We start from the raw sequence: 60948 nt of genomic DNA on the forward strand, positions 1-60948 counted from the left end.
TGATATGTTCACACTCCACCTTACGTATTGGATGGAGCTGTCAGTGCGCCATATATTTGACTTAGTCTGGCGGGTTTTCTGCTGTTTTATTCTTCTTTCCCAAACTACCTGGTTGTGAATCCATAAATGTGATTCATTTGACCACGTGACAGTCAGATAAATTATTCACGAGGATGTAGACCTGCCTGTTACAATGCAGGCACCTGTCAGACGCCAGCGCTGCTTATTCCCCACCTAAGCCAGAAACGATTTGCTGGTTTATCAGTTAAATGCAGCGGATGCTGAGTGGCATCAGCAATGCTCAAATGTTGCCTGCTGTAACAGGATTGTTTGAGCAACAACCCAAAATAAACACAAATTGCATGGTTGTTGTTATCAATCTTTCATACAGACTGTGAATATTTCAACGAGGGGAAAACTTCTTCCGGCACTTTCTTATAATGGCGCGCAATACTGAAATGTTCCATGAAATTAACTATCAAACGAAAGATAAGTCACGTTATGCCAATTCTCCTGCTAGAAAAAAAAAAGTTCAACTCCCTGCCATTACAAAGGGAAGATTTTTAGAATATTTTTTTCGTTCAAGCATTTGCTTATTCCTCTTCTTTCCGTGGAATTCAGTCGTACAAAAAACCCAAGTTGACATTCGGTGTGCTGGATAATCTTTAAAGCAGACGCAGTAGATACCGGCTGAGCTGAGATACAATCTCTTGTTACATTGGTGGGAAAAGGGCATTTCGGGAATATCAAACAGTTGACAAAGTAATCAAATATATAAAAAAAAATTGCGTGTGATGTCATTTATGGTCTCGTAGAAAGGACTTCTGGGATTTAATCGAAACGCAGTTTGTGGAGTGGAGAAGAGGAGCTTGTGCTGTCAGTCACCCAGACCATTATGGGCTGTTTTTGGCTTTGCATACAAAAAAAGTTGAATATTTAAAATGTGACATTAAAGGTATTTGTTGATAAGTAGCAAGGCACTATGTTAATTGACTATTGCCACAGTGGCTTATTCAACAAGCTTAGATAAATGAGGTAAATGTCACAGCATTTAGAGCCTAAGAAAGCTCTCAGTTTGCATTTCTTACACACACAGCACAGTCACGTAAGGTAAATATAAAACCTGCACAAAACTCAAAAGGCAGCAATTGTAAGTTTCACAAACAGAGAATGTCCTTTACAAAATGACCAAAAAAAAGTTACCGGTAAGTACCGGAAGGCAGAATGCCAACGCCGATGTGGTCCCTGCAGTAGTAGGTGTACTCGGGGACGTGACCCCAAAACCGGAAGAGTGGCTCCAGCACATTCCAGGAACAGCATTTATTCGCAGATGACATTTATCTCTACTTATCGATATTATTCTGGGCCTGTGGGACTGTTAGGTTATTTAGATTGTCTTCTAGGGACTGGACAGCAGAAGATGTTTTTTTGACACTGCCATGCTGATGAGAAAAGCTTATCATGAGGCTCCTCCAAACAAAGCCTCTTTCCTCAGCGGCCCCAACCCGTGTGATTTACTGCTGTTATTTGATTGATTATTGTTCACTAGCTGACTTGGAGTTGTTTTTTCCTCTTCAGTTGGCTCTCTCTCTCTTAGGTCTGACCCATGCATCGTCAGAAACAGGTGACTGAGCGACAGCAGATGAAGCATGCAACGCTCTGCTTTTTTTGCTTTTGTTTTTCATTGTGTAGCATTTCAATAGTCTTATCAGATTTCTCTGTCATAAATGCCTCAAAAGCATTTTTTAATCCACATTTCCAATGCACAATACAAATACATTTATTTTACTTACTTGCATGAGATGTCGAGTAAACATTTAGCAGACTAAAAGCATCTGAAGGGGAAACACTGATCACCTAATTACAGATGCATTTCAGAATTGCACAAATCTAGTAATTGCAGCCTCACTTTCAGGACAAAAACAACAAGAATAAATCATGTTCCTCACCTTAGAATAACATTAGACAATTACTGAATTCAGTAAATTAGTATGCAGTGTGCCTGTGTAGGTGCGTTTGTCTGACGATCGCTAACTGCACAAGGCTTGTGAGCAGTGGTGCATTGAGAAATCCCCCCCGCACTCACAGAAAAAGATAAGTCTTATGTAGGTTGCAGAGGAGCATACATTTAGAAAAGGCCATTTTAGACATGACCTCACATTTATTTCAGGCCGAACTGTAATAAATCAAGAGAGAGCTCTTTCAACGGTGGTAAAAAGAAGAAAAGAGTCAACCTGCAGGTTTAAAATTCAAAGTAATAAGAAGACTAACAGGAAAAAGCTTCAGGGCACCAGCAGCTCTGTTGAGAAACTTTGTCATTTCTGGTCCTTGGTCATACTCGTAAAAATTTCAATTTCCTATCTTCCACGAGCGGCACTCCCTGATATAATTTTTCTTTTTTTTTACGTTTTACTTTCCTACATAAAATTAAAATATTGGTCTTATATCCCCCATCTAAAATCGAGCAAAAGTGGAAAATGTTGATGTTGGCTGCAAAAACAAGTTAATGCGCCTCATATTGTGCACTTCATATTCAGCAACTGGACAACGATAGCTGCGTTAAAATTCAACAAAACCAAATATAATTCCACATTAGGCTCTTTAAGTTAGCGACTGTGTAATCATACATCTACGATTTTGAATGGACTACTGATAGAATCTTGCACACCTCTCTTCGAACGTACTAATATTAGGTTTATCTGCAAACACCAACGTGAGCAGGCTCCTCAGGCTCACAGTGGGAAAGTCAGAAGTGTGAATGATTTTAATGCATTAGCAGAGGAAGCCCAGGCCGCTTGGTTTACTTCAGAGCCTGTGGTTCTTCTTTAAAAGAAGAAATCTAAACATCTAAAATCGGATTTAACACTGTTAGTAATTGTCTCAGCGCTGCTCTCTGTGTTATCAATGGTTGTAACAAGTTCTTTACATTCTTTGCTGATAAGATAATGGCCATTAGTGGCAGTATTCATCCTGGGGCTCGCCTGTCCAACCCCTGATCCTCTCAGTCTCCTACTCTGTGCACCCTTTTACGCCCTATCAGTTTACAGGATTTGACTGAGGCAAAACATTTCCATAATCTGTCAGTCATGTGTGACACACGTGTTCCTCTCTGCAGCTGACTGGACAAACTCATCTATGAGGAAGTGTTGAATGTAGTCCCACATTTAAAAGTGTTCTGATGTGCAGCCGAGTATTAAAAAGGTAAACTGTTAATGTCTGAATTAATGTCACAGCCCAACGTGCCTCATTAGCTGTACTCTGAATGACGGTGCGAGAAAATCGTTCCAGATCCAAGAAAATATATTTCTGCTCACTGGTCAATAGCGCCCCAGAACGGATATAATTAACATTTATTTCCACATAAAAAAAATAAGGTCCAAGCAAGGTATGGGTGATCCAATAAATGTGACAGATTAAAATTTCAGCTAGTCAGCTAAAATGTCAGTAAAACAAGAGCCTGATAAATAAAAACACAATAAAAATCTTCAGCCAACCGGCAGGAGTTGGAACATTTTCCGCTGTCACTGACTGAATGGAAAGCAATTTTTTTGAACCACAGTGAGGCTGACAGATGCAGAAACAAACATTTCATTATCATCATTGCAAATAAAATAACTCTCTTACTAAAAAATAATAGATAAAGCTTCTACAAATGCCTGCGGTGATTGAATGAGACCGTTTATAATGCTAGGGACAAGATCTAAACAACCAACCAGCCAATCATGTTACAGACGACTGGTAGGATTTAAAACAAAGAATTACAGATCATTCAATTTGATGAGAAATAAAATGTAACAAAATTATATCGAATGGCATTTTACTACAATCTCTTTTAACTGGGATGAAATAAAAATTGTATTGTATTTTTTATTTATTAGTAACGCTCTCTTTAGCTCTCTTGTGTGTTAATCTTGATGCCCTTTCGTTGGCCCCACTCTGCAGTGTGCTTGGTAGCTCCTGTCTTGAATGGCGCCACATCGACAAAGTTTGTTTTTACTTACTGACTTCCTAATACCTTGTTTGCAGGGTGTGAATGAAGCACCTTACAGGTGTCACCTCGCACTGCTGCTGTAAAGCCAGCCATTGTCTGAGGCAACAATGTGAGTCCAGCCCTGACCTCAACAGTCCAATGCCTAGATCTGATTAAGACTGTTCAAAGACACGCATTTGGGCCGCAGAGGATGGACGACTACCCCCCCCCCCCCGACCCTGGAATGTCGTTGCCCTAAAGGTTTAATACCAGTCTGGGATAGCAGCAGTGGACTGTTTGTTAGTCCAAGCCGAGCTCACATTATCTCTTCAATGGCCTCAGGCTCAGAATGACAAGGCAGATAAGTTTATTGTCACTGGAGGTGACCTATGAGAAAACCGTGCAATTAGCCCCGCCTCCAGTTTCACCACACCTCCAAATAAAGGGACGTTACCATAACAGTCAGCAATGTTGCTGAGCTTTCCCCCGAGCCTCATGCATATGGAGAGAAATGTGGTCCTTTTTAAGCAATCAAACAAAAAAAATATTTGCAACCAAAAATAATGATGTTGATAGATAATAATGGTCTTGCTTGCAAATATTTTCAAAAATTGTTTGCAAATATTTTTTGTGGATGCAAATCCATTTTTTGTTTTTATTGCATAAAAAGAAAACAAATTTCTCCCCATACATGCCGTGTCCATGACAATGCACCTGGAGCTGTAAAGCGAGACAGCTGGGTGGTGCAGAGCTGTCGGCTGTTGTATCTCACAGTAGAGGAGGGCACGGTGCTTGGTAGTATTTCATTCTAGGCCTGGTTGAAAGAATGCAAAGTACACTGAAACCTGCCCGAGGCCATATTAAGGCTTAACAAATGTGTCAAAAATCTGGCCCGGCCTCGTTGCATGTTTTTCCGCTGTTGTTCTATTTTACATTTAAATAGCCGTGACATGTCCCGGAGATTCATTTGACGGTCTTTATACTCTGTTATTGTTTTGTCTTAAGGTGGCCTCTGTGAATCATTTTGGAATGAAATAACTGTTTACCACATTGAATATGTAAGGCTTTGATAGATATTTAAAGGTTATTTTGATGAAAACGCACCAGGTTTGATTGAAGTCCACATGGAAATAATCCTGCTCTACACTGAATGCAGATTTTTGCATGAATTTGGGGATACAGACTTTATAGTATGTGTGAACCTGTGGGACCTTTACAGGGTGGTTCATTAATTAAATAAAGCTACTGTTTCTCAGACTCATTCTAAACAACTACTCACTGCAGCTAATTTTCCCTTTTGTCGTATGCATTTCATGTAGAGATTAGCTTGCTGTGCAAATCAACTCAGACCAGCTCCTGGGAGAGAGAGAGAGCTCTTGATTGTATTAACTTTTATTACTGAGGCTAATTGACTCTCAATAAACTTTTACAAAGTACAGCAGAGAAACCTGATGATTCAAGACACATATTGTTTATTAGAAATACTTTATTCTCCTGGCCCAGCCTCTAGCCCTGCTCCCTGGCGGTTCCATCCTCAGCATCCTTCTACCGATATAGTCCCTGTCTCTCCTCTCTGTCCAAACTATTGAAGTCTTATCTCCAAAACGTCTAACCTTCACTGTCCCTCTTATTGTCTCATTTCTAATCCTATCCAACCTGGTCACTCCCAAGGAGAACCTCAGCATCTTCATCGCCGCCACTTCTACCTCCTCCTCTCGTCTTTTCCTCAGAGCCACTGTCTCTATAGGCCTTACATCATGGCTGGAATAATGGAATCCTTGTGGAGCCATTATGATCTCGTGGTCCTGCCGTCAGGCTGGATCAGGAGTTTCAGCTTTATCTACGGCAGAGAAAGCTTCTGCAGTCCGAGCAAGGTCGTCCATGCATCAGAGTCAACGGCGGCTTAAAAAAGATTCAGCGGTGCTTTTATAAAGGTCTGTGTGAGAAGGAACCGTTTGAAATGTCCATTAAGAGCTTTACCTTCCTTTGTCCTTGCCATGGCAAGTGTTAAATGTAAACCTCCTACATTGTCCTTGACTTACGTCATTGGTATTGCTGCGATAACCACATTTTCAAAATTACATTTATTAGCCTGTAATTTAACCAGAATAACCTTAAGGTTTATGGGAGGTCAACAGCAGCCCAAACAATCACTCAAATTTGTATTATGATCCACTCAGAGACTGTTTGCTACTGCAATTATGTGCAAGCGAATGCATTAGCAAAATGAAACAAGATTAGCTGTCTCTTGCGGGGGTTTTGCTGCTCTCGTGGATAATGGGTTACTCACACCTCCAAGTATGCACACTGGTACATCAAGGCTAATGTAAAAAGTCTCGCCTAAACGTTTTGTATCTTCCATTCTACTATCTAAAAACCATATATTGGTATAATTTCCAGTGTATTTTCCAGAGCGAACGGTCAGTTTGCAGATTGATTTCTTCCAGGCAGCCATATTTCATTCCTTTTTGTGCTTTATTGAGATCAACTAGCAAAGATTTGAAACTTGCTCAAGACAGGCAATCCATCACTGCAAACAACTTGACATCTGGGATTTTGTCAGTGATGCTAAAGTGTATTAAAAAAATAATGGCTTATTCAAGCATATTGCATGCATTCATGATACTGATAAACTAGGATTTAGACAGTTGGATGATTTATTGACTATATCAACATAAAATCAATTTGCCACTATTTATAACTAGAAAAGCACTCTGAGAGCGCAGACCTCCGCCAAGCAGCTCATTCCCCTTGTAATTGGATTTACACCATCCACATGATGATCCGGATCATCATCAAAAGGTTAGAAATTGTTCTTGGTATCTTTGGCAGCATTCTGGACCTGGAGGGTGTCGGATCTGTCGGATCAGGCTGAAGACACAAGGGACATTTATTGGAGACTGGAGAGTCTGGGATATTGTGTATTTTAAAAAGAATTTTGAATCCATAAATGAGGTTTTCAATGTTAAAATTTCATATTTTTTCACATGAGTAATTTAAGTGATATTTCATGCACATATCAAACATGCATTGGTTCCAGAATCTTCTAGTGTTCTTTTAATTTTCTTTTAAAAATCACATAATGGTGATTTCTTTTGGCATAGCGTTCGAACAGAAGCTTTGAGCTTCGGCAGCGCTTCACAGAGCTGTTAGCATGGATGTAAACTAGCATAAACTGTTTATTTGACAGTTTCTACAGCTAGTCTAAGATTAGAAGACATTTATTAAATACATTTATAGTAACAATAACTCAGTAGAAGACCCTGCTAACCATTCAAATAAATAAATCATATAAATAAATCATTGATAACTAATTTGAATCATATTCCTTTCATGTTTCCAGAGTAGGTGGTCTGGACTTGTATTTAAATACTTGTATTTTCTCTTACATGCATGCTTGTCATATAGAAGTGATCTTAACTTTCTGGTTGCGTGGGAAAAGCCGCACATTGTACATCAGGGAGGACGAGGTGAGGGTTAATGCAATTACTCACCAATGTCATCCCCATTTTCAAGTTTGGTGTCTGTACGTGTAGATAATGAGTAAGATCGCCTTTATCTGTCTGCGACGAGACAGCCTCGTTAAATCTTCTTCTTTGCACATTTCATTGATATTCTAGGAGCCTTGGAAATGAGGACCTGAAACCTCTATCTGGACCGATACGTGGGACATCACAATGGCCTGTTCACATCCCTGAAATCGGCAATGCCAGAGGTAATCCTTGGTCTGTTTGACCTTTTACTAATATAATTCAGTGAATATGTGTGAGGTTTGCTCTACGTGTGCAGTTCTGTATGCAGTACCTACTTCGGGTTTTAAGATCTTAACAATTACTTTGTTAATTTGCTTTAAGCTCTTGCTCAGAATCTTGAATGAGAGCCTTTTGAATACATAATTCATCCCAGCCTGAGTCAAAGGTTTGGCCTATAATCATGCTGGTTGTTAGAGTTTACTCGCCTATCGCCAACGTGTCAAACTATGATTGTACGGCTATTAATTGTTTTTTTGATCTTTATGCACCAACCATGAAAAGTAAAAGTGAATCAGAGTTGTTGTGTATTTGTAACTGATTTTTGAATCCGTAATAAATTTTGTTTAATTTATTTTGGTTTTACTTATTACTTTTCAATTAACTTTTTTATTCTATATATGTTATTTTTGTGTCGATACACATATCTGTACGGTGTCCTCGAATGCCGAGAAAGGCGTCTAACCTTCACTGTCCCTCTTATTGTCTCATTTCTAATCCTATCCAACCTGGTCACTCCCACGGAGAACCTCAGCATCTTCATCGCCTCCACCTCTAGCTCCGCCTCCTGCCAATTCCATGTACCACATCTGCATTCAACTATGACATGCTGATGTATTTCAAGAGGTCCTTGTGCCCCAAAACAAAAGGGACATCACCCTCCCTGTGGAAGCAGGCTTGTGAATAAAACTTTATTGCAACCATGAAGGCTTTCTACAAAAATAAGTCTGCAAAGAAACAACAAGTTGTGACCAGTTTTTTTCAAATGTATCATCTCGGGAAAAATATCCTCAGGCGTGTGCTTCTGCTTCCAGGAAGGCGCCCCTCCCTTCCCCATGGCCCTCCGGAACGTTCTCTCTTCAAACAAAGCATCCTTGCCGACGCTGGCCACATTCCTGTTACAAGGTTCAGAGGTCGACTACCCAGCCTCCCCTGGATCCCGACAGCTGGTACCCCCCCACCCCCCCACCCCACCCCACCCCACCCCTCCCATTCAGAGAGGAGACCTTTATTTCCAGAGGCACTAGAGCAACAATGATGTGCTTGTGAACAACTCGATCAAGTTTTCTGCACAATGAATCACCAAATCCCACGTTCACCTCTCTCTCTCTCGCTCACTTGTGACGAGTCGACTATAAACAAGACATCGTGTGGAAATAACACGAACAGCTTGAGCTTAACCCTCAAACCCACAGAAACAAACTGTGTTTATTGCCTTGTTTCTGTGCTCTTACTTTGTCAGGAGGATTTTTTTTTTTTTGGACTTCTATGCTGATCTTTGAAGAAATATTGATGAACAAGGATTGTTAATTTAAAAAAAAAATCATTAAACCCGACGTCGCTTGGGGACATTTTTCATCTATGAAGGGAATGTTTATGATGACCAAGTCATTTTGCACTTATTAATTTACATCTTATGAATTTATAAGTGGAGATTCTTTAAGCTCTTACTCTTGCAAGTCAGTGGAGAATTTAAGGGCTCAGAAGAGGCTTTGCATTTTGATTCTGTGACAGAGACCAATTAAAATCACTGCTGTTGTCAAAGGCTGCAGGGCACAGACAGACCGACACCTGGGCTAGGGAACAGCCCACTCTGGTGGTTAGGAGCAACCTTCAAAGCAGAATCACTTCTGATATATCAGTAGTCTATGATATTCAGTGCTTCGTGGGACACCTTCCCTGCAGCCCTATTACTCACGTGCGCTGCGTTCTCTTCGCCTCCACCTGCTTCTTTCATTGTACCCACAGTTAATGCTTCCCATCTGCATAATTATTTCCAATATTCTCCACAGAGTGCACCCGGACTTGTTGAATGTGAAAACAACAGGGACGTATACAAAGAAATCGATAGCATGAGAACTAGTTTTTCCAGTCCAGCAAAAATGATAGTCAGCCATCCTATTTGAAAACACATCATGGCTTGTGGCTGCTGCGTATCTTGTTTCACTAGATTACAGCCTTCAAATTACAGCGTAATAATTTTTCACATTGGGAACTTTATTCAGAGCAGCTATAAATGTAGAAGGGAAGACAAAGGCTGGTTTAGGAAAAAGGTGGACGGAAACATGACTCATGGGGCTGTAGGGTCATGAGGAGCTTCCATTACAGTGAGCTGCCTTTTGCAACCTGTTTACGCACGTCATTGATGCGACCATGGCAACCGCAGAATCAGTATAAGGGGGAACGAAGCCCCCTAAAAGAGACACTCCTCAGCAGCACTGAGGAGAGCAAATGGATCAATACAGCAAAATGTTCAATTAAACAACCTGGGAGAACAAATTCTAATAATAATGACTCTAATTTGACTAAATTTCTGGATCATAAAATTTGTATTACTCTGTTCAACACACAGGAGATGGGTGAATGAATGAATGAATATTATGACAGGCATAGAGCGGTCCACTGGAGACAAAGGTCTATGGATGGGACGAAGAAGGCTGTGGAATTAGGGTTTCCTTTAGATCAGTGATGAGAGAGAGAGAGAGAGCGAGAGAGAGAGAGAGAGAATTATCTCTGGTGTTTTGTGTTGAACCGCTTCTCCCTCGCACTGCAGCTTTCGATCTGTTAGAGTTCCCTGGAAAAGCCGGCTGAAGACACGAGGGACAGTTCTTGGAGACTGGAGAGTCTGGGACATGAGCTGAAACGCTTATATTTGTGTTTCAGGCATAGAAGTTTCAAATCATGCAGTTTGAAGTCATGTTTATGTCTATTGCAAATGATTTGTGGCTTAATTTAGACTGTAGCCATCGTTCACCTCACCGTGGTCACTGGGAGACCCCCCTAAGAGCGCTACCAGAGTGCCCAAACGATCACAAAGACATTTATTATAATATACATGTATGTATGTGTGTGTGTGTGAACAAAGAAACATTTGAGCAGCAAGTTAAACCAGATTAACAGCAACTAGGATTCATTCTCCATTCATCATGATTATGCGTACCGCTTTACTGCTCCCTTTTTTGGGCTCCACTCCAAACCTGGATGGGTTCTTCCCCACCATATGCCCAGCCCTTCTAGACATTATTTTTTTATTTTACAGATGGTGACCTACCCTTGGTAGAGGTAATGAAATGTGTCATATTTGCGTCGTTCATTTCTAAATCATGTAATATATAAATATGCTGGAGCTAATTACCTGCATTATTGGTGATGTGGATTCTTGAAGCCTCCACTACACATACGATGAGACTTCATCTTGGAGCAGGAGGTCCAGCAGGGAAATGAAAACATTTGCCCTGTCATATTTATTCAGAGATCTTTAATGGAGTAGAAAGAGCAGGTGCCAGAATAAGGAGTAATCTTCCTTTTTCTCCCCTCCCTCCATCTTATTGGAAGCCTTTTTATGTGTATCCTGATTTTAAATGACAGATCTGTGTTTTATAAGGTGATCCGAGAAAGGTGTAATTGTACTGATGATGCAAGGTGCTCTTTAAGGGTCACATTATTTCATGCTTTGTGTTTTGACATCTATTAGATTAGCTTCAGAGTGTTTTTGCAGCTTAATTAAAGGTTTTAACAAAATGAATGCATTTTACAGGGGGAAATCTTTCGTGACTTACAGAGAGTGAAGAACCATCTCCTGCATCTCTAGCAGCCGGACATTTGTTCAGAATAGTGGGTGAATGGAGTTCATCTCCTCCAGTTACTCGTCAACCGGAGATAATACAAACCTGAAAAGCAATAAAAGTTTCAAAATGTGATTTTTTTTCTTCTCGTTTCATTATGAGGAAATGCAAATACTTTAATATTGTCACAATCCATCCTTTGTTCCTGCATAATTTACACCGCTGAACATAACACATTTAGCTCGGCTGAATGCATTTGCTGAACAGTCACACCGCTTTTTCACATTTCATACAATGAAACACAACAGCAACAAAATTCAGACAGGAGACACTCCCTCACCTTAAAAAGCTCTCAGCAAAAAAAAAGGAGATATGGAGGAGATATGGTTTGCAAAAAATGAGAGAAAACATGTCTGAAAGGGTATAAATCTTTAATCAGACGGTGGTAATGTGCCTTGCCGCTAGCACTAACAGTCCCGAGCTAGAGAGCAGATGCTGAGATCTCAGAGCTTGCTTCCCCCCCCCCCCCAAAACAGGATAAATCCCCTTCCCCAGTACAAATGCATCATGGGAGTGGCTCTCCGAGCGCTGAGGCTGCTGTGTTTTGGGTTCTCCCACAGGGACCCTGCTCCACTTCAGCATTTCAAAAAAAGGATAAGGAACAGGAGGCAGTGAAGCACATTCGTAATCATTTTGCCTCTGGTTAAAGATCCAAAATAGGACTCATATAAACATGCAGCAGGGAGATTGTTTATTAAGTTCAGAGCCGACTGAACACGAGCTCAATAATAAAATGACGGCGGAAATTTTATTTAGGATACTGAGTTGAGCTTTGCAAATAGAAATGATGCTTCCACATAGAGGTCCTATTCTGAACAGATACGTACTGTATTATTAAAATGTATTTGAAATACACATTGTTTGTTAATTACTTCCTGCAGTGCACAACACAAGTGTCTCATCTTCAGCAGTTTACAATACAGGCGCCTTGTCGTTATAGATTGTATGATAAGTGCTGCTGGCAAACCATGCAATATAACTGTAGTAAAAAGAGGAAGTGATTATTTATGAATGAATTGGTGTAATGGTTGCAAGAGATGGAAATATGAGGGAGACGACTATGTGGTCTATTAGTCTATAGATGTGGCCCCATATGGCATCAGTGAGGTGAACGGCGCTCACATTATTGCAGTCGTGCAGCGTATTATAGCACACTCAATGGATTCAACGTGAGAATGTATTTAATAGGGAAAAAAACCTCACTTTATAAAGGATTTATGTAGCTATAAAGAACAACATTAATAAAAGTTTAAAAGATAAACATTACCGTTTTCAAAAGTTTTATTTCCAGATATAAAATCTCTGCAAAAGTTCTATCAGGCACATATTTCTGCAAACACAGACTATTTAGATGTGATCATGTCCTCAGTGAGGTGAAGAGTGACTTCAAAGAAACGATGCTCTACCCAGGGGAACAGACGCATGCGTGAGAGAGAGGAGGAGGAAATAATAAATAGACAGCGAAGGCTGTTGGATTTCCATAATTATACAAGCATCCATATGAATGTTTCACAATTGTAATGCAAGCATAGAATCTGGGGAATGGGGGGGGGGGGGGGAGTTATAAGCATGACCCTGTTGTTTTTAAGAGGACAAAAACACAGAGATGCTGCATACACATTATTAAACAGAACTATACAGGGCATTATGACTGAGACTAAAGGAGAAAAAGGCTTATCCCGTGTGCCGGAGCCAATCCTAGCTGGCCATTCTTAACTTAAAGAATGCTGCAGACTTTAACTGAGCGGGAATCTGACCACACTCACATTTAAAGCATCTCGAGTGCAGTTCTGTTTGTCCCTGCTTAACATCCCAGGAGCTCTCTAGCTCACTCATTTAAACCGCTGACCTGCGCTAAGTCCTGCTTCTCATTGAAATGTATGCAAGTGCTTTGAATTGTGTAAATCCGTCCAGCACGGAGATTATTAATATGTGTTACACATCAGAGCAGGCTAATAATAACCCATATTCACAAATGACAAAATAAATAAATAAATCATAGAACAGCCAGCATTTGCTTTCTGAGTCTTGGAGTTAATGCATAATGAAAAGGGCGGGTTCATTTTGGCAACCTCCACTGCCCTCTGTCTGTCTCACTGGCTGTCTGGATCCTCCTATGAATTATGGACCGTGATCCCAACAGGCTCCCCAGTGGCCACAGATGGATTGAAGGAAAAGCTGCTCATCTGAGTAGTGGAGTCAGAGGGCATCTGTATCGGATGAGGGAAGCAGTGGCCTGTGTAAAATGCTCTATGTCCCCTTGCCCTCTGTGCACCGTGTTGGTGTTGGGTTAAAAGAACCGGTACGGGCCAAGGATTCTTACATATGTACAGGTTTGACTTCTTTTCACCTAAATGGCAAGAGAGAAAGAAACTGAGGATTTTTCCTATTAGTTAAAAGAAATGGGGAGACAAGTGATGAAGAATTGCCATGAAAAAAATGTCATTCTGCTTTTGGCCACCAGGATGCCTGTTAAAAGGTTTATGTCAGGTCAATGTGCAAAGCTTCAACCATTGCGAAGCTCTTAATGCAGCCCTCAGGGTGGAGACAGTCAACTTCACTCACGTCCCCTGAAATGATTCGAGCAAATCAGTTGATTGCATTCAGATGAGAATTAATTTTCCACCCCAGAAAATTCAATTGGCAATCTGGTAAATGGCTGTCTTTTAGCAGGCAGTGGAAAGAATACATTGTTCTATTCTCCTTGACAGGCTCACACATTCTCCTGCAATGAAACCTCAGCAGCAAATGAACTTTTATTGTTAACATCAGTGCTGGAAATAGTTTATCCTCTGCAGGCTTCCCCTTAAGTCCATCGTGTTTTTCCTTTAATGCTGTGCCGTATGTTGGCCCTGCCACACGTGATTGAAATATAACCTCTCCTTTGGCTCTTTCACAGATCATGCAGCTGCAGTTTCTGATCCACATAATGGAGGCAAGGTTGAAATGTTTCATCACAGTCTTGAAAGACCTTCAACATTGAATGTCAAATTTCAACACAGACATTTGCTAGCTCTTTAGCGATGGACCTGACCAATGTGGCATAATACTGTCTCCCTTTCTTAATGGGAGAGTTATAGAGGTTTTCAACAACTATTGGATGGTTTGCGCTGAAATTTGTTCTCACATGTTCTTGTGCCACTATGATGTTGAACTTTTCAATCTCTCTCTCTCTCTCTCTCTCTCTCTCTCTCTCTCTTTTCTTCCGACTTGTCCCGTCAGGGGTCGCCACAGCATTTTATTGTGCTTTAGAATAAAATATCTCAACAAGTTTGGATGGGTTCAAATCCAAACCATGTTGGTTTGTTGGTTTGTATTTCTGTTAGCAACGTAACTCACAATGTTACAGATGGATCTTGATGACCACGAATGTTACCAGGAACAGATGATGAAATTTTGGTGATGATCCAGAAGAGATCCTTACATCCTGAGATTCTGTAAACAATTCAAACACATACATATATGTATATATAGGGGCCCCCGTAACATGCGCAGAAATGGCATAAGGTGAGGGTGCTGCCATAGTCAATGTGCCCAGGGCTTTTGGGGTGGGTTGGTGCCTTGCTCAAGGGTACCCCAGGACTGCCCTGGAGCTAGATTGGCCCCTCTCCAGCCACCAGACCGCTGTCTGTATTTTGTCTGTGCTGGGACTTGAATTGGCAACCCTCCGGTTCCCAACCCACTGAGCCACTGCCGCCCAAAGAGTAGATATTGATTACTTTTAAAGCACATCTGAATTTGCCCCTGAGCTGATCTTTAAACAACAAATACCATGAGGTGTGTAGACTCCTCACATGATGGGGCAGTTAAGTTCCAGCTATCATAAGCTCTGGGGGGAAAAAACCCCCAAAGTAAATCATGAATTTATTCAGCACTGTAAGATCAAGGATTTCATTTTCCTTTTGTCGCATCACGGTTTGTATTTAGATTTATGAATTTCTGTGATATGGCTTTGGTTGAACTTTCTTTTTCTTTGCTTCCTGTATTATAACTTCCTCTCTTTCATCACACAGGCTTTTAAAAGATAAAAAAAATATATATAAAACACCCTCTCAAAATGTCACATTTTATTCACTGTCAAGCTTCTACTTAAAAAAAATCACACATTTTTATCTACGGTATGTATAAATGCATGACAGCGGTGATAAATCAAAAGCTATGGTGTCCCTTTTATACTATTTTTGACATACTCTCCAGCAGCTGGGCTGCAACCTCCGGAGAAACAAAGCAGCTTGAGGCGCCTCTCAGACATCACCATGATGCTCCCAGCAATAAATGAAATGATGCTGTTATACGAAACCCCCGTGCACAGAACCACGACAATGCCCCAGCTTTTTGGGGGCTCCCTTTGCAAGGCCTTCTCAGCTGTACATTATTGATGGGGTTTAGATTGAATGTGTCTTTGTTCCACCATCGATGGACACATGCAGTGTGTCTCAGTTACAATGAGTACTTGTTAGTGTTGGGGGGGGGGGGGGAGACGGGTAAGTGACTCCCCCCCCCCCCCCGTCCAATCATGCAGCAGCAGATTCATCCATCACAGGCGCTGCATCAATCATTAACAAGGAGGTCCCTGTTGAAAGGATGATGGACAGATTGACAAATACGTTAAGATGTAATGGGACAAGGTGATGTTGGCCAGCGTCACTTTTAAGGAAATTTATTCAAGGCGCCGTCAAAGAATATCCAAGTGCAAACACTTTAATGACCCTGAATAGAAATAGCTATGTTTCTAAGAAGAAGAAAATGCTAGAAAATAGCTTCTCTTTTAGAGAGCTGTAAACTCGACTGAAGTGAACTCGCAGAGTGAATTTGCAGATGCTTCAGGGCTTCGGATGTGCTTGGGCGCAGACAAGGTTTAATACTTCTCTCATGGGTGGAAAATTCTTCTCAGAGGAGCGACTCACCCAGGTGCAAGGGTTGCATACGCTGATAAACTGGAGGGTCTGAAAAAAAAACATTCAAGAGGATTGCAAATGCAAATACAGAGGAGAGGATTATTCTCCCCTTTGCAGGGATTTGACAGTTTAGCGGTCTTTATTCTGAATTAGATTGGAAAAAATCCAAAGCCCTCAAATGTGTTTGTCCTCAGTCAGCATGAAGCCAGAACCCACCCCACCCACCTGATGAGTAAAGTAATCAGGTGCTGACATCGGTACTTAAAGATGAACGGATGTCACATCAAAAGAATCAAAGAATCCATACTCCAAGTTTGCCTCAGCTCTTTGCAGGATTTTAGCTATTTACAGCTGATTAATTCAACTGAGGATGTAATAATAATAATATTAATATATTAATAATAATTCTTCAGATGCTGAAACTCTGCTGATACAGTCTGGTGTCAAGTTTGATGTATTTTTAAATGTCAGTGAGTGAGATCCAGAAGAAACCATTTGAGAAATATTTCTGTTGTTTTTTTGTTTCCAATCATTCATTCATTTTCCAACCGCTGTATCCGGAACCGGGTCGCAGGTGTTGTTATTGTTGTTGTTGCTGTTTTTGTAACTATCAAAGTAAACATGACACGAATGTCACTCCAAAATGAAGGGGTGGATTTTCACGGTCACCGAGTCAGCTTTTCAGTCAAGCTGACATATAAAGAGGAGACTGAGCTGTGTTGGTGGAGATCTGCGCTCTCGGGCTGGTTGCTGTTTCCCATTCATTCCCGACCTTGAATAAAGACCCAATGAATAAGATATTTATCCACACACACACAAAAACTGTGACTCACTGGCCGCGTGTGGCATGAAAGCATGAAAGCATGAAAGCATGAAAGCAGTGATGCATGATGTCTATTCTGGCCCCCCAAAAAACTCCTACGACCTTGGACCCCCCCCCCCCCCCCCCACCACCACCACCACCACAGTAAAGGTGATACGCTAACTGCGCTGACACTGAAACAACAAACACGGCAAATACAATTACATGCATATATTGCGCACTAATTGTCAATAGTTGGCGGGCTCCAGATTTGTGTTGCACATTACAATATAATCATCGCTTCTTAAACTGATGCTCTGATACCTGGGGACTCGTTAACCCAATCACCTTGGAGCGGAGACGCAGAAGTGAGTCACCGGTAGGCAAACACACACAAAAGCATTCCAGGATCCTTCAACTCAACAGTCCATTTGATATTTTGGAAGAGGTTCCGCGGTAATGAGCAGTTTATGTCGGCGTAACCAAACAAGTAACATGAAATGCGTGTTTATCGTCCCGGGTCCAGCTTTCCATTAGTACCAGCTGAAATAGATCAATTATTACATGTGCTGTAATTTGAATAAAACATTGAATGATTGATTACTTCATTACACTGTTCAAACGGAAAAGTGATGATAACCAACAACAAAACCATTCAGGAGAGAAGTAATCAGAAATTGTTTTATTTATTTATTTATTTTTTACAAATTAATAATATAATATGTAGTTTTTAAATAGTTTCTCACAACAGTTTGGCACAATAGTTAATAATAAAGGTTAGTCAGAGGAGGATTAAATATTGAATACATTTTTAGCTGTACATTATTTCCTAGTTAGATAAACAGCAATATGATATCCAAAAAACAAACAGGAACAAAAAGCATTTTTCTCAGATTGATGAGAAATTTGTGATGAATGTATGTCCCTGCTCAGTTGCTGCTTAACCTTGACGCCACAAAATTATAACAAAAACAGTATTTTGGTACTACCGTAATTTCGAATGTGTTTGTGCAAATAGTTTTATTTGGCAGCCTTTGACTGAACTGAGCTGTCACCTTCCTTAGAGTTACATATTTCATTTTTTTTTTTTCAGAATTACTGACGGGAAAGCTTTCCTGTGGGGCATTTCCAGTGGGCGCCAACATAGAAACTTTGAATTTTCCCAGCAACACCCCCACAGGGCTTAACTGTGTTCTGGCGTTGCACGTTCACACTGATGCTGAACTTACTCTTGGGAATCTGCTGCATTAATTTTGCATCACATAAACACCAGATGCTGAAGGAGGAAACCTCATCAAGTCTAGGTGGAAATCCAAATAAGGATATTTTGATTTTATCTTTAGGCTCTAGCATCCTCCACTGTAGATTTTGTAATGTGTGCAAAGTGATGCATCGACAGATTAAAAATATAGGTATACAGTTAATATAGAAATGACTGTTATGTTACCACGGCATGATGGGAAATGAATAGCACTTCACAGCAATAAAGTACCGGGTTAGATTCCTTTCTCTGGTTACGGTAGGTGTGAGTGAGTGTGTGTGTGTGTGAATGATTGTCTGTCTGTTTCTGGCCCTGCGATGAACTGGCGACATGTCCAGGGTGTACCCTGCCTCTCGCTTATAGTCAGCTGGGATAGGCCCCAGTAACACCCGGAACCTGGATTTCAGAAAAAGCAGTTAAGAAAATGAATGAATGAATGAATGAATGAATGTTATGTTACCAAAAAGATTGGTGAAGCTGTGAAACTTGTAAACCTTTCATTAGCATTTATTCTGAATGGCCTGGTTGTTGAAGGCATTGAAGTCACTGGTTAATTGATTTATTAGATCAGTGTATTTGCTGACTGACAAAAATGCAATATTTGGATGTGAGTAAACCAACTTATAAGCAGAAATTAAATCTACCAAGTGTTTCCAGGCCTTATTACAAACCTGACACTGATAAAATTCACTGTTAATTCATTGATGAATTTGGTTTGACATTTTTCATAATATTATTAGCCTCTTGCTCACAGACAGTAATGACCAGTAATGAGAATTTCCTGCATTTTCCAAAAACTCACAGTCATAAAGGAGTCCCATATGAACTATCATGAAAAATGTCTTCTGGATATGATCCAGAATGAGGTCAGGAAAAATATTAAATTTTAACATTGAAACCCCATTTATGGATTCAAAAATTAGTGAAAAATACACATAAACTCAGATTGACCTTTACTTTTCATGTTTGTTGTATGAAGATACCAAGAACAATTTAGAACCTTTTGGTGTGGATCCGGCTCACCATGTGGCTCAAGAAATCTTTCAAAATACGTGCATTCCATAACCTCCGCCAAAGAGGTTATGAATAACTACTGATGTCAATGTGAATTAAATTCCTAAAGGTATGGTTTATGATCACTGAATCTAAAGATGTAAAAACTAAAATAATATATGAAAGAATGTTTTGCTGTAAATCCACTTAGGAAGGGAATGAGGCATCCAGCCGGTCCTCGTTCTGTCTCCTCTTGTGTGGCGCCTGCATAACATGACACTTTGCCCACACATTTCCCATCCTCAGTGTCTCATTAGCAAAGGTTAATGAAACAACTAGACCTTTCGTCATGACTTCACCCGCCAGCCGCCCTGCTCAGCCCAACCATCGAAAAGTGTTCCACAGATACCTGCCTTGAATCCTATCTTTATTTTATTTTTTTATAGCACATTAGCTCATCGCATCCGTCCATTAGGACAGTTCTGACAGTGTTTATTCACATTCATAATATTCCAAGGGTCCTGATGTTCATATGCCTGCCCTAAATTACAGTTGGCCCATCAATTTTTCATGACGGTGCTGTCTACTGATCTTAATATATATCCGGCTGACAGGCTCATATGCATATTAATTAGGATCGAAATGACAGAACAATTATTCTTCAGCTGAGGACCAACCCCCAAAGTAGATGATAAGATGGTGAGAACATGCCACCATTTCATCCCCCCCCCACAGATTGAACTTCTTTTGGGGATATAATTGAAATAAAGGACATCTTAATGATAACAATGCAAACGCTGCTTACAAGGATGCATCACAACACGACTTGACTTTTAATACGGTAGGATAATAAAATATGCACTGGCAAGAGCAACACAAGCCGCAAGTGCATTACAGGCTGGTTTTCACTTCCCGTCATTGTAGAGGGCAAAGCAGTCGGATCCAAAGGTTAATGTCCGCATCATTAGTGAATGACAGAGCATGCGTTCATGCCTGTTGGTTTAATTAAATGACAGGGAACGCATAAAATAGAGATTTATTCCTGGCCAACAGTTGCAGCAGTCCTAATGGAGCGCCACCTTCCAGATCGCCTCATTTGTGCCAACGCACTTCAAAGTGGATTGTTTTGTCACGGCCTGACAATAAAGGAACTCCTAATTAGATCATTTGTCAGCCAGCTGATTGCTTCCCTTCTTTATGCTGTGATGTACAGGAGAAAACGTGTCACTTTCAGCCGTGTCGCTGACGAGACCATTGATCTCTTCCTCCAGTGATCACATCGTGTGGCTGTAAATATTCTGCTAACTTATCTGCCAGAGCAACAATGACCATAAATAAGCCTGAGCTGTAGCTTGCGAGCATGCAGTCCTGATACTAACAGTATGGAGGACAGTGAAACAAAAGGATGAAATGGAATGGTGAATAGACACCCTCTACTGGAGGATCATTACAAAAACATCACAACCGCAACACCAGTGTTTTTGTTTCCTCTATTCTTCCGAAACAAAGTGCTTCAAAACCTCAGACTGAAAGAAACTCACGACAGCATGAACTTAAAATGCAAATATTCATATTGAACGGCTCTACTTTGTGCATGGACTACATTCCTGCTATTCTATAACAACATACACATTTTTGGGCCAGTTCTACTCCACTTTATGAATTAATCCTTTTCATTTGTTTTGTATTCCCATGAATACTGAAGCTTTCTCATGATTCAGGAATGAATTGGATTGGAGGTGGGTGCAGACATGACCAACTGAATCCAAAAGGATTTGAATTTGAAATCTGCAAGGTTATTTTATTTTATTTTGTGTGTTTCCACAATGAACATGCAACATATTAGCTCTGGCATGCACAAAACAAACTAGGCTGCTTGTTAAAGCATAAAAAAAAATGATTACAAAATATGTGAATGTCAACCTGTCAAAGTCATCATGTGATTCTAGCCTTTCTCTGTTCATCAAACGTATGGGCTCCTGCTAGCTTAAGCACCTCAGCATTCAACAGAGGGATGCTGCCACCCCTATCACAATGAGAACAGCCACGGCGATTCCCAGGCCAACAGACAGGCCCTTGCCGTCGCACTAGCCAACAGGCAGCTCTGGTGCATAAATAGGAGTGACCAAAAATGTGATGCTTCATTGCAGCTGAGAGCAGAAGACATTATGACTTACTGCAGATAAGAAATGCTTTTGATTTGTGGAGGAAACTAATTAGTAAAACTCTAAATGGATTTTCTCAGAGCTGTTGTGAAAGAGAAAGAGAAAGAGAGAGAGAAATAGAAAGAGAGTGAGCGAGAGACAGCGAAAGAGAGAGAGAGAAAGAGAGAATGAGAGAGTGAGAGAGAGAGAAAGAGAGAGAGAGAGAGAGAGAGAGAGAGAGAGAGACTTATCTAGGATAGCCGTTTTGTGCTGTGTCTTTATACTAATGTAACAGGCTGCAGCTTCATAATTCATATTTATATTATGTATTTATTTTTGCCCAAGCGCCCAACTGACGTGAAGGGCCTATTGTTTTTGCAACGCAGTAGACAACGAGTGACAAAAGCATTGTAGACAAAAGAAACACACTCGTATTTCTCCTTTTTTATGAAGTTCTAAAGTTCAATGTGATTCTAGATGCATCAGAGTTATGAGTGTTAGACTTGTGTGAACACTGCAATGACAAAACAATGATGAATAACGCAAATGAGGTATTGAAGGCAATAAATACAACATCTAAAACAAAACAGCATCGACATTGATAAATGTGTACAAAGAAAGGTACATATGAACGACCCATTCTGCATATGAACAGTCCCAAAGATGTCAACCGAGTGTTTCTTTATTTAAAGCTGGGGTTCCAAACGCCTGTGTTTGTGGGGAGGCGGGACTTCTGCACAAGGTGGACTGAAAGCAGGAAGAAGCCCACGCTGACTCCGCCCAGGACGATCACACCTGAGATCAGAGCACTGGTCACAGGATTCATAGACTGGGGGGAGTCTCCAGATGCTGCAAAGGGAAAGTTGAAGAAAACTAGAAACTTTAAACTGGCTTATTCTTTGACATGTTGAACATCCATTTCCATGATTATCGACTTTCTTTACACCCAGAAAGTATGGGTCACGTTTTCAGCAGTGCACACAGGAGCTTACCAAGTTGGGAGTTGTTGGCAGGAGTTTCATCTGAAAAAAGGATTGTAAAAATGTTAATTAGAAAGAAAATTCAGGTTAATTCGTTGGCTCTGTGGACTTATTGATGCATCTAGAGTCACATTTTTGCAATCTAAATATAATCAGAAGAAAAAAGGTTTAGAACTTATGATTCATCTGCCTTTCTGCTACAAGTAATTAATACTTGGTAAAGGTGGTGCGTGTGTGTCCCATAGACCCATGATCATTGTTTAACACCAACGCGACACACACCACACACAAAATATGAAGACAATGAGTTAGCTTAGCATAATGGCTGGAAATAAGGGAAACAGCCAGCTCTGTCGAAAAAACAAACACAATCCACCTGAAAGATCCTGAAAAGATATTTTTTAAAGGGAACAGCAGTGCAACAAAGCCACAGCTTGTGCATTACCAACACATAAAATCACATCTGTTTAATCAGGACAAGCGTTGCCACTTTGAGGGGTTTTATTTTTTCATTTTATCCGGACAGGGAACCAGTTTACAATCTACTGCTGCCTGCATCTACATATCGACAAGGCATGCCATTAGTATTGACCTTCTTATTCTGCAGTCGCTCTTCAAGGTGAAAGAAAAGAATGGGATCCGCCAAAACTATTCCTTTAAGAGTCACATTATTGCTCGTACCGCTCCTGGTGATGATTGGTCCTGCAGTAATGACGGCATTCCCAGACGCTGCTGGTGGGGAATCAAAAGTCTCCCCATCATCCCGCCTGCGCCGCCGACCGCAAATCTGCCAATCACAACCATTACATTTCAGTCCTCGTGAAAGTCAGGCAAACCTTACACACAGTCGGAAAGCTGAGAGTCATGGTTTCTGCACTGACTGGAATGAGCATGATGCAGTCGTCTGCCCGGCACAGCTTGGTGACGCAGTGCAGAAAGACTGTCGACATCTTCTGGTGTCTGTGCTTGACAAAACGGAAAACCTCAAAGGAAAAACGTCCCACCTGACTGTTCCCATTCTCGAAAACCGTCGTCTGCGTGTCTTTGTAGCAGCTGCGTCCAACACAGATACACACACATACACATTTGCACACACAGAAAGTGAGAGATTTCCCTTCTTAGATAAAAAGCTTAAATAATGTTGGAGAAAAGAGAAGGGGAAAGAAAAGTAGCATTCAATTGGAATAAGCCATTTGAACAGCCTGAATAGATAATGACTCAATTTTACGACTTATCAAGCCATCATGATGAGAAGGAAAGACACAGGATTACCCAAAGAAAAGGTCATAGCGGAGTTCATCATTAGGATTCCCTGAGGGGGTTGTGTAACAGTAGTCCATGAAGATGTTCCACCTGCAGAGAGAGAAACCTATGAGATGAGATGGAGGCTAGAGATCCAGCTGCACAAGGGAAAGCTCCAGCTCGAGTCTTTATCTGTTGCAGACTGGCGCCTTCATGCAGCACAATGACTTAATGGTGTAATGATTTAGTCCCCGTTGACAATGGTGGGAAAGATGCCTTCATTGACCAAAATGTCTCCCATGTTGAATTTATTATCATGACAAAATGCAACATGAGCATTTTCTCTGCAAAAGAGTTATCACATCAGAAAATCGATAGGAGAATAATTTGATGCTATTGGGTACCGTTTGTCTAAGTTTGTGGCTTTCACTGCAGCAAATACTCTGGTTTTCAGAGCCAGGCCAGCCATCGGAATGGAAAGAGGTTGGCTGTATGTGGAATCCTGTGCAGGATAAAGTCAGTGTTCAAAAGAGAGAATTAGTAGCGTTTCTTTTAAAATATGACATTTAAATTAACAGGGGCTGGAAAAAGAGACCCTGACTTGAGATAAGGCCAAATTCTACATTTATATTTGCTATTGTCAGGTAATTCCCTGAAAAGTAAATTCCAACTTCCGTAAGCTCTCAGCCCTGAACTCATCTGTTGAAGCGCAGTTTAAATACACTTTCATTTTTTTTTTTAAACAGACATAACTATTTCCTTGCTGGGGTGAGGGAGATTTCATTCTACTGTGGGCTACTGATGGAGTTTGTTGACGATAATATAAGATATATGTGAATATCTTGGACTTTGAAGAATACTGGTGCTTTAGTTTCCTGTTTGTTTTCCACATCAGGCTCAATGCGTAGAATCATTAGTCTTAAAGGAGACAAAAGATGTTCTGCACCAGTTTAGCTTTTAAATAATTTTCATCTGCATAAGGCAGAAAAAAATTCACGAGCAGTTTGATGCATTTTAAAACACGATGTCATTTTCACTGAATATTTGAACCCTATATTCTGAATTATTGTGTAGAAGTTGAATGTGTGTGTGCGTGCGTGTGTGTACTCACATTGTACAGGATCATATTCAATGTGCTCACAAATGTGCCGTTGTTGTCCTTGACAGATACAGCAGCAGAGGAGCTGTGGAGAGGAGCAACACATTCATGCCGCCGCTAATTATTGCTCTCCGGTGGGTGTTTGCTTTCATAGATTTAATTAAGTTGATTTAGTCTAATATAGTGATGATAACCCTGGAGTACATTTAGTTATTTATGTGAAAGTATAGAGGGATGTATGCATGCAAATTCGAATTTAAGTCATTAAGAAAATATGCATATTAAAAAAGAGAATTAGACATGAACCCAATAAATGCAGTTGCTTAATTGTCACCACAGTTCGGGAGCACAACAAACACATCGTGATTCAATCTTAAATAAATTAAAGAAGCTTCAGTTTGCTGCTGAGAGATTGCTTTGGCAGCGACTCACGATGCCAGCTGCGAGTTATTGACCAGGTACTCCAGCGGGTAGCTGCAGCTGAATTTATACAGCAAACCAGGAAGGTAGCTGATGATAGCTGGGGGGTCAGGGGTGTCGATGTAACCCGAGACGTTCCCGATTTGTACCAGAGACATGTTTCCGTAGGCGTTGGCTCCGTAGACCGTGCTGACCTGCAAAGAGAAATATCTCAGGCCTGTTATTAGGCATGGTTCTGAGAAAAACAACAACAACAACAACAACACAATGAAGGCGTATTACTGTAAATAAAACAATGCTATTATTTCAGTGTATTATGTACCACCAGGCTGTTAGCACAGGCCTCCAGAGTGCTGAGACTGATGCTGAACAGCACCACGGCTGGGAAGGTGTTGTTGTTGATGAAGCCCCGACACTGTGTATCACCGTGGCGACCGTTCAGGGCCAAATCAGCATCAGTGTAACCAGAGAAGAGCACAGGACAGAAGTTGACCTTCAAAGTGATTGTCTGAACTCCACAGTACACACTGATGTCCCTCTCACCTGGAGGAATAGGGAAGCAGAGAAAAGACTCAAAAACAGTGTTTGAATTAAAAAGAATCTCAGGTCTCACAACAACAATTACTAATCACTTCTTTTCTTTCTTTTTTTTACTGGGGATTGTCACTTAGGGTGGCACGGTGGCGTAGTGGTTCGTGCTGTCGCCTCACGGCACAACATACTGGATTCAAATCCTATTTATGTGCAGTTTGGATGGCTGTCACTTAAACCAAAGATGTCCCAAAGGGCCCATGCATGAACTGCAATGTAGTTTTGGTTCTGAGTTTTTTTTGCATCAGATTGCACCTGAACTTTTGATCTGGCTGCAAGCATTGATGTCCAGAGGATTGCTGTACATCAAAGCAACGTTTTCTGATATTACAGTCATGAAACAGAGAATGAAATCCTGCAGGACTCTAATTCTACAAAGACCCGGATTTAAAAACTTGTTATTGGCTGTTGTAGTGGTGCAAAGAAAACTTTAAATAATAACGTAATCACAAACATTGCTGCAAAGATAACGCATGCAGGGACCAATATTCATCAATATATAACAGAGGTGTGAAGGCCAGTACTTCAGATAAGAAAACTGATGTCAAAGGTCAAATGTTTTGAAGCATACAGAAGCAGCAAAGCAACAATGTTTAGCTTCATATCAAGCAATACTATGGATCACAGGTCATATACTTATGCCAAAGTTTGTTCTGTCTGTAGCTATTCTCTGCAAGAAGGAGTCTGAATTATTAAGATTGTTTCCAATTTGTTTTCCTAATTAAGATTTAGGGATAAAAAATATGGATCTGTTAAATCCATTGAAATTTAAAAGGAAGATCTGTTCTAAATGTATTTTCATGCCGTTCAACCCATCTGTACACGTAGGAATTGTCAGATAAAATACACCATAACCATCAGAAGATAATAAGACGATGCTGCAGCTATCTCATTCAGCTAATGTTGTAGTTCATGTTTAACGAGGTGTAATATTTGTATTTGTTTTGATGGTGAAATGAAAGTCAGATAAATGCATCGAGGTAGAACTGACTTTTATGTTCAGATATAAAGGAGCACCATTAAAACTGTACATTCCATTATAGTGCAAATGACAGCTAATTTACATTCCAAATTAAGTATTTATAATCAGACATTAATATATATGTATAATTTAAAGCACATTATAACCGAAGCTAAAATGAAACATATAATGTAATATTTGAATGGACTTGTTTAAATATTCTATTGCTGATTAAGAATTCCTCCCATAAGACATTCACAACTGGTGACAGCTTGTAAATGCTTGCTGACATAACATATTCATTTATATTAAATGTCCCATATTTAACACTTGAGAATGTGTATTTTATTTGTCTATAAACATTTAATAAATACTTTATAACATGATGCAAACATTGCTTGTGTGTAAACCTTATTATTAAGCATCTGTTAATATGAATTTACTTGTTGGAGGTTCTTAATGCAAGGAGTTGATTTGTTTTAAGTTCCATGAATCATGTATCTCATGCTCTGCCGATGATCCACACCGTTTGGTGAGATTCAGAGTGTATTGATTGTAGTTGTGTTCTCACCAGGAAACCTGCTGTGGTAGGTGGCGTCACAGTTGTACCCGTTAAACTGCGTGGAAACTGCGTTACTCATCATCAGGAAGATGAAGCACATACGTGTCATTTCAGTGCTTGAGAAAAGCTTGCCCACTGTCATCTTCAGAAGGTCAGCATTGCTTTGGATGCATTCCTCTGGTGTTTTCTTTTCTTCTTCTTCTTTGTTTGTTTGGATAAATAAATAAAAAAACACTTCTTATCTTGCAACTTGATGTTGAAAAGCAATGTTTACCAATTCCACCGCTGCTGCTCGCTCTGACCTCTATCAGGGTAATAAAAGCTTCTTTCCACAGGCTCCCCCTAATCCTTGTTATCCTGCTTCCTGTGCACCTCAGACGGTCGTGCCAGCCCCAAACCTCTATTACCCTAACCCTTATAAACCGAGGTCACCCCTCTCTCCATCTCGATTTACCCCACTCCCCTCCCTCAACCCCCACCTCTATTTTTCCTACAATTATTTACCTGTTCTTTGCCTTTTCAAGAGTAATTGCCTGGGATGCCCCCACCCCACCTCCCCACACCTCCATTGTTTGGGACAATAGAAAAGTCCCACACTGTGGCATGTAGTTGTCGGTGGCAACCAGGACCCCTAAACCAAACACAGCATGGGTCTTGTGTGTATCTGCTGTGTGTGTGCACTGATAAGGACATGAGAAACTCCCTCAACCTGAATGGCAAAGACAAATCTATTGAAAGCACCCAGAAACCTGAGCATCTTTGGAGGGTTCCCACTTGTCTCTCCTCGGCCTGATCTCTGTCTGTCAGCTCCCGCATGAACGGCAGGCCTCAGAAAGGGGGCCTCGTCCTGGGGATTAAGCTGTCATCGGTTGCTGCGGCGGCCCACGGTGACACAAGCATGAAAGTTGACTCACAGCTGTGTGCGGGTACTTGTGATGCACAAGACATCACTTAGAGCAAAGGCTTTCAGTGGTCATTTCTGTGCTACGTTCCATCAAGGTAACCCACCCGCCGCAGATTTTACTGCAGTTCATGTAACAACGTAATATGAACGTGCATTTAAAAGCCTGACATTTGAGTTTACGTGACCAGAGGTACTGTGTGTTGTACAAGGGCTATTTTTGGTGTAAATTAAATCCTGTTGGGTTTTCTTAAATGACTTTTTTTTATTTAATATTATATAAAGTGATCTGCTCATTGTATAATTAAAGACCTTTCATCCAGAGTCATTTATGCTTTTATTTGAACAAAAATGAGACTCAGAGGGGAGTTAATATGCCGAATACTTTCATCAATTATTAATAACCATTTATTAATAACCAATAACCAATTTTATCAATTCATTGGTTTTGGTCTTTTTGAATGATTTGATAATTGTAAAAACAAAAACCGAATTTTCTTTTCAATTGTGTTAGCCTTATCTTTTTAAATGGTTTTCAATAAATACTAAATTTGCTGTGTTTCAAAAGAATAATTAAATGGCAAAAAAAGGAACAAGCAAAAAAGCAGAAGAAACTATCTGAAAATGATAAGATTTCTGACTCATTTATTACGTTTTTAATCCATAAATCGTGTTTGCACTCGTTTAATTAACTATGTAGCCAACAGATAATTATTTTAATACTTTTTTCCCTTCTACAAAATGCCAGAATAATGTGCAGCAGATTCACTTTGGGCACACCTGTGCTTGTGCAAACTCTCTTTATGGTCACAATCTTGGAGATGGAGTTAGTTTCATGTCAGTGTCCTCAATATCAGTCAATGCTGCAACTGCAGATACGAATAAACACACATTCATATCAATTGCCAATTCATGTAATTTTTCCGTCTTGTTTTCTATATTCACGGATTGGATTTTAATCCCCCTCATATTGGGCGGTTACTCAATGAGCTCAACATCTTAAATTTACCGTTTGAGGAGAGAAACATGAGGTAATCTGGATTATTTTTTGGCCAGTGATCTGGGAAAATAGAATATTTGATCTTCTGTCATGGTGCTTGAATAAATCCAAACTATTGCCATGTTTTTCTAACATCTGTATTTTTTAAAAATTTATTTTGTGAAAAATGTCTGTTATTTTAGTATAAATTATGATATATTTTAGTGGTGGCTCTTTGTTGCTCTGGGCTCCCTTCTTCTTAGCTCATTATTTCTCAACTGCCCCCCCCACACAAACCCACAGCCGGTTGATCTGGTGCCGTTCTGATCTCAGTTGTGTCAAAGTTTCGGAATCAGTTATACCAAGATAAAGAACTGCTTCATAAAAAGCACGTTTGAGTAAGAATACCTCATTTTTTTTGGTTCCTTTTTCTATTTGTGACTTTGTTGTCCTCTAACAAATCTGTATTTCACTTGGTTTAGAGACTGATCCTGTGGTCGCCTCCAGATTGAAAGTCATGCCGGTTCTGAGGAGCCATGAGAAACATGGTCTGCAGGTGTTTGCTATTCACTGCTGCTCACCTGAACGCTATGATGAGGTAGCCACATTCAGCGCAAACAGGATCGGATGACCACATGAACATGTAATTAATACATGTGGTGAACATGTCACTGCCCTGCTTATTTTACAACTCCCACCCAGCAAATGACCTATTTAGCTAATGTGGTGCCATGTGCTCTACTTCTGCTCTCCAGTTACATGACTTTCCTTAAATGTCACATATTATACCCTTTTTCCACAAGGTATCGCAGTTCCCAGACACTTATATGAAATATCTGTGACAGTCTTTGGTCAAAATAGCAAACAGATGCTGCACGACAGCGTCCCTCTTTTCTGTCTCAAACAGCTCTGTCACAAATGCCTCTGAAAACAAGACCGGAAATAAGTTCATAGCGGGCAGCTGAACGCTACCATGGTAACCCGGTGAGGGGACTTTTTTAGCACACACTGCCAATTTTCGCCGGAACATTACCATCAAAAATAAACTTTATCCACTCTGTTCTTCTTCTTCTTCTTCTTTGACTCATGGACGAGCCACAGGTAGAGCGTGGACGTGCGGAGCGCAGACACGGGGAGAGTGCACACACATCTCGTGAACCTGCCCCCTGATGTGACATCACAACGGGGGAGAGTGCTGCCAGACATGTTTCAATACTTGATTAAAAAACTACACAAACTACGCAGGATTGACATTTTAGTTTACATTTGCAGTTTTTGGGTTGGTAATGACCCAAAACCACCAAATATTAGTGTAGAAACATGAGAAAAGTGATTTTCTTTTCATGATATGTCCCCTTTAAGATGAGGCCAGTGGGGAAACAAAGACCCATATGGACAGAGCAGTGTTCAAAGGCGTGGTTATCATGCTGATTGTCATCTCTAATTGAACTTTGCATTACATTCACAGCAAGATTCCTGGTAAAATCTCCCTTTTCTCCACTTCGTGTTTTCACTTCTACCTGTTGTGTTGCAGGAAATGCGTTTTCATTCTCACTATGTCTAGTCTCAACTCCCCTGAGCTTTTTGAAAACCCATTGCAAGTCGTTGTGCTCAGAGACTTTTAATGGCTCAAGACAACTTTGATCTGGCTGATAGAGCCGTCTCCATCGGATCAACCTGAAATCCAGGCTCAACAAATGGATGTCTAAATCATACAATCAGCGCTGCATCACAAGTCCTGAGAGAGTGTGGCTGTAATCTGAAGCTCCAGTTTCAGCACAGGCAGGAAAACGAAGCCCTCGACAAAGACTCAGCTGTGGTTTGATCCCCATGAGTCATGTCTCCACAAGCCAATAAGATATCTTAATTCATCTAAACTGGGTTTAAAGTTTTTGGGTTAAAAGATTGCTTTTTGTTGCCATGGATATTTGTAGGGTACCTGAAAAGTATAAAGATGAAAAGATGAAAAAGGGGAAAATAAAATGATAATTAAAGCCGCAGTGTTGTAGGCCCTCGCCGGCCGACAGGCCGATGAGCTGACCCGCCGACGCACGCCGCTTTCGTCCTGAGTGCTTCACAAGTGTTTAGATTTGAGCTGCATACGTAGCTCACAGTTTAGTCAAATCGTTATTTGGATTATATGGCCATCTGCCATCAGGAGTTTTAAAGTTTCAATCCAATATGGCCGCCTTCCTGTGTGTCTGGGGGTGTGGCCATAATAATATTTTTTTTTTGGCCTGACATGACGCATGTCTGTACCGAATTTCGTGGCTGTCCGATAAAGTTGGCGTCGGACCCCTCCCCATAGGCCCAATGCATTTTGATTTTTGTAGCTGGCGCTGGCGTGCCACTTTTTCATGCCCAATTTTGAAACACATAAAATAATAAATTCTTCGCCGGTTCTGAGCTTGGTTCAAAATTTGGTGAGTTTTCGAGCATGTTCAAGGGGGTCAAACAGTTACAAACTCGTGTTTGTGGATGTCTGTGTGTGTGCGTTTGTGTTGTTTAGTGTCGGGGTGTGTGTGTGTGCTGTTGAGTGTCGGTGTGTGTGGGGCGTGAGTGTGTTGGTCGTCGTCAACAGCAAGGCAAAGTTGAATGCCGAGGGTTGACTCGCTGCGCTCGTCAACTTGTCGTCTTCTGCGTTGCAAAAGCAATAGCCCCTTACGCCTAGGATAGGCGCTCGGGCCTAATGATTTCATTTCAATGATCTGCTACAGATTCAGACTATTTAAAAGAGTTTGAATTTTCTCCCCAAAATAAAATAAATAAACCAGTATCATATCAAAGTGGTAAGATTTATGCAGAGAGCGTGATGCATGTTTAATTTATAGTATTGAAAGATGTTGACTCAATCAATCAATCAATCAAATCTTTATTGCAGACACAATGGACACAGACACAGTTTGTAGGATGCAAAAATTGCTTAAATTTATCGTCAAACAGAAAAAAATGAAGCATTAATATTCAATTGCAGTGGAAAATAAATCTTCAATTCTTGACTGTGTCATTTACAACAAAGTATTGCAGTGTAAAAGTAGCTCCATTGAGACATTGTGCGTCAGTTCGGATAACGTGGTAGACTTCATTTTTTTGGCGGCACTGTACTGCCCCCGTGTGTTCAGTATATGGTAGTGCATAGAACGCAATAGAAATGTCCAATAACTCAATGGACACTTCAGCGCTTGTGACTAATAAAAGACAGTAATAATAAATGTACTCAATATTTGCCAAGAGTTTCAATAAAAAATATGCTTTTATGACCTCATTATAGTAAATTCGTTCCCAGACCTCATCAATATAGTTTATTTTAAGCTGTTTGTCAACATTAAGTTGTCTTCACTGAACAAAAATATTTCTATAATGCAATTTTGCAATGACAGAAAAATCCATCACACTGTTAGAAATGTATATAGAGTTGAGCTCAAACTGAAATGACTGTTTTCATTCCTTTGACATAAGAAGCAGTTTATCGACGCAATCAAACCCATCAACACAGCATATCTAGTTTAAAGGTGTTCTGGACATGTAAAATATATATATTTAAAGTAGTTCCTATTTGACCATGAAGGAGAATGATTGCGTGCTGCGTCACATGACCTGACCTCCACAGTCACCTGACCTAAGTCCAGTGGAAGGTAGTTTGGGATAAGATGGGCCGTAGAATGAATGTTAAAGGGTTAACAAGTTAACAAAACCATTTCAGGAGACTACCTCACAAAGGTCATCGAGAGAATGCTCCGTGAGTAAACCAGTAATCAAAGCAAAGGGAGGTGTTAGAGATAAAGTCTCTAACTTATGTCGGGGTAATTCCCTGACAGGAGGCTAGTTATGTTTTACATAACATGCATATACCGGTAGGTGCATTTGTAGTTTTGATGCATTCAGTGAAAATCTACAATGCAAATACAATAGTCTTGAAAATAAAGAAAACCATGAAATGAGGTGTGTCCAAACCTTTGACCTGCAGTGTCAAAGGTTTGGACACACCTTTGTATGCATATACATTATATACTGTTTATGCATCATGGAAAGTACACTTAAATTTATAGTGCATATTCTGCTGGTCTAGTGCACCATGGTGAAGCCATAGAACTGTTTAGTGAGCAAAAGAAAAACACATTTTTCATATACCGTACATATATATTTGTTATTTTGTCTCTGAAAATATTGAAGTTTAAGAATTTGAAAAGTTGACTTTTTTAGGTCTGAGAAGCTTTGAAAAATACTGTACCCATTAACCAATATTACAAGCATTATTACTGCTACTGTACAAAGTCCACCGTGTCATGTCTGAAGCAACTTGCATTCCTGATGCATATGATCACGTTCCGTCTCCCCACATCCAGGCCAGGACGCTCAAGTGATCGGTCTGCAGAGAAACCAATAGTCTACCAATAAGTTATTGGATGAATGTAGAGGAGGATAAGATGAAATATGTGGAGTATGCAGCAGCATGCAATCCTAGAATAGCACTCTGTAGAACAAATACCTCTGCCAAGTCCCAACAATCTCCTTTCACTCAAGTCTGATCAAAACTCACCCCTGAAGCCTTCATCTAACTGAGTTTATAAATGTCAGCCAGATTACATACGGTGGATCGGGATTGAATTTATATCCGCAACAGATTTTACAGTCATAAAAAACAACCTTATAAATGACTGATTTTTAAGAACCGTGCATTTTTCCAGGAGAAATGCAAAAAAGAATGATGAACAAGGCCCTGTCTCACTCATGTTAAAGAAAGTGAAAGATAAAATCCTGGATCTGCACTAGAATGTAATGAGGCCGACTCTAACCAAGAACAATGAATCATTTTGATTTTTTTGAGGCTTCTTCTGCTAACAAACCAATAAATATGCGTCTGAAGTATGATTTAGAAAAACATACAACATACCAAGTGTGTATTACTTATTCCAATGATGTAGTGCTGTCAAATGTGTCTGTTTGTATTTATAGGCAAGATACCAGATTTCTGTGAAACCTTGTGGAAGGATGGGTCTCGGTTTTATTCAATGTTGTGAGATGAGCTGTGGGTCTTGACATAAACAAATGAACAAAAATACATGCTTAGGGTGTGCTTCTGTATGGTTGTGTACATTTTGGTGCAGGTACAAATGGAATTCGAATCCCCCCCCCCCCCCCCCCCAGACTTGAAATCTTAAATTATGATCAGAGGCCCTTATGAGTTCGATTTTAGTGAATAACGCTGGTCTTGCTGGTTTCCATTTGGTTCCAGTATAATGATTCAAAAATGCTACAGAGTAAAAATGAGGCCTGGAATCAGACCTTTTAATAATCAGGCCTGTATTCCCTTCATCAGGCCCTGGTGCGACCTGCACCTATGCCCGCTCCTTCACTCATGCCTCGGCCCCGTCCGTCATCCAGCCCGCCGGCGCGGACCCGGGCGGTGTGACGGAGCACGCCCGCCATTTCCCCTCCTCGGAGGTCTTCTTTTGCTATAAAGGGAACAGCGGCAGGAGGAGGAGGAGCGATGAAGGCCGGCAGGAGGAGGAGGAGGAGGAGGGACGCTGGGCTCTGGTGTGCCACATCGGGATGAGCGAGAGACAGGGACCCGGTCTAGTGAGTCAGCAGCACCGCAATCACGGCGTCGAGCAGCGCGACGAGGAGGAAGCAAGCCGACGTTGTTTAGTTGATATATTTATTCCGCCTTCCTTCTGGTCAGCCACATCCTAGTTCTGCTTTGTTGTTGTTGTTTCACTAAGGGGGGGGTAGAATAAGTGTTTGTGTTGGGGGGGCGTCCGGCGAGGCTCCGGACGAGGCGGAGGTTTAATTTGAATTGTTAAACGCTCTTATCCGGAGACGAACGCGGACGAAGCTCGACATTTTTGGTTGCGTCGAGGAAGCGATGATGTCGGGGCAGAGCATTACGGACCGGATAACCGCAGCCCAGCACAGTGTGACGGGGTCCGCCGTGTCGAAGACCGTATGCAAGGCCACCACTCACGAAGTCATGGGCCCGAAAAAGAAGCATCTGGACTGTGAGTATCTTCTTAAAATGGAATTTTAAATTGTTTTTTAAAAGCTAAGTCGCCGCGGCTAATGCGCCGTCCGAGCTATTGGCGATGGAAGAGCTAACCAGGCCTCAAAGCCTCGGGATAGGCTACATGCTACTGCTGCTAATGTCGTGGGAGATTATGCTGTTTAAAACCCCCTAAATGGGCCTTGTTGACATCGGTTCAGACATTACGGAGTAATTTTGAAATGGCCAAGGCTTTAAGGGCACCTATAAACAATATTCTCTTCATTTTCCACCAGTCGTTATCAAACTAGCTTGTCCTTCTTGTCCGGGGTTTGTTCCACCGCTCTCGTGTCCGTTTTTAAAATACTCCTTCATTTACAGCTTAAATATTGAGCCCATAAAGCGGTAAATCAGGTTAAACATTGATTCGGCTGGCAGCTGACGGTGTGCCCGAGCGTTCACAGGGAAGCTCCGAATCTCCCATCTTGCTGCACCTGCAGCGGCACAAGCGTGCGTTTCAGCTCGGCGGCGGGGTGAAGGGACACCTGCTGTCGGGGTCCCTTCACGGGGACTTTGCGTTGCTTCAGACACAACGAGGTGGCAGTGTGTGAGGGCGGAAATCACAGCGGCACCACATAAACCTCTGTTTGTTCTGGTGCACTTGGTCGGAGGAGGAGGAGGAGGAGGTGGTGCAGCACTGGTAGTTTTTCTGTGCATTGATCTGTGCTTGTAAATGCATGATGTCAGTAATGAAAGTGTTTTTATGCAGGTTCTAAGAGGTAAGTCCAGGAGAAAGTTCAACGCTTGTATGTATTCGGGCACGACGGCGCTGATTTAGAGCAAAGGCCGATTCCATTGGCTCTTTTGTCTTGGTTATTTGTGGTGAGTATTTGCATTTGATCTTGGGGTTGCAGGTTCCACACCTGCTGCTTAGGGACTCCCGTGAGGTGAGATGTGTGGCACTAGTGTGGATGGTACAAAGGTATAACGGAGGGGGGGGGCAGGCATTGTCTGAGCCAGCAGTGGGCTGGAGGGAGTATAAACCCGGTGAGTCGACCTCGGCGAGGTGTCCGGTGTTGTCTGGACGTTTTGATGACAAATTATTTGTGAAAATAAGAAGTCGATAAAAATATCTTTTTTATAAGCTGCTCCTTGCAGCTAACATAAGAGGGTGAAGATGTAGTAAATAAAGAGACTCGATGTTTGAACTCGATGGGGAATCTCGATTTTCATTGGACAGAAATCATGCATCCAACATTATCAAAATGGCAGCCATCAGAGATCTGGCATTGTTAAAGACAATGGGAGCAAAAAAAAAAACTGGATTGATCCCCCCCCCCTTTCTGGGTCAAAACCAAAATGTGATAATATAGCACATGCCCAACCATGGGGTAATCCATCAAGGAATTAATGTCAAAAATACAAATGGTTCCAAAAATGACGTGAGACGATCAGAAAATTGAGAAATTCTCGAATGTGCTTTTATCCAGTCCCGCTTCGATTCCCTAAAACTCAACATCCCTCCAGTACCGAATTCATTAGTAGTTGTGTAAATCTAACAGGTACCGTTGAAGATAATCTCATGTACTGTACTAATATTGCGTTTGTATGATCACATAACCATCATACGGCTGTTTCCGTAATTCCAAAGACTTGAGGTTTTCTCTGATCTCACTTCTTTCAGTATACAGCCACACTTCAGCCTCCCTGAGGTACGCCTCCCTATTCTAAAACAGATCTGTAATGGAGTTCACCTCTGCAGGAGCCAAGTGCTGGTGCCAATCCTCGCTTTTCTCTCTAATGAACACCTTGAGCAGGCAGGAACTTGAATAAAAATGAATAAAAAGCCTGTTTTTCAGACTAAATCCTAATTGATTTGCTGAAAGCCTCAGAGTGACTCTCTGCGGCTTTCTATTGAGCACGATAATGTTGCATCAATGCATTTGTGTTGCATGAATTGACAAGACTAGAAATTGTCATCCAGTGAATATTTATCCATCTGATTAATACGTGACAGTGCTGCCAGTGTGCCCTCCTCCCCCATGGTCCTCCTCCCTCCTCCTCCCTGCCCGTCTCCTCTCCACCGTCATCGTCTTTATCATCATGTCGGGGTAGTTCTTTAGCCATACATACTAATGGCTGCTGATTCTGTTAAAGGTGCTCCCGCCCTCCCTTTGAGAAGTCAAATGTGGGACAGAAGGGGACCCAGATACTCCTTCAGACCGATCACTGCTGTGAACGGCAGGTCTTTAGCATCGCTGCATCATTTATCCAGCATATGCACGAACAAATGAGCAGAGGAAGTGGAGCAGAATAAATATGGTTGAAGTCTTCATGCCACACGCTTCAAGTCTGTCTACTTTTAAAGGTTGTTAATGAACATCAGTTTGAGATTGCTGCTTCTGTACCCTGATTGCATTGCCTTTTTAAGATGATGAATTACTGTTACTCGTGGGAGTCTTTGGCAGGAAACGGTCGTCTTAGCATGCGGTTGTTCTGCTTTACATGTTTGTGATTAGCGTGGTTTGAATTGAGGTAAAGTAATGTCTGATGTTGTTGCTTTGCACATTTTGGTGCAAGGGTAGCATTAGCAGCGCTAACACGGCGAGCCTCAGTGGCGCTGAGCTGACTGGTTGTTTCCGGGTCGTTTCAGTCAGTCTTTTATGATTATGGCCCATGAAAACAGAACCATAAAAAATCTGAATGGCTGGAAATGTGTCGGGAGACGGGCGTTGAACCAGCGAACTGTGATGAGCGCCGGCCGCTTCCTGCTCGGCTGAGCAATGTGTGATTGGTCCCCAATACTAACAAACATGTCGTGAGTCCTTTTGATAAAGTGATCCATGACAGCTGTCTGAATGAAAAGGATCCCATTTTTCCTTGACCAACTTGCAATGTGAACAATTGAGTTTAAAATGTCTTCTGATGACACGTGGGTTAAATGTGTGAATAAATCAGATGCATGTAAAATAAGTGTTTTAAATAACAATTTTATTCTCTTCCACCAAATGTTGGAGGGACTGAGCCAAAACTGGAGGCGAGAATGACTCGGTCCCGCATGTTGCCACACGCTTCATGTGTGCTTATGATAAATGAGTGTTATAAGGTCTTTGTTTTTATCGGGAAAAAATAAACAAATATTTAGTATTGCATTACTAAGATGCCCGGTGACACACGAGGAAGCTGGTGATTGCGTCGGTCTCTCTTCCTGGCATCGCTGAGTCACTTCTGATCTTGTGAGAGGAAAGACGTGGAAGAGAACATTATCAATCACTGCATACAATAATTGAACTTTTATTTTTCTTAAACGGGTATTCTGCGTGATCGTGATCAGCTGAACCTCGTGGTCTTACGGTCTTCCTTCCTTTCCGTTTCAGATTTGATCCACTGCACCAACGAGATGAATGTGAACATTCCCCAACTGGCCGACTCGCTGTTTGAGAGAACCACCAACACCAGCTGGGTGGTTGTGTTCAAGTCGCTGATCACCACACACCACCTCATGGTGTACGGCAACGAGGTGAGCGCAGGCCTCGCAGCACGCTAATGCTCTATTCTCCTGACGCCTGGTGACGTTAAACCGCTTTCCTCCTCCTCCAGCGCTTCGTCCAGTACTTGGCTTCGAGGAACACACTTTTCAATCTCAGTAATTTTTTGGACAAAAGTGGATTACAAGGTAATGATTTGATTATTTCTGAATCGTACTGAATATGTGCTCCGTTTTTTTTAGAAGGAGATGAAGTAATTCTTCGGTATTCCCTTCTGTATTTCAGGATATGACATGTCCACATTCATCAGGAGGTATAGTCGATACCTGAATGAGAAGGCGGTTTCATACAGACAGGTAGCATTTGACTTCACAAAAGTTAAACGAGGGTAAGAACGGTTTTTGTTTTGTAAACGTTTTTTTTTTCTGTTTGCAGTTGGATGCATTACATCCTCAGTGTCCGTATATTCCTGGAATGTTTCTCTTGAATTTCTTAAACTTTCATGGAATTTTTAGATTTAAGGTCAAGTTTAATGTGACCTCCAAAAACAAATTTGTCTGATATCCACAAATTATATCAAACACAATTTTTACATGTGATGTCCTCAAATGGACTTTTGTTTGACATCAAATCCTCCTCCCTCCCTCCCTCCCTCCCTCCTCGGTGCCCTCTCCTGCTCCCCATGTGTCCTCAGAGTGGACGGGGTAATGAGAACCATGAATACAGAGAAGCTGCTCAAGACCATCCCCATCATTCAGAACCAGATGGACGCCCTCCTCGATTTCAATGTGAGTTGAAGGTGAAGCCTCCCGCGGCGTTGCGGCTCGTGGTCCTCTGGAGCTCGCAGGTTGAGCTGAGGCTGCTACGAAAGAATCCAACGCCACGCATGGGAGGACGTTTGCCAACGAAATTGACGTGGAGAAGCTGGAAGAGAAATTTGTTGATTTGCTTTCCCTCAGGTCAATGCCAACGAGCTGACTAACGGAGTAATCAATGCTGCCTTCATGCTCCTCTTTAAAGACTCCATCAGGCTCTTTGCTGCTTATAATGAAGGCATCATCAACCTACTTGGTAAGATCTTCAGCCTTCTCTTTGTTTCTTGTTCATTTTGCGGGTGCTGATTCAACTGTTCAACTGTTTTTTTCCCCCAAACAGAGAAATACTTCGACATGAAAAAGACTCAGTGTAAAGAGGGCCTGGATATTTACAAGAAGTTTCTTACCCGAATGACTCGAATATCAGAGTTCCTCAAAGTAGCAGAGGTACAGTGTGTTCATTTCCTCTCGGGTTGTGTCTGAACCGTCTTCATGTTGCGGAGACGCAACTTTATCTTTGCTTCCTCTCTCGTCTCTGCAGCAGGTGGGCATCGATCGTGGAGACATTCCAGACCTTTCACAGGTACGCACTGACCTTCACAAGCAATCTGAAAATGGGATTCCCCTCTTGTTAGGAACACCTTTCTTCCTCTAGCTTCTTTCTGACTGCTCTCGTTTTCTCTGCACAGTTTAAAGTGTCGTTCTCCCGACACAAATACTCTTTGAAATGAAATGCGCTGCATGATTTCCCTCTCGAGAGCATGTCTGCCAGAGGGTTTCTTTGTTTTCTTTCTCTTCTGCCTTTTTCTTCTTTTTGTCCTTTCCACAGTAAATAAAGGTGTTTTTAGAGGAAGTGCTGTAGATGCAACCCACTCAGTAAATCTGCATAGTGACAGTTAGATGTTTTTATTAAAAATAATGCCATAAACTGCACATACTGTTGTGCTGTGCTGTAGGGACCGATCTTGCATCAATATTTTATACCCAGAGAAGTGCAGCTAAAAGCATTGTCTAACTGTCGCCACCTTTATATTCTGTATCTCCCCCTTTCCACTTCAGTTCACGGTTTGTGTAAGTACTTTCATTTCACTCTTCAGTGTCTGTGACTTGCCTCAGTGTTGTCTTTTTTGCATGACTGTCTCCTCCATTGTGGCGAAAAACCAGTTGAAGGAAAAAGCGCCCGCCGTGGTAAATTCAGTTCATCCTGGTCACGCCACTGAGGTGCGAACCTATTGTGTAGTTAATCGACTGTAAAATGGCTGGCCAGTTGTGCTTAGACACGGCCAATTCATCAGCACCCGGGCTGTTGAAAGCGCCGTGGTGCAGTCTGTCATCCGTCAGTTATTCTCATCCAAAGTAGCCTCTCAGCTGGAATGCGGCCATCGACCAGTGGTGGGTAACCAGTAGCCCAAAGATGGTTTACATCCATGCCGTTTTCCAATCTAATTGCCTGTCTATCGGTGTATTTCCCGTTGTTTTCTCTATCATTCTCGGTTGCCCACCACTGTCCTCCTGTACAGGCGGAACTCGCTGCATATAATGTTGTGTTTCTGTCATGGCAGGCTCCCAGTAGCCTTCTGGAAGCTCTGGAGCAGCACTTGGCCTCTTTGGAGGGCAAGAAGGTGAAAGATTCCACTGCAGCCAGCAGGTACTTTCAGTATCAGTGTTTCTGAAAAGCGCTCAACCTTTTGCCTTTTTTTTTTTTTTTTTTTTCAATAATGCAATTCAAAAGGCCTTTCAGATTGGCAAGCTGTTAGGACAGTACGAACGGTACGAGCTGAACCACTTGAGACTAGATGACGTGAAAGTTAGAAATGATGAAGCATGTGCCAATAAAATAGACGGGGGGGAAAAAAAATCAATGATTTGATCAACTTGTGTCTTTCCCACAGGGCCAGCACTCTGTCAAATGCAGTCTCGTCTCTGGCCAGCACAGGGATGTCCTTCACCAAAGTGGATGAGCGGGAGAAGCAGGCGGCGCTCGAAGAGGAACAGGCTCGACTCAAAGCCCTGAAGGTGGTTCTAACTTCTGCCATTAAAAAAAAAAGAGATAAAAACAATCAATCAATCGATCTTATCATTAGCATGCAAATACCACAGCTGCTCGCATGTTTTAACGTGACCCTCTCTCTCAGGAGCAGAGGCTCAAAGAGCTGTCCAAGAGGCCCTCCTTTTCCACCACTGACACATCACCGATCTCCACCACCGGGGGCGCCATCACCACAGCACCAGCTGTCGACCTCTTCTCTACGCCCAGCTGCTCCAACGGGTACTGCTTAGATCTTTACGCACTGCTTAACCTCTCTCTGTCTGTCTGTCTGTCTGTCTGTGTGTGTGTGTGTGTGTGTGTGTGTGTGTGTGTGTGTGTGTGTGTGTTCTTTTCACCTCGGCTGTCTTAAACTTGCAGTGACTAGGGTGACGCTGTCGCCTCACTGTAAGAAGGTACCGGGTGCGATTCATAAATGTGAAGTTGGTGAAAGATTCAAGCAATAATTCTATGCTAGGCTGACTTGAGTTTGTTCCTCCTGTTTCTGATTGCGTTTGCAGGGCTGTGAAGATGGCGAGTGATCTGTTTGACCTGCGGTCGACCTTCCAGCCCTCCGTGCAGTCGGGCTCAACGGGGCTTCCGGTGGCCACGGCGTGGGCAGGTAGTGCTTCTGGACATTTCTGTGCATGCGCTCCTTCTCTTGTTGTCTGACTCTCATGCCCACCTCTCCCTCCTTTTTTGTTTTTCTTCTTTTCTCTCTCTCGTCTGCTTGCCTAGATCCTTTCGCGTCTGCTGAAGCTGGAGATGACTCCATGCCAAATCTTAACCCTTTCCTCTCAAAGCTCGTTGTAGATGCTACTCACTTACCCGTCGTGTCTTCAGACGGTGTTAGCTTTTCCTCTAGGACATCTGGTCATGAAATGTTTGGTGGTAATGACTCATTTTGTTTCTCTAAAGTCTTGTTCATTTATCTGTAGTCACTAGTAAGCGTGACAGACTTGCATGGTTGCTGTTTAGGTGTTGGTCTCTGTCTGTGCAGGTCATAGCAAGCCGAAGTTGTGGTATTATTGTAGCGACACACTAGAGGCCATACACCCATTTTTTGCTTTACAGCTACCGCTCATCTTCTCTTAGTGAACAGTTTGGTGTTGTATTGTAATACAAACATGCCAGAGCTTTACATTGAAACCTGTTCTTCTTTTACCAACACTATTTTTGATTCTCCAGATCGTTACAATCCCTTTATTGACACAAACTCATCCGTTTCAACCAATTACAAACGCACAGTGCGGATAGAACACTCCGTCTCAGGTACTACGATGGTTCACCATCTCAACCTATGTTTCCCGAGCCCTGGAAAACATAGGCTCTTATGCAATACCCCCCAGGGGTCTGTGATTTTTGGTGTTTATGGTAGATTTGTGGACGAGAAGTAATGATAAAGGAAAGGTTTGACATTTTGGGAAATGCACTTATTTTACCTTCTTTGCTCTTTACATCCTGTACAAGAACCGGCCAAGTCGGTGTCTGAGTGAACGTAGCAAGCTGGCGATACAGCACGAAGTCAGCGGTTTGGTGACTCCTGTGCACCATCTATAGCTGCGAAGTGTAAAAGCACGCCGTAGGAAGCCAGAGGGAGACGCTGAGACCAGAAGACAAGATCAACCTCCATGTAACGAGAGGAATTGCTTGATGCTTTAAATGGAAACGTCTCACTAGCTGCGACTGTCACACGGCAGGCCGTCTGTTCGTGGACCGCCGGTGGGATGGGGTGGCGTTGGGTCGACGCGTCGGTTCCGCGTCAAACCGATTGCACAGACGAGGGTCTTCAGCTCGACTACGTGATCTCTGGAACACCAAACACTGTTTAAGATGAACCAAATACGTCTGAGCTTTCGTGGTGGGTTTTCTTAAAGCGAAGCTAGGCTAGCGTTTCCCCCCTGCTGCCACTCTTTATGCTAAGCTGAGCTAAGCTAGCCAGGTGAAGACTCGGAGAGACGGGAAGTATTTCTCAAAATGTCAACACTATTCCTCAAGTGACTTTTTAATAAAATATCTGCAATATTTGTTTGACTATTTAACCCTTCAACACTTTTATCCATCCGTCTCGTTACTTAAACCTAGAATTTAACCATCACAAAGTCATTAGCTTTCTTCTTTCTGCCTGTATTACTGTCGTTTTCCTGCTTTTTCTCTGGCCTGGACTTGAAATGCCTTCTTTTTTTCCCTCTCTCTCTTCTTCTTCTTGCTCCATGTTTGTCTTTCTGTTTCCTATGGCGTGTCAGACTCCTTCTGTGGTCCAGTATCCACTGCCCAGCACCTCCCACACCAGGCTCCTTTCCCCACAGAGCCCTCTACTGTAGCAGGCCTATTTAGAGGTAGAGTACTGAACACTGCATCCCGAGCACTCCGGGCAGTAGATTGATGCTCGCTTACCGGACGGCGGCTCAGAGAAAGCCGTTTGAGTCGGGATCGATTTGATATACCAACACTGTACTTATACGTCTGGGCTAGAAACCAAAAGTCTTAGTAGTGGTCAGTTTTGATATTAATTTCACTTTCTCATCCCTTAGGATACTCGACACCGCAGGCGCCCCCGCAGCAGCCGTCAGGGGGGCTGCAGGTGGACTTTGAGTCAGTTTTTGGAACCAAAGCGACAAGCAGCAACAGCCTCAATTCTGAAGGTGAGAATTTTGCCTTTAGGTTAACGCTCAGTAGCGTTGTGTATCGTCATTCGGTGGAAATGCTGAAAGGTAGTTTGCAGGCGGTGAGTCGGCATCCTGTGTTGCATTAAGCCGTTCTCTGAAACTAAACTTCAGTCTGACTGCAGCAGGCATGCACCAAATAAAAGTCACATGGCTGGAAAACAAGCTCAAGGATATAAAGAAAAGCACATTGTTAATATGGTCCGGTGAATTTTCAACCCGATATATCCCTTCTGCCACGGAAATCAAAATATGAAACGCTCACTGGGCCTGATCTGGATTGGACATTAGCCTGTGTAAAAGCGTTGTGCTAATATGACCCGTATATCAATCGTTATTAACTTTTGATGAAGACAAACTACACTAGAAACACAAGCGCCAAAAGTGTTCCGCCTGGAGTACGCAACGTTCCAGACATTCCGTAATTCTCCTCGTGGACTGACGTCTCTCCAGACGTCGTCCCGCGCCGTCGCTCACTCGAACAACGCCGCAGGTTTGCAGTGGTTTTGGGTCGGGGCTCCTCTTGCTGGCGACCCAGTGGCTCTGCCCCAGATGTGTTCCTGTTTGCATTTCTGCCTTTCTACAGGGGTGGAGCAGTCTGGTTCGGGTTAGTCACGAATTGTGATAAATGGTGGCCGCGTTGCACTTTTAAAATCAATTAAATGAATAAAACACAATATTACATTGTCTCGGGGAAATAAATTAGCAATTTGCAAATTGTTGAGTTCTGTTTCTATGTTTGTGTCTCATCAGATCTTGTTGGGGGGATCCTTAAACCGACTCTCGCCGGTTCCAACCTGCCAAGCAGTCAGCAGCCAGAGAGGCTGGTGTCCGATGACCTTGACTCCTCTCTGGCCAACCTTGTTGGCAGTGAGTGTGATGCTCTTAGCTCCAATAATAATAAAGCATGGGTTCACTAAGGCACAAACTGTAAAAGTATCTGTGGACGGACGTCTTGTGTTTTACCCTCCATTGAATTTTGTTTTTCAGACCTTGGCATTGGGAACGGCACGATGAAAAAGTAAGAGCTAGTGATGTAAGACACGGAGGCGGTGCCAGCTGTGTGCGTTCAGGGCACTCACAATGTGTTTCAATCTGCAGTGACATGCACTGGAGCCAGCCGGGGGAGAAGAGGATGACCGGCGGCACCAACTGGCAGCCCAAAGCGGCGCCGAGCACGACCTGGAACCCCGTCTCTATGGTGACGGGCTTCTCTCTGTAGTCGTCATGACTTCTGCTTCCTTTTTTTGTCCGTCTTATTTCACTGGTTGATGCATCGCGTCATTGATCTTCACGGGCCCCGTCTGTCTCTCTTCAGCCTCCATCAATTATGGCCTTCCCTGCCACCACGCCCACAGGCATGATGGGATATGGGATGGTGAGTGTAAAGGCACGTGTGCATTAATGTATATAGACCCACTTTCTGCTGGCGGGCACTAGGTCGTCTAGATTATTTGGCTTTACATTCATAAAACGAGTAACTGACAGCCTCCGTTGCCGAAATGGCTTCTCTCACCTCTGTGCTACGCGCTGCAGCCTCCTCCAATGGGCCCTATGGGGGCGATGAACCCGCCAGCCATGATGTACTCCCAGCCGGCGATGAGGCCACCCAACCCCTTTGGCTCGGTGTCGAGCGCTCAGGTGGGTGCAGCGGCTCTGACTCATCAGAACGCTGGCGTTCGCCGTGCATTGACCCCGTCGTCGGGTTGAGTCCATTGTCTGTGATGTTCGCTGTTAGCTCTGTTGTCGCGTGAACAGTGCTGAAGATGACAGTTTTGACAACGGATGCTTCACGCTCTTGAGCTGAACGGAGCAAAAAAACTGAATCATCTCTTTTGACTCCTTTGTTTTTCCTCCATCCCTTTTTATTCAGACTTCCTTCATCCAAACTAACCTCACCCTACCTCCAGTCTCCGTACTGACTCTGTGACTTCTCCTCTTGTCCTCCGACTCCCTCTATTTCTTCTTGAAATAGCCGTCTGCAGCCTCTAGTCCTTCCAGCCAGAGTCCCCTCCGAGCCCCGGGACAGGACCCGTTTGCTCACCTCTCTCTCAAGGATTTCTTGTAGAACATCTCTTTAGGTACAGCATGCCTACGCTGGTGGGGGGGCACCTGCACGTGTCGCATGTTCAGTGTTCATACCATTTTGTTTCGGCTCGGCCGTGACATGCTTTGCTCGTTTTTGTCTGTTTGTTTTGACGCTTTAACATTGCCGGCCTCATTGATCGTCAGCCATCGCATATTGGTGAAACCGGTTTTTCCTCTGAGCCCTGCGGCCAAGATGAATTCAAATGACTGTTTGCTAAGCGCGTTCCTCTCAAGTTACTGTTGCTAACTATTTAGACTTTTCATTCTTAAATATACACGTCTGACGACAATGATGGTAATTTTATCCGTCAAATAAATTGATTATAGTTCATGGAACGTGGGTTTCAATACAAGTGCTCTTCTTGATCATCGTCTATCGATTTCTTTTCTCAAAGCTTGCTGGCAGATGAGCGTGTTCATCTAACGTCTCCGTGGGCTTGTCTTGGGCTGATCGCTGTTGTTTTCTTCAACTGAGTCTCTCAATCAAGTGAAAAGGGAAACTTAAATATCTATTTAATGGCTACTATCATGCTAAGAGTCTACAGATAGTAGGTCGTGGCCAAGAAGTCTTCATACAATGAGACATTTGTAGTCCTTTTATTGCAGCATTGTAATTCATTAGTATAGGATTGACTAATTTGTTTTAAAATAACCGTTTAGCTGACGTGCTAATTATTATAGCATCACTTTGGACTTTAATGTTTGCTGTATTCTGGACTATAACTGTCCACAAATCGGATGCAGAGCAGGATAGACCAGCAACCAGCAGGCTAGTCTTTGTTGGTAGAGACAGATCTGTATAAAATAGGAGGCGTTACAGTTAATTAACTCAAACGCCCCCCCCCCCCCCCAACAACCTGAAGTCAAAACGATAATCGTAATATAACGCAATACTCGTCTCTGACAGGTTAAAGATCCATGCCAACACAAACGCTGATGGCTTTTACCTCCAGATATACACGATGTCTATTTGTTCTTATTTTAAGGCTGTAACTCGGACTAACCCTTCATCATCGCTCTTCCTGAGGCCCAGCTAACACCACTTTAACCCGACAGATCTGTCTCGACTAGTTAACAGTTGCCGAGACTGAAAGTGGGCGGTTGTGTTGGGGGGGGGGGCGTGTCGTCTCACGCATCAATCATCCATATTCCCATCTTAGCCTTTTGCTTACGTTTGTTTGTCTGTCTTGCAGATGCAGTTCATGTAATTTGAAGAAGAGCATCTCTGGGAAGATGAAGCACTTAGCAGCGAAGCGCTGTCCCTGTTGAAGTCTAATTCCTGACGCGTTCACATACCCTGTAATACAGACGGAACACAACGGTGCGAGTATGGCGCCAGCTCACACTGATTATTTGGTGACCCAGACGAGACGTGACGCTGCCGTCTAAAAGGCCCTTTTTAAAGCGGCTCTCTGCCCATTTGACAGGCCAGTCTGCAAAGCTAAGTTCTGGGTGCTGAGAACCTTTGATGTTATGTATTTTCAACATACCTGTGCTGTTGTAGGATGCGAGGGCTTGATGTTCAGCGGGGGGGGGGGGGAAGCAGAACGGAGAACGATCGATCCTGCCATTGAACTGATCACCAGTCGCCCATTCTCTCCAGTTTATTTAACGGTCACCGAGTAGTGGAGCTAACGGCGTTTACACCTGTTTAGTTCTTGTCTTTCTAACTGTTTACAGTAGACATTCCTTGTGTGCTTGTATTTATTTATGATTATTGGTTTAAGATTTGGGGGGAATTATGTAAATTCTGCAGTGCATTGATCACCGGTGGGGGAGTGCTTCAGAATTAAACGAGGATCTCCGGCTATCATTGAGCGGTAGAGTTAAAATGAGCTATTATATGAATTTACACTTATTAAGCGGAACGGTAGAGCACTAAATATTCTACCAGTTTTGTGTCTGACATTTTCTACTAGATAAAAGATTCCACAACCTCTGCTGTACCAAGGGCGGAGGGTAGAATACGACTCGGTCTGCAATGTAGTCGATTCTGTGCCTAGGGTTTTTTGCAATGCATCGGTTTCCTGTCTGGGGGGGGGGGGGTGAATCTGAAGCGTCACGCTGGGTGGTGGGCTCCGTTTGCTTTAAGCCTGGCATGCCATTGACTCACTGGTCGTATTCAAGGCTGCCTTTACTCTGAATGTGAGAGTTGTCTTCATGTTGCACACATCTTTCCACGGTGCAGCTCCTCAGCAGGAGTCTGGATGGTGGGATGGGGGGGGGCTGGCAGGATGAGTGTTTGCTTGCTAGCTAGCCTTCGATACGCTAATGGGGGGGGGGGGGGGGGGGGGGTAGATTTGGTGTAAAATAGATGTATAAAAGATCCAGAAGACCTGCGTGTTGTGTGGGAGCACTGTTGATCGGTGCTGTGTGTATATAAAACCTGACTGATGTTTGACTTCAAAAGTGAAAGATGTATGAAATATGAAAGCAATTCAATCAAATTTGACTCTACCTAAGTTTGATTCAGGATATTTTCTGCGTTTGTCTCCGCAGATTTGTTTTTTCTTTTTCTTTATGTAATTAGAACGTGTAGCAATGACTGAAATCTTTTCTTTCTTTTTTCAAATAAAGAGCAGCTTCCACAACATCTGCTGTTTGTACTTGCTTAAGGAGAATCTGAAATTAATTAGAATGAGGTTTCTGACTTGCACGAATCAGCGGAGAGGGTTTGTGTTATTCTGCAAAACAGTTAATTTATATTGTTCGTAAATTGACAGCGATGGCGCCTTGGACTCTTTAGAGTGCTCTAGTATAATCCCAGAGAACATCGCTATTTATAATGAATCAGTGGTCGTCACTAGGCTGGGACACAAGGATACAAGATACAGATCCTGTGAGTTTGGGGATCGTCGCTATGGCGATGGTGCATCCACTCAGCTGGCCTGGATTTCCCAGAGCTCTGGTTTAACTTGTGTATCATGTGTTTAACTTGCATCGAGCCCAGGACCTCCGAGCAGCTTTTAAACACCGGTCTGCCTGCCGAAGGCGACGGTCGCACCCTGTTAGTCAAACACCTCTGACCTGGTGAAAACCGAGGCCCCCCCTGCTGGACGCTGCCTGCCATTACAACCGAAGGCGCGCTTCCAGTTCGAGCGTCAGCAAACACTTGCATGGTAAACCTTCCAGACTGTTTCAAGCTGCCTTGCTTGTGGTTTCACATGTCGGGTCCTCCCAGCCGGGCGGGGTCCCGCCCTCCTCCTCCTCCTCTTCCTCCTGAGGATCAAACGGCAGGGAGCAGATCTGCAGGGGAGGCGAGCACGTTCACTCCGTATCACCCTGTTTTCTTCTTTCAACCCCCCCCCAACAGCAGGATGGGAGGCACATAATTATTATTATTTTTTTGTCAAGACTGCGGGAGTTCTGTAAGGTAGGCCAAATATTGCTGCTATCAAATAAACAGCACTCGATGATAAAGTTGTTTGAATTGAGATGAATGTGGCGGATCGTTTGTTCTCTGAAGAGCTCAAAACGACAAATGGTATGGAAATAATCTTAACATGGCTTATAATGAAAAGTACTTTAAATGCAGAGTAACTCCAGTCTGACCAGGGTTTAAGATTATAAATATGCAACAAGTTTACATTAACATAATGTATAGCTGCTGCAGGTGGAACTCATTTATATATAAATCGGTTTACTGTTGATCTTGTGTACGTTATTTATTTGTGATGATATTTGTACGTGGTGCTAAATAACAGACAGCTTAGCTGTGAAAGGGAAGGGTTTGTGTTTCAAAGTGCAAATCCTGAAACAGTCGAGGATCTCGCTGCCTTTGCTCTGTGTCCACAACCAGTTCTCTAAATAAACAGACAAACCCACAAGATACATTTCAATATTTTAAATGACTCGAATAGGCACTCGGAGCTTCTGTTAGAGGAAAAGCGTTAGAATAAAAGTCCTCCTTAAATAAGAGTAGGGAAATAGATGTAAATATTTGATAATAAAGGTACTAATCATGTTCCTTTTTGCTACGTTATACACGGTTGAATTGCTTTGTAACTGCTGTGCAGAACAGCAACAGGGATTCTCCTCACACTCATAACTCACTCAGTGGGATTGTAGGAAGAGCTTCAAGTGTTGCAGATGCTTCGGAGTGAAGTGGATCAGCAGCAATCGCTCTCCTTAATGAGATGCCTGCTGAAAGATCCTCACAGCGACAACGAAAGGCTTTCCCGTCTCATTCTTACACCGTTTTCATAAGTTTTACTAAAAGGCAACCTTTGTGGTGGGTTAATAACGCGGCTTTCTAAGGATCCGACGAAATGAATTTGTTTGCCATGCGATTTGTCTTGACAGCATGGGTCCCCGACTTTGTCCACATCTTGTCCCCACTGCGACAGGAGAAACCATGATTGACTTGAGCCACCTGACGGAGGAGGAGCAGGGGATGATAATGGCCGTGCTGGTGAGGGATGGGGAGCTGAAGAAGACTGAGGATGAGCGAATCGGGTAGGAATATATATCTAATGTATAAGGAATATAATGTCCTGGAAGAATCTTCTTTTCGGTGAACGTCATCTTCTAATGGGTTGTATTACGCAAGCAAAAAAATATTTTGCCTGAAATCTAATTTCACGTTATTCAGCTAATGTCATCACATTGATTTCATTAGACGTCCGTCTCCCTTTTGGACAGTAAACACGGCGAAGAATAAAACTTGTCTGGCCGTAATAGAGTAACACAATAACGACTTGGACAGATGCGCAAGTCGCCTCCGTGAATAAGGAGCCCCCAGTGTGGGATGTGCGATTAGATTACAGCCGGTTCACATCTGGGCCAGGATCCCACATGGAACAGAAACCCCTCGGAGCCCGAGGCGCCTCCACGCGTCCAGAGTGAGGCCACCACGTGCTTTCAATTGGCAAATAGCAAATCTTGCTACCGCCTCCTTGAGCTTTAAGTCAGCCATTCATGAGCTTTCCTTCTGGGAGGGGTCCAACATTCCTCTCGGTGTATATTCAAGGTTTGTCAGGACAAACTTTCCAACAACAAACAAACCCCAGACTTATAGATGAGTTTTATTCGATTGTCAAGACTGGAAAATGTCATGTAACAAACTGCTTTTCTTAAATTTATCGGGATTGGCCGGCCAGGTTTTAATCAACGGGGGGGGGGGGGGCTGAATGCTGGCTGTGTCTGCACCAGTAAAGGGATTAAGCCAACAGGCTTTAATGATTTGCTGCCCTTTTTTCACATGACCAACATGGGTGTGTGTGTGTGTGTGTGTGTGTGTGTGTGTGTGTGTGTGTGAGTGCGTGTGTGTGTGTGTGAGTGCGTGTGTGTGTGTGAGAGGGTCACATGCAATAGTGAAGCAACACGGAATAGAGGATTTATAAGATTTCATAAAGACAAGAGACAAGCAGTCATGTTGGGGGTAAACGTTAAAAACAATCATTTGAATGAGAGAGTCATGAGCTCTTATCTCGATTGTATGTTATGCATATCCAAATGTAACAAAAAAAGCAAGCAAACCTGGATTCGTATTTCTACATAAAAATGCAGCAAAGGCAATAAAGGGAAACATCTCGACTTCGTGTTTTCCCTCCAGCAAACTGGAGAAAATTCAGAACAGCGGCATACGGTTGGACTCCCAGTTGAAGTACCTGACCGGAGAATGGTTTTACGAGGTCAAGTCCCGCAGACACTCGGACAAGATCCACGGCTCAGAAATCATCCTGGCCTCCATGAAGCAGAAGAAAGCTGGTCTGGGTGTGTTCCTCCTCCAATGTTGACATAGGGATGGATTCCAAGATAATCTTGCAATGTACCATTTGTAGATTATCCAAGTACCATGCCACTAATTCCTGTTTACGTGTTATGCAGTCACATGTTTCATCTTCACAGATATTTCCATGGTTTGAGCGGCAAGAACAATCCAATCTAATCCACTGGAAGCTGCCCGATGACATATGATGATGATGATGATGATGTTGATATATATAAGCTCTTCTAACTCAAGTCCGTTTCCCGTTTATGCTGCAGACGGATCTCTTAGAAGTGAACGATCCAAGACACCAAGCAGTCAAGGGTCAGACATCATCGCTCCACCAAAACCTGCCAGAAGTCCAGAAGGGCTTCAACCGCAGGATGACTAGTAATCCTCTGTCCTGCCATGTCTTTCATGTCCTTATTCAGCATGTCGGCGTGGTTTGAGACGTTTTGTGACCGTCGGTGGTCTCGTCTCACCGCCTTTGTTTGATCGCACGGGTGCTGCCGCTCTTCAGATAAGATTAAACACCGTAAAGTCTGCCTCTCCCCGTCCCTTTAATAAACTACTGCATGGTGCCAACTCAAAGTACAATGAATAACTTGCATTTGAAGTACAGTTTCAGCCCATCCGCCCTCTCTCTCTCTCTCTCTCTCTGTGTGTGTGTGGCGAGTGCGTTTGTTTGGTGTCTTGTGACTCAGTCTGTGTAAACATAGGTGGTGCTAACTTTGTATCTCAGTAACAGGTCACTGCTGCTCACAATATTGTAAGACGTGGTCTGACATACGGAGGAGAAGCTGATCAATAGCCTTTAAGCAGTGTTTCACTCAGTAGAGCTCTCGGTGCGCTTGCTCTAAAGGAGAAGCGACTGAGAGGCTCGTGATGTTGGTGCTAAAAGTCGCATCTCGCCCACGCTATTTGACGATGTTTACGTCTGCCCCGTGACGCATTTCTCTTCTCTTTCATTTTGAGTCGGTGTTTAATGTAATCTGCATTGGCCCATTCATCCCACCACAGTCCCAAGGACGTGATGCTAGAAACTCTATTTGTAGTGTTGTCCTAATATTTGGTTTTGTAAATTTGGGCCTTGTTTTTTTGAATCCTGCTGAGCCAGGCACGACCAGATATTGTGCGTCTACCTTAGTGAGTGTTTTTGGAGTTTCTTTGATGTTCGGGTCGGCTGGGTTTTTGTTTTTTCTTTGTGTCTTTGATAAAGGCATTACCGGTATGTACGAGTCAGTGAGCTCCAGTCATGCACGCTGGGATGTGCTTGGCTGCTAAGAGGCTTTGCAGCAGCCACATCGTGCCCTTCATCGAGCGCAATTCTTTAAAGTGCTTGCATTCATTTACATTCATGTTCTCTAACTAAACGTTTGAACTTCTTTCTTCTCTTTCAGTCAAGCACAAAAAGAGAATCTCAATTCAGGGATCCGCTCTCCAAGAACGGTGCACGTCTGTCTTACTACAGAGAATAGATTTCTGCGTTTGTTTTTTATACTCTTCGTTTAACTGTATTGCAGCTTTTGCCAACTAAAACATGAATTTTTGTGATTTTTCCTTCAAGCCGAGGCACAACCCTTTCAACAGAGCTTCTCTTATTGCTGTTGAGTCACCTGAATATAATAATGACGCGTCAACCAATCGGCACCAGCGGCCTACTGAAACAGGTTTGAATAGAATCTAACACGAAACATTTCTCGGAAATAAACCCGGATGACATAAGTATAGTCACGGATCTATAACCCAGCCTGCTCTTCTCCTCTGTGATTCCCTCAGAGAACTTATCTCCACTCAGGATCCACCTGGCAAGAGAGGCCAGTCAGAATTCAGGGGGCTCCGTCACTTCTGAAGCCTCCTCTGCCGGGTTCAGGCCAGTGCCGAGGAAGAGGACCTTCCTCACAAAGCCTACTTCTAGCGAGTCAGAGAGCAGCCTGGGGATGGACGCTATTGTCTCAGCCGGGGTCGTTCCTGACCCAAGACAATGCCTCCAGCGAGGGTCTGGTGGGAACTCTGACCAGTCCTACCTGAAGGTCCGAGATGAAATGCCTCAGAAAAGCATAGTTTCAAATCAAATGTCTTTACCTCCATCCAAATCTTTCAACGAGAACTCCCAGAGCCCACTCCCATATAGATATCAGGCTTCGTCTAATTCCAGTCTGGAGAAAGAGCGTAGCCCACCTTCGTATGCAAGAGAAAGGTCAGTGGACGATTTGTCCCACATCCGTCATTAAAATGTCTCATCCTTCCACTCACAGCCTGTACTATTTCAGACCAACCACCAACGGCAGGAGAAACGAGGCCCCTGAAAGAGAAATCCCGCTCAAATCTTACGGAAGAAAATATAAAACAACGAGAGACAATGCCTCGCCAAATCCTGTCGCCACGCACACCGGCAGCCTTCAGCATCCGGAGACGGAAGATGGTGTGAGAGCAATGACGAAGCAGGAAGAGCTGAGTTTGCCTCGGAGCACCGTGGGTGAGTTTAAAAAAACGCTATCTCGAGTTAAGCGTGTGTTTCCACTAGACTTTTAATGCCAACCTTTTTTGCCCAACAACCTGAAGCTAGCGTTAACAGAACAGTTTGACGTTAGACTGAGACCTTCTACACACATTTAACCATTTAAAGGGTTTTTCGAGGTCCGCAGGACAAAAGTGTGCAATATTCAAAAAGAAGGAAACAAAAACGGAGTACATTCACCCAAACTTTGACCCTCGTACTATGACTCCACTATTTGCTTGACTATCAAACATTATATTCGGACTAACATGGGTGTCAGGATTAGTTCGAAAGCAATTGAAGAAAACAATATTTTGTTAAACTGGTTCTCCTCACGATCTAGCCTAGCACCAACATTGGCTGATTTTTTTTTTTTTTTTTTTCTTGGCACATGAACCTCAATCTGGAAATCTCTATAATAACTCAAAAATAACCAACTTTCATGAAATGCATTCAGTAGCAGTTTCAAACAAATCAACCGAGAGGAAAGCGCTGCCTCCTGAGTGAGGTCGTAAGTCGAGTGCCAGCTAGCGGAGGAAGCAGAAATGATCTGTCCAATCAGATAATCGGTTATTTATGGAATTATGTCATGTCCTTACCGGTACACTTGCATGAAACATTTTGAAAGAAGCAGTCAGGGAGTTTGTGCATACAGTATGCAGTATTATCATGTATCTCGGGTATTTCCAGTGACCACTTTGTGAAAAGAAATGTACTAAAACTATTAGTGGAACATGAGGAAATAACACTTTTGACAATATGTCAGCTACAGATAGCTACGCCAAAGTTTATCATTTACATTGGAGGTTGTCTTTGCAGGTAAGAGCATGCAAACATGGAGTTTGGATGATTTAATCCTATTTGAAAACAGACTGGTGTCCACAACGGAAGTGTAAAGTGAGAAGTTTGCCTGCTAACTGCTAACTTTTCCTTTTGCGGCTTTGTTTTTCATTTTGCCCCGATATTTTCAGAATCCCTTTATTTATTTAAAATTTTCCCGCATTTACAGATTTCCCCGTACTAATTTCCACAGTCTGCCGTACTGCTCAAAAATGCGATTTTCCCATAAGAAAATAAGGCAAAACCGTATTAGTTGACAGGTCAATCAAATGCTCACTCAGCGGTGGGAAATGATTAAAGAAGTGGCCTCACCTGCAGTTTATTCTTCCCTTTCATGAAAAAAGGAAAAGAAGTGGAATGTGGAAGGAATGCAGAGAAATAAATGCATATGGCTGTATTACCCCGCCCCCCTCCTAAAGAAGAAATGTACATAACACTTCAGCAAATCGGAAGTATTTTTTTAATCTCCAGTACCAAATATTCAATGTCATCATCTGACCCCTTGTGGTCAGTGTTAAATCACGTCATCTGGCCTGGAACCAGCATCTTCTTCAAAGTGGTGCAGAGAAGCGAGCATGGCAGGCGCTGCTCTATATGATGGAATAGGTCAACTGATGATCGAAGTTTACAGAGCAGTAACTCACGTCGTCCTCACCGCCCTGCAGCTGGCGTCTTGTCCAGGTTGTGCGCCACCTCTCGCGCGTAGTCAGCCGGGATCGGCTCCATCAGACCCGTGACCTACAAGTTGGATAAATGAGACGATTACGCTCGTCTGCTCTACAAGACGATGGATGGATGAATCCTGCAGCAGCACAGCGCTGGCTCCACCTGCACAAGATCCCACTTCTGATTTAAAGGGAAAAGAGAAAGGAGAAGTGGCCAGGATGTGGCATCAGCATTGAAAGGGCACTTTCAGACTTGATCAAAACCAAAGGAATGGCAGGACTTCGGTCCCTCTTCATTCTCAAGTCAAAATAACACCATTCATGTCTGGTTCCTGGAACCGGATAGGACAATACAGTGGCAACCTTGACATCTCAGAGATGGACTTGTCCTTGGCCAACTTGTTTTCTTGGTAAGTAATTGTGCCTTAACCATTAACTTGAGTCGACGGTACCTCGGCAAGCCAGCTGAACCCCTTTGTCAGGACAGAAACACGAAGCCTCTGGGTATCAGGGCACATAACGCATAATGCATCCCTGGTCAGGTCGTTGACGACCATGGCCCAAGTCATTCCGTACAGATGGACAAATGGGAACAGCAGCAATTTAAGGAACAGGAAAACCTCCCCACCGGCTACTATCTAAAATCAATGCCACTAGGAGCACACAGCTAGTTTTCTTTGCCTCTGCATTTACTTTGTGGACAGATGCAACCTTCACTGTAAGAGACACAAGCAATCATTGGGTGTTGTCACATCTCTGGATTGATCATCTCAATTACTGCTACAGCTGTCATCCTGCTTTGATAATAACTCCTTCAACAGGCAAATGACAAACACTCTCAGTGCATCATTTGGCAGCACATGCAAGTAGTTTCAAAATCGCTCTGGGCATCAACTCGTATGCAAACAGAATGGAGCCTTTTTACTTTTTTTAATACACTGTTCCCTCCCCGGGAGGGAAGAAGAAGAAGCCTTTTGAGCCTTTGCTGCACTGTCGGCAGGTGAGACCACGGCATTGAGCAGTATCTAAATGGTAGTAGCGCTGAAATGTCTGCCCCTCTTTATCCAGAGATCAGCTATCTACTACTTTGTCTGGGAATGTATGTTCGAGCTGAGAGATGACTCAACAGAAGAATATAAAAAAGCACTACCAGGAGTTCAACCAACAGACTGTGGTTTGGTCGTCTCCCCCAAATCGGGATTCAGCCGTGTTCACCCTCATGGATACGTCTGACATGGCCTCCATCACCAGACCAAGAGATGTAATAGCTCTCAGTAAATTAAAACCTAAGAATCAAAATGTCTTAAAATACTTTTTTTTAACAAGAGAAGTTGAGACATGTATGACAGTACTACTGTAGTCCTCCTCCTACTACTACTACTAGCAGTTGTACTAGTAAATGTGAACAAACCTCTACACATCAAATTTAAAAGCTATGATAAAAGTGGAGCAAAAGAGTACGAGCAAAATAAAACATGTATTTACTTTATTACAAATAATCTGCACAGGTAGGGGAAATTAACTTGATCAAACAGAATACTTAATTTTGGCCCCAGCTTCAAATCAGGAAGTGCATACCGGTACTTAATCTAGTACACAACAAAAGTTGAATCCATGACAGTCGCCAGTAGTGCCATTTCATATATGGGGGCCAGCTGCTTGCTCCTTCATGTTTTTTTTTAAGCTCTAGGACTTTATGGTCTCAGCAGCAGGTCACTCTTCTCTTAAGTAAATAGGGAAGGGAGGAGGGAGGAGAATTTGTACTATTGCTCTAACAGTTCAATACTTGTTTTATCCAAATGCCTTCAAATCTAATTGCCCCTCCCATATTCATCATCATCATCATCATCATTACTAATAAAATTAAACCTGTTAACTTTGCCAACTTGAGCATTTTAGCATGTTGGCGTGACTTTACAATGTTTGTACCATGTCTGTAGTCCCTGACAGTTTAACCCTTTGCAGGACGGACAATATCGTTGTTTTGATTAAAGTCTCTTTTTATACGTTTCTTTTCAGATGCAGATCCTCCTGTTTCTTATGACCTCAACCTTGTTGCTAAGTCCGACGAGCAAACGAAGAGATCAAAACAGAGAGACATGTTTAAATTGTCAACACAGAGCACCAGTCCCACCGGAGACGAGGACTGCATCGCGAAGGTGCTCGACTGGTTTAGCCGCAGCACAGACAGCGGTGATTGGCTAAACACAGAAGATGGTACAGAGGCCCCAAGCGGCTCCGAAAAGCGTCTGGCAAGTAGCAAAATGGAAGGTGAAGATTCATTCGGAAAATGTGATTGGAATATTATGAGTGATACGAAGAAGGAAACATTTGAAATGAGTGGAAGCAACTTGCAGAAACAGTCCAGCGATTCTAAAGAATTAAGAACACCCAATGGAAGAGGAAACAAGGACCTGTCAGAAACACAGGAAATGATGACGGATGCCGCAGAAAAAATGCCATTTGATGGCAATAATGACGAAAGCCAACCAATCTCACATCGGAAGTCAACTTTAGAGACGAGCAACATGGGCTCTGAAATGCCTCAAATTAAGTCAATCGCTGACAGAAGACAAGACTCTGCTCAACTCTCGGCAAATGTGGATAAAGGGAACAAACCCATTGAGATACCCGATTTTCCCTTTCTGCATGGAATTTACAATTGGAAGGGGAATAATGAGGTTGAAAGAGAACAAGAACTGATTGCCAGCCCACAGAAAGATACTGGAAATATTGTTGACTTAAATAGTAACCAGGAGGTGATGAATAGTTCGATTAAACGAGACTCAGACTATTTCAGATCAGCAGATCATCCCCAAATCTCTGACAGAAGAAGTTCGGACACTAAGATTCTGAGTGTAAACAGACTTAGTCCAGAGTCTGAGAATGTCAAAGCAAATCGACAAACTAATAGCGCTTCCAAAACTCCATTGCAAGATGATTTGTCCAAGACTATTCCTGTGTCTCGGCTGAGTTTAGAGCTGCAAGCAAAAGACAGTTCAGAGTCTGAAAAGCTCGATTTATCCAAAAATAGCCCATACGTGGATTATAAGCGAGAACGGAACGATGTGCTGATCAAACGCAAAACAGAAAGACACGGAGACCCAAATGAAGACGTAACGAGGACGGAGAGTGACGATGAATACATGCAGTCAAGTAAGCCTCTTCAGCAAAAGGAATACGTTTCTAATGATGACATAATTAACAGTCCTTACTTCAGTAGACGGAAACATCAAGAGACTCCTGCAGAGAGGATTAGGCAGCTCAGATCTTTCTGGGAGCAGGAGAAGAAGTCCATGTTTTACACGCCTAAAGCACTCGGAGACGATAAAGTCCCCCATGGTGCAAATCAGGCAAGAATAAATAAACGATTTTCAAAGTCAGAGTATGATCTGAGGTCAATTTCAAGTTATTACGACAACGAGGAAGACTATGATGACAATCAAATGAATTTCATGATCGTTCCTATGGATCAGAGGCTGGAACAGTCATACCCAAGCCCGGGCACGAGTCGAACACAGTTTAACATGTTGCGTGAGTTCTGGGGTGAAGCCACTTCAGATAAAAAAGGACTCTTTTCCTCTGACAAACCTAAAAGCCCCAAAAGAAAAGAGATGTTTGGTGCCCAGATGCAATCTCTAGACTTGATGTGTGATGGCCCTGAGATTTACCATGAGAAAACAAGGCCAGCTGTCATGGCATCTCCACCTCGTCAGAGTCAAGCGAAATCACCCCACGGAAGGCAGATTGCACCAAAAGCAGCAAATGTCAGCAGAGTCGACCTGCACAATTACATGCAAGCCGAGCAGCCAAAAGAATCCAAGCGGAGCTCAAATCCTGATCCCAAAGACCACATGGATGCAAGCCCAGTCCGCCCACAGAGCAGGAAGCAGAGGCAGAGTCCCCCAAATGCTGTCACGTCTCCGACTCCACTTGCACGGTCACGTGTTCCCAGAGACTACCGCCATTACCTAGGCATGACGGACGAAACCGGTCTGCAGCACTCCTTCGCCCCGACTCTCGATGGGGAGGGATCAGAGGGCACCTCCACGTTTGAGTTTGACCATGCTGAACCAGTGAGGGCCAGCACTCCAGCGAGCTCAGAGGAGCGTCGCAGCAGAAAAAGCAGCAAGACAAGTCGGCGCCCCCTGCTGACAAAGCGTCACAGTTCAGACACGGGTCAGGAGTCGTCTGTGAGCAGCTCATCCGAACCCAAGTCCAGCTCAAGGAACAATTCAAACTGTGAGCTTCAAATTCAGCGTTTCACAGCAACACACTAAATGAAACTGTTTTCACCACAGAAACTAATTTTCATTTAATAATAACAAAATTAACATTAGGATCCTTTTCAAAGTGTTATAATGTGATGGATACACATAATAATAATAATAATAAAAAAAACATTTATATTAATAGAAAAATGCAAAAAGTAGCAAAAGTGACTTTATATATATCAATAGATACAGCGGCTTGATCTTTATTGAAGAATGAAGGTGCTGAATGTTTTAACAAGGAGAAAGATGATTGAAGTTTAACTGAACGAGAGTGAAGCCACCTTTATAAAAAGCGAAGCAGGCTGTTACCTGCAGTAGCCATGGCTTCACGTCCGTGTTGGGAACACGCAGTGATGTGTACCTGGGATTACATGCCTGTGTTTAATTTGTGGGTGGACCTGGTGCAGTACACATCCCTAACTGTATTGACACATTGTAGATAGACGTGTTTCACCAGCCCACAATGTCCGTATGCTTGTACCCTCATTTAACTTTGAAGCTGTGACTGGACCCAAACTATGCCACACTGTAATTTGGCTTTTGCACAAAATACTTCATTTTATCCATTGGAGTAAGACTTGTTTAATTTAAGTTCGTCTTGTTTTGGTACTACACGCCACAAACATCAAATCAAACTCAAACACACAAACTTTAATTAAACAGTACAGTATATATTGCTAAATTACCACTCAGTAGCTGCATTATCTTTTGTCCCTGC

The 60948-nt window shown here is 42.6% G+C and overlaps 2 protein-coding genes across 2 annotated transcripts; one reads left to right on the top strand and one right to left on the bottom strand.

Moving 5' to 3' along the window:
- Positions 1–22125: 22125 nt before the first annotated feature.
- zpld1b (zona pellucida-like domain containing 1b) lies at positions 22126–27407 on the bottom strand. Its single transcript, XM_068745758.1, has 10 exons — positions 27308–27407; positions 25507–25727; positions 25197–25378; positions 24777–24849; positions 24070–24167; positions 23696–23776; positions 23305–23476; positions 23105–23210; positions 22436–22465; positions 22126–22292 (listed from the first exon to the last, which is right to left on the bottom strand). Exons 1-10 carry the CDS (start codon positions 27405–27407, stop codon positions 22126–22128), a joined length of 1230 nt encoding a protein of 409 aa, XP_068601859.1.
- A 7640-nt stretch (positions 27408–35047) lies between these two features.
- picalmb (phosphatidylinositol binding clathrin assembly protein b) lies at positions 35048–46221 on the top strand. The gene is made up of 21 exons (XM_068745907.1): positions 35048–35177; positions 38536–38678; positions 38759–38834; positions 38932–39034; positions 39341–39434; positions 39606–39717; positions 39802–39908; positions 40003–40044; positions 40521–40532; positions 41024–41109; positions 41354–41477; positions 41597–41730; positions 42009–42109; positions 43734–43826; positions 44022–44132; positions 44907–45023; positions 45144–45174; positions 45255–45354; positions 45472–45531; positions 45690–45794; positions 46129–46221. The coding sequence occupies exons 1-21, from the start codon at positions 35048–35050 to the stop codon at positions 46219–46221; spliced, it is 1974 nt and encodes a 657-aa protein (XP_068602008.1).
- Positions 46222–60948: the final 14727 nt, after the last annotated feature.

Source organism: Brachionichthys hirsutus, chromosome 11, assembly GCF_040956055.1.
Source record: "Brachionichthys hirsutus isolate HB-005 chromosome 11, CSIRO-AGI_Bhir_v1, whole genome shotgun sequence".
NCBI lineage: Eukaryota > Metazoa > Chordata > Actinopteri > Lophiiformes > Brachionichthyidae > Brachionichthys > Brachionichthys hirsutus.

Coding starts and splice junctions, on each gene's coding strand:
- zpld1b (XM_068745758.1), bottom strand. CDS start 27,407: ATGACACGTATGTGCTTCATCTTCCTGATGATGAGTAACGCAGTTTCC. Junction 23,477..23,695: donor CGCTATGACCTTTTCTTTGG/GTAATCCTGTGT, acceptor TGTTGGACGCAG/CTGCTACAAAGACACGCAGA. Junction 22,466..23,104: donor ACCAATCATCACCAGGAGCG/GTACGAGCAATA, acceptor TCCTTTTTTCAG/ATGAAACTCCTGCCAACAAC.
- picalmb (XM_068745907.1), top strand. CDS start 35,048: ATGTCGGGGCAGAGCATTACGGACCGGATAACCGCAGCCCAGCACAGT. Junction 39,035..39,340: donor TTCACAAAAGTTAAACGAGG/GTAAGAACGGTT, acceptor ATGTGTCCTCAG/AGTGGACGGGGTAATGAGAA. Junction 45,175..45,254: donor GGGAACGGCACGATGAAAAA/GTAAGAGCTAGT, acceptor TTCAATCTGCAG/TGACATGCACTGGAGCCAGC.